Source organism: Symphalangus syndactylus, chromosome 5 (assembly GCF_028878055.3).
Source record: "Symphalangus syndactylus isolate Jambi chromosome 5, NHGRI_mSymSyn1-v2.1_pri, whole genome shotgun sequence".
In the NCBI taxonomy this organism is placed as follows: domain Eukaryota; kingdom Metazoa; phylum Chordata; class Mammalia; order Primates; family Hylobatidae; genus Symphalangus; species Symphalangus syndactylus.
The window spans coordinates 36,044,335-36,116,423 of record NC_072427.2 but is presented as its reverse complement, the minus strand read 5'-3'; positions in this window follow the sequence as shown (position 1 = coordinate 36,116,423).

The following is a 72,089-nucleotide window of genomic DNA, read 5'->3' as shown; positions in this document are numbered from 1 at the left end:
TCCCTGGCTTAGCTCCCCGTTCGAGGCACCCCATCCTCACTGGTTGTCTTCCCCTGAGCACCCGCATCGTCCCATCCCACGTCTTGGTTCCCTAGTGGGGTGGTCATCCCCCACGTAGGAGGGGGTCTTCTCATAAGAGTTTTGGGACAGGGCCCAGCTAATCCTCTTCTTGGGTGGAATCAGAGGATTTGAGTCTTTGATGCAATTCTTTCTGGGAGGAGGAAGGGAGGGGAAGCTGTGCTGCTGAATGGGACAGAAAATGGCCCAAGCAGGCCCAGTACAGACCCCAGAGGGGAGCACGGATGGATGACCCGGCCACAGCAGGGGAGGGGATGCCTGCTTCTGGGGTTTTTTTCAGTGTTAGACTCAGTAGTTTTCAAAAGATAGAAACTGGAAGAGTCGTTGAGGTGTGATTAAGACAGACCTGGATTCACTTCCTGCTTATGAGTTGTAAGACTTTGGGGTCTGTGATTTACCAGCACTAAGCCTCAGTTTTCTCATCTGTGAAGTGGGGATAAGAAGCATACCCACCTTGCAGGGCTGCTGTGAGGGTTAGAATGAGAAAGCGCCACACAGGCTTTGTGTAACATTATCATCACATGTGAAATTTGGTTTCTCTTGACTTGTGTTTCCAACCTTACAGTAGGTGCTCTGGGTGCCCTGCAAGGAACAATGAGAAGGGCATGCTTTTGAGATCCTCAAGAGGAGAAAGAGTGGAGTTGGCCCATGCAGGGATGGGATTTCAGTGGGTGGGTCCCCAGGCAGTGAGTGTTCTCACCCAGCTCCACCATGGCACGACTCCAGAAGGTATGGCCCTGGGAAGACTCAAGGAGGCTGGCGCTTGCTTGGCAGCTGCCTGCCTAGCGAAGACCCCATGCCCTTCATGTAGCCTAGAGGTGGGGAATGGCTGGGAGCCCGGGGATCTTAGGAGCTCACCCAGAACAGTCCCTGATGGCCTGGCCTCCGAGGCCCCTCCTTCAGTTCTGGACACACATGAGCTGCAGGAACTTCAAGTTCCCTAGTGGGGTGGAGATAAGGGATGGGATAGCAAGAATAACTGATAAAACTCCTCACCACTCTGGAACGATGAACCACAGACTCAGATTTAAGATGATGGGAATAAAGAAGTGTGTTTCTCATACATCTGCACTTAGGGACTCAGATTCCTGTTAGCCCAGGTGGAAAGTATTTATTAGCAAGCCCAGAACAAAGTAAATTTTCAGCACATGAGAGCGATTCTTAGGGTTCCTCTCAGAATGGGACATCACAGGGTTGATGTGAGGGGGAAGGAAGCTGTTTATTTATTTTTGGTGCTTGGAATAGCCTGGCATATAAATAGCACCATGGAAGTATTTGCTATCAATCTTTAATTGTTTAATTTCAGTTCACTTTGTCCTTGTACAGGAAGGGTCCAAGGACTGGAGGGCTTGTTTTGCTGAGGTTGAACAAGGGCATGTGCTGAAGGACCTGTGGTGTCCCCACCACCACATTAGCAATGCCACTGTTCCAGATTAATCTACTGCATGGCACTGGTGGAGGGTCAGCAAGCATCTTTGGGCAGCTGCCCACATACCTGGGGGGCAGAAAGCATTCAGTGGAACTGGGGATGATTTTAAATAGGATGAATTTGTCCTCCAAGATGGTTGTGGTTTGACCTCACGTTGGCTGAGGAGAGGGGGCAGAGAGTTTTGTATGCCTTTGCCATGTGCTGTCATCTGTCAGTGCTCAGAGGGGGCAAGTGACCTGGGCCAGGTGGTGCCCTGAATCAGCACCAGCCAGGGTGAGGCTTAGGATGATAAAGAGCACTGGAGGCGAGCGAGGGACCACCTTGCCTGTCTGCAAAGATGCCGAGAAGTCCAGAGAGACGGCATTCAGGCAAAATGGAGACACAATCTGAGAATTAAAACCTTTAGAATGAACCACAACCAGTTTGGAGCCTGGAGGGGAGCAGGTGTGGCAGGGGGACTAAGGTGTGAGCAGGTAGCGTCTACATGTGAGTCAGGCTGCTAGGACAAAGCCAGGCTGGCGATTGTAAAAGAGGAGACCAGACGCAGGCAGGGCCAGCCCTTGGGAAACAGTCCTTACTCTCTCCTAGCTCTGCGCCCTGGGCCCTTCCAAGGCTCAGCTGACTCAGCCAAGTCTGTGTCCCTTCTGAGAGCCTAACTCTGTTCCCCAGCCCTCCCGCCCAGCGATACTTCCTAGTGTCATCGCCCAGGAATCCTGCTCAGTCATTGCATTGCCCAGCTCTGACCTGGGACTTCACAGATCAGTGATATTCAAAATGCAATATAATGGGACACCAGCGTAAGAGGCCAACTGCTTCCTTTGCCAAGTAAGGTCATTTTCAAAACCTCATTATTCCCCTTGTTTTATAAATAAGGGAATTCTTTTTTGCTATCTGGATATTGGAAAGACATAACCTTGGAGTTGTCCTTGACGACCCTTCTCTCCCACCCACATCCAGGCTCTCAGCAGGCCCCAGCTGCTCTGCCCAGACTGCATCCAGGTTTGGTTGGGATGCTCTTTAGGAAAAAGAATGTCAAATGCCAGAGAGGAAATTAGATATGAGACTGAGTATTAGAGGAAGAAATCACAACACATCACAAATCACATTTTAAAAAGCTGGCGAAAACACAAACATGACAAAATCCAGGAAAAAAAAAACCTTACAATATTTCATTGTGTTCACTGATATGCTTTTAAGACACTTTTTTCTTGTATTTTTGACTACATAGTATTTGATTCTTCTCTTCTCATGTCAATAATTTTGTGTTTCTTTAAATAGAGAGAATAGAAGGCCAGTTCTGTGTTCCTTTTGGTATTGGCCATGGCATTTTGTTTTATATTATTGATCATTTGGAGAACTTTTCTGCCAGCTTCATAACTCATTGCTCTTAGGTAATGTAAATTTTAAGACTGATGCCAAATTTGGGAAACCGTCTATTAAATTCTCTTCCTATATGAGCTGTCAATGTATCGCGTGTTCATAATTGTATGCAAAGGATTATGGAGTGTATTCCAGATAGGAAACAACTTTTTTTTTGGCCAGACAGCGATAAGAACCAGATCCCCCACTTAGAAGCATACACAGCTGATGACAGGAAGAATTTTCCTTAGACAAGCTTCCTGCTCACTACATTCAAACCTTGTTTCTCCGCTACCAGGTTTGAATGTAATGAGCAGGAAGCCCATCTAAGGAAAATTCTTCCTCATCTTTCTGATCCACAAACACAATTTGGTTTTATCAAAAACTTCCTGCATTCGCTTCTCTCACTCGGTTGCAGGCTGCAGTGAAAACAGACTTCCTTGATGAGTCGGGGAAGTGGATGACATCCCCGAGACCCTGGTGGCTAACCGTGGCATACTGTAGTATCTTTTCAAGATGATTGCCTCCAACCAGGGAGAAAAAAATTCTTCCCTGTGGAATTCTGAGCACAAGGAAGACTGGCTGGGGGGAGGGGCCTTGCAGGGCATGCCCACTGGCTTCCTGGCCTGCCTACCCCCACTGGCTCTGCCCTGGGCAGCTCTGCCTGCTCCAGCCCTGCAACCCAATGGGTCACAGGGATTCTCCCAAGAACTTGCCCCATGCCTGGATGAGAAGGCTCAGTGATCCCCGATGATGTGGCCACGAGTCCAGGTATAGTCTCTCTCTACCTCCACCCCCAAATTTTGGAGAGTGATTTCCAGGTCTCTAAAAAGTAATAATAAGGCATTCTCGCTTGGGGAAAAAATGATTAAATTTCAAATTACTCTGCTTGCCAGATAAGATTGAAATCTCTGGATCCCAGCAGGCCGGAGACCTGTTTTGCACACAGGAAGCTCCAACAGCAACTTATTTGCCACGTAGCGGATTGACTGAAATGGAGCAGCGTGTTTAAAACTGCATTAAGGGCGGCAAACACGATAATGAGGGCATTTGTTATACTGTAAGGAGGTTTCCAGAACATGGAAATTACCAACATGGCGATTATGATTGTGAACTCGGTGAGGGAAATCAAATCCATCCACCACCCCTCTTCTCCTCCCATTAAAAGGCAGAGAGTGAATAGGAACAAGAGGCCTTTCAGGGTCTTTGGGAGGGAGGAGTCCTGGAAAGTTATTAAACACTTTAATAATGCGGGGAGTTGTGGCTTCAGCTTAGGTTTGTGGGGGCTTTGATCAAATCCAGCCTCGCAGCAGGGCCTGGTTCCCCGGGGAGAAAAACCACAAGGCAGGAAAAGGCTGGCTGAGACCAGCCTCAGATTTCAAAGCTCCATGCAGACGACGCATTGTAACTGGCTAGTGGTTCCAGTTTTCTTCCAAATGGCTTGAGGGCAGGGCCCAGTGTCTCTTTGCCATTCAGACTTGTCACCAAACTCAGACTGGAAGCAAGTGTGTGTTTGTGTGTGGGTGTGTGTGTGCGTATGTGCAGAGGATATGGCAAAATCTAATGATGGGTATACATTGTTGACAGTTATGTACAGACAGGCCTGTGTGTGGTGTTCCCACTCATACTTGAAAAGGCATCATTCCCAGAGTTGGTAAGATTGACATCTAATAACCACAGCCACTCAGCTTAATGTACTTAGCACCTTTGAGCCTCAGTTTCCCCATCTGTAACCTTACATCCCTTCCTCAGGAAAGCTTCCCTGATCACCCACACTAGTTGAGGTCCCCTGATAAGAATCCTGCACCTCCCTTTAAATGGCATTTCTCACTCACACCCATCTTTCCTGAGCAGCAGCAAGCTCTGTGAGGCCAGCGCCCGCACGGGACCAGCCCTCAGTACATATTTGAGTAAGTCCTCCATCTTAAAAAGCGACTCTTATTCAAAGAATTTAATTTTAGTCTGGAGAGAGTCTGTTTTAGTGAATTGATAACCACAGTAAGCACTGATGACAGCGCAGACACGATGGCACTTTTCGTTATGCCCCTGTACTTTGCATCAGGACTGGAGCACTCTAACATTTACAGGGCCAGGAGCAAGAAGGTAAGTGGACATCCCAGCCCATGCTGGCTCCACTCCACTTTCATGCCTGTGGATATTCCCATGTATAGTCCACCTCCCCTAACAAACAACCACCCCTCAAGCCACCCCTTGGGCCCAGGGCCTGCAGTCGTTGGTGATATGGTCAGACCTCAGGGAGACAGATATAGAAGAAGACTCACTCAGGCCCAGGAAGCATGAATTGGGGGTCCTGGACTCCAGCTTGTGATCTAGAAGGAAAAGCCATCAGCTTGGAGTGGGCAGGGCCCCTTTACACATGGATTCATGGTCCCCTTCCCTAGTGCACTTCTATTCAGTGCAGTGATGATCTTGGCTTCCCCTTTATCTGTATATCCTGTGGATTCCTTCCCCGCAGGGTGCAGAGTGGCCAGAGGTGGCCCTGGCTCCCGCTTTACCCATGGATCCTGTGGACCCATTACCACCAAGGTGCGGTGTGGCCAGAGGTGGCCCTGGCTCTTGTTGCCCAGGTCTCAGGTGGTGCAGACTTGAGCACAGGGAAGGACACCACTCCTTCCACATCATTCAATCTGAAAATGGACTGTGGAGCCCAGCAGCTTCATATCGGCTGGTCATCTCTTTGGATTGAGCATTGGCCCTACAAAACTTCTCTTTTCAAATGCAACTCTCTCCTGCTGTCCTCCTCATCCTTCTTCCCCCATGCAGGGAGTGGGACAATATACCAGGCCCATTTCTGGCATTGAGGATGGAACTGGGGCAGATGGGAGGTAAGGATAAAGGAGAAAACATGGTTTATTTTGCTTAGGATTCACCCTAACTCTGAGTTGAGCATTTCAGGAGTGGCTTGGGTGGCCAGTATTGGGGAATGTGACGGAGCCAATGGGCCACGGAGTTTTAGAGCATCTTGTAGTGGAAGCAGAGTGGCACACCAGGCAGGGGCAGCCACTCTGCAATTTCACTCAGATCCTGGCTGAGACCCCAGCCCTCACCTCCCGGAGCCTGCAGTTGTGAAGATACGTTCTTTCTAAATGTGTCTCTATATCTAGGCACATCTAAATATGCTTAGCATTTGACCTGTACATAAGGGGAGCTCAAAAAATGCCTACTAAATAGAGAAATAAACAAATGCAAGCATCAGGGGGAAGCCGGCTCCCAGCATTGCTGATCCTCAGCCCACCATGTGTCTCATCTTCTAGGCAGGGCTTACGTTCCAAACCAGCCTGGCATCCTCACATGTGGGACCCTCGGCCACAACCCAGCTTCCTGTTGTAAAGATAAAAGGCTATTTAACATTTCCGGTAAATTGCACTTAGGCTCCGGATCAAAGGGTCCCGCTGGGGCTGCTATTTCAAACCTCAGTTCTCTTAGTGAGGAGCTCCCCGAGCCAGGGTGGTCGATACTGACAGAGGGAAGCCTCTGCTGCCTGTAGGGATGCTCAGGCAGACATACTAGGCCCTTGCCCCCCAGGGGCTTATCCCAAGGGGTTGCTCACCCCACGTCCATTAGAAGTGCAGATCAGAAGAGGAGGGTCTGTGAAGGCCATCATGCAGGTGTCAGGGAACGAAGGCAGCCAGAGCAGCAAGGAAGGACACACAGCGTGCTGCCCAGGAGCAGTCCTTGAGTTGCAAACCACAGAACAGCTTTGGACTGGATGAGGCAGGGTCCTTGCTGGAGAGATGGCAGGAAACTCACAGGAGGGCCCGTGGCTGCGGAACCAGTCTGAGAAACAGAATGAGAGCCAAGCCAGGCTGGTCCTGGAACTCCAGGCCAGGGAATCTGTGGAGAGGGGTGTTCTTGGACTTGCCCCTACACTCCTACTTCTCACTGGGCTCCAGTGGCAAAGCCCTGAGAGGGGTGGGAGCTGGGCTCAGCTTGGGGCCTGGGCCTGCCCCTAGCTGGGGTTAGCAGCCCCTCCCTAGAGAGCCCCTCTGAGCCTGCACCAGAAGGAGAGCCTGGGGGCATCGGGCAAGGAGGGTGTTCTCTGGGCAGCGAGGAGATCAGCATGGGCGGGACTCAGGCAGAGCCTCTAGCTGGGGGCTTGGCCTCTTGCTGGGCACTTGGTGTCTTGAGATGGGCTCCAAATGGAAAAAAAGCATAAGCACCTCCTCCTTTATGGTTTTATGAGCAAATGTGTGATTTCCCCCACTGTTGTTTTGGGGACTGTTGAAAGCCTGCTTCCACGTCACCCAACACACCTAGCTTTTCACTACTTTATCCCTCTCCAAGTCTTTTTTCACTTTCTCGTTCCCCTGGAAAAGTGAAACAAATCAGGCAGGTGGGTGATGGGATTTTATGCACCCAAGTAGGTCAAAATAGAAAAACTATAAAGGCCAAGCAGTCTTCAACTCTAGGTAACCAGAGGATTCCTTTACTATAGAACAGCACCCAGTTAGCTGGTGTGTAGGTGCTCACACCTGTGGTTCAGCACTCAGAGGCTCAGGGAAGGGGGTCGCTTGAGCCCTGGAGTTTGAGGCTGCAGTGAGCCGTGATTGCACCACTGCACTCAAGCCTGGGTGACAGAGTGAGACTTCATTTCTGTTTTTTAAAAAAATAATTTAAAGAAAAAATAAATAGCACCCACTCAAGCCTGGGTGACAGAGTGAGACCTCATTTCTGTTTTTTAAAAAAATATTTTAAAGAAAAAATAAATAGCACCCAGGACTCCCTAATTGCCGCTTGTTAGAACAGGAAAGCTTGACGTTTTAGAATGATTTTCATATGAAATGGTTAATACTTTTAACAATATATAGTCCTTAAACTGAGAACTTTAAATTAGCTGGAAATAAACTTTTTGGAGCCTCTCTTGGATCTCCAGGCCAGCAGGCATTCACTTTTTTTTTTCTTTTTTTTTGAGATTGAGTTTCACTCTTCTTGCCCAGGCTGGAGTGCAGTGGCATGATCTGGGCTCACTGCAACCTCTACCTCCCGGATTCAAGTGATTCTGCTGCCTCAGCCTCCCAAATAGCTGGGATTATAGGCACGTGTGACCATGCCTGGCTAATTTTTGTATTTTTAGTAAAGACAGGGTTTCACCATGTTGGCCAGGCTGGTCTTGAACTCCAGACCTCAAGTGATCTGCCCACCTCCGCCTCCCAAAATGCTGGGATTACAAGCTTGAGCCACCACATCCGGCCTCACATTTACTCTTACCAACAGAGACACACAACTGGGGTCTGGGGAGCGGAGATAGAATCCCCCTTTGTTCTTTCCATCAGGCCAAGAGTTGTCATCGGAAGAGCACCAGACAGGGAGTTGAGTGGGTCTGAAGACTAATGTCAGCCCTGTCAGTAAGAGCTGTGGGACACTGGGCAAGTTACTTCAACAAACCCTGGCCAGCCTGAGAGGAGAAGGGGGTAGAAAACACTTGGAGTGAGTTCTGAGAATTAAACGAGATCCTATAGGTAAAGCCCCTACCACAAGGCCTGGTGTAGAGAAGGTACCCAGTGAGGTTAACTGAGTGGAAAAGTGGGGGAGATGGAAAAGGGTGGGCTGGCGGATCCCTGCGTGGTGTAATAGCGTCCCAGATCCTACCGGACCTGCCAGCTGCTGCCTGAAATTCTACCATTAAAGCATCTTCCCTTTACCCTGAAGCACTGATCCCAATTAAAATGCTAATTATCTCCAAGGGTTCTACTTTTTAATTTTTTTTTTTTTTTTTTTTTTTTTTTTTTTTTTTTTTTTTTTTTTTTTGCCAGTTTTTATCATTGACCCAGAGTGTGAATGAGGGATCTGAGAGCTGTATTTCACGGACAGAGGATGGAGAGCACAGCCTATTCCTCCAACAAGCCCATTTCTGCAGCCCCATGGTCATCATTTCCCATTTGGTCCCTACCTTGCTTGGGGTGCCCTTCTCACGAGCACCTGCATCCTCCACACCCACTCCAGCTGCTGTGCCTTTGGGCTTGTCCTTCCACCGGCCTGGAACGCCCTCCTTGCTCCTCTCCGGCCCACCCTCCAAGGCCCAGCTCAAATCCCACCTCCAGCTCACAGCTCTTTCACTTTCCTCTCCTCCAGGGTATCCTCACCCCCATCTGCTTTAGCCATTAATGAAGGATGACAGTGTGCAGTGCGATGGTGATTCTGAGAAAGGCTTGTGTGTGGATTGCAGCTCCAGTTCCCAGAGGTCTTCCACAGACAGTATAGATCACGAGGACAGTGTCATGGGAGAGAGCATGGTTCTTGGAGCTGGGCAAACTGCTCACATCCCAGTTCCACCACCATAGGACCACATGCATTCATCAACACCTCCAAGTCCCAGTCTCCTCCTCTATAGGATGGAGAATCAGCATGAGGAACAATGTGAGAATGTAGATAAAAGGCTTGATATTTAATAGAGTCCCAGAAATATCAGCTGCATCTTCTTTCTCATGATAGATGATAACACTCAGCCTGAGCATTACTATCCCCATTGGACAGATAGATAAACTGAGGCCCATGAAGGTAAAGAGACTTGTCCAAGGTCACATGGCAGCCTGGTGCCCCAGCCAGCCCTTCTCTGGCTCCTGCTGTCTGAAGTGGAGCTGTCTGGGTCGATTCGGCCAGCTGCGGGGTGCAGGAGGATGTGGGGTGACCAGAAATAAGAGGCAGCTGGAGGGTACAAATCAGCAGCCCGGAGAAGCTTCTGCTCTGGGGATTAATTAAACAGAGGCTTTCACGTCATCTCTCTAACAAGGTTCTCCGTCTCCCACGGTTTTGCTGGAGTGGAGTTAATCTCGGTTTCTCTCTGCACTTCAGCTGTTGATGCTGAGGCGATTATGAAGTGAGCAGCTGTTACCTCGGAGGGGAGGGAGCATGGGGCAGAATCAGGTCAGCATTGTAAGGGTCTGTGCTCCTTTTTTACAGGTGGGGAAACTGAGGCTGGAAGGGACTGGCCAGAGGCTTCCTTGCAAAGAGCTCCACATGCCCACTAGCCAGGAACTGACTTGGGCAGATGAAAGAAAGTCCAGGAGAGAAAGTCAAGACGGCATGGAAGCCTGTGTTCATTCCTATGGCCATTCTCAAACATTTACCCTGGGGCCCAACTCCCTACTAGGCCTGGGAGCCCAGGGGGAATGCGGCAAGACTTTCTTGCGCAAGTGTTGCTTCTTGCTGAGTCTTAAAGGACAAGTAGCATGTTAGCTAGAGATTTTCATCCTGGGCACTAGAGACATTTGGGGCTGAATAATCCTTTGCCGTGAGAGCTGCCCTGCACATTGTAGGATGTTTAGCAGCATCCCTGGCCTCTGCCCTCTGGACGCCAGCAGCACCACCATCCTTCCGCCCCCCACCAGTCGTGAGAACCATAAACATCTCCAGACATTACCAAATGTCCCTTGGAGAACACAGTCACCTCTCATTGAGAACCCTTAGATAAATTAAGGAGGGGCATTCCAGATAGGGGAAATCCCATAAGACACAGGAGAAGGTTTGACACTTCTGGGGAATCACAGGGTTTGTCCAATGCGAATGAGACACTCCTTCCAGGCTGTGGGGGTGGACAGAGAGGAGGTTGCAGACATCCTCAGGGACCTAATGAAAAGCACTGTGTGCTCAGCTCAGGCTCCTGTAAACTGTTCTGGAAGTTACTGTTCTCTTAATCTGACCTCTTCAGCTGACAGCAGGTTTCTTATCTTATCCACCTGTGTGTTGAAGCCTCAGCAAATACCCTGGGGGTTGAGCTTTTGTGGGAACTCTGAGGCCGGCCGTATTGTCTCTGTGGGGGCTGCACATACAGCTGGCAGTTGCGCCTTCACCTTTAGAATAATCATAGGCATCCAGATCACACCGTGTCCCTTTCCTGACTCAATTGACGTAAACTTAAAGTTGATTTGTTTAAGTGTGACGCAAGAGAGAATGTGGGCTAGAAGAGGGGAAGGGTGCAAAGGCATTTTACGACCATCCAGGCATGAGGAAGCTGATTAATTCCCACTTAATGAGTACATTAGATTCCCTCTTCAATCAAAACATCTATTAGAAAAGTCACCTATACCAGATGGATCAAGGAAACAGATGTTTTCAAACCTTGACCAAAGATTAGCCAATGGAGTCTTTTAATTGATGCCTGCCTAAGTACCTGTAAAATAATATTCACTTTAGGAGGGCCGGTTTGTCCACAATGTGTTCAGCCAAAGACATTGCATGAAGCAAGTCACCCCATGTTAGTCTGTACCTAATTCCCAACCCAAATGCACTTGACTATTTTGGTCTAGACCACACTTGATCATCACAAACAGCCACCAAATCCCTCTCCTCTCCTATTTACGGATGGAAACAGCTGCTGTATTTGCATGCCCTGCTCCTTAATATAAACACAACTCTGATTTCCTAACTTTCTTTGGGGAATTCCTCCTAGGCGTCCATGTTTATTTATGAAGCTGGTGTGGAAATATAGCAGGCACCATTGTACTTTCTGGGGGTTGAGTTGAGGTCAGCGGTGGAGTGCTAGCATTACCTGGATGAAGGAGTAGAGCAACCCAGTGCCAGTGGGCCACCCTCGTCTCCCAGGCATCAAGGCCCCACCCCCCAGGCCAGGATCAGATTTTCCTTGAAAAGGATCTTCGTGCCATGGATTATCTTATCTTTCGGTTGCTTCATTTTGCTTTGCCTGCCAGGCAGCTCAGAGGTTAATCAGATCTTATTCCCGGCTCCCAAAGAGTTCTTTCTCCCAGTTCGCTAAACGGCTTGGGAAACCTCTTTGGTTTATTTCTTTCTCTTTTTGGCTAATTTATATATGTATTACTATTGTAAACTCCCTTAAATACATTCAGGAAGTAGATGGGGTATAAGTCACAAACAAATAAACCTCAAATGCGCTAAAGATTTCCTCCCACCTCCATGAAAATGCAGCTATTTCTTGTCTTTTTTTGCTGGAGGATTCCCTCTGTATTAGAGAGCTGATAAAAATGGTGAGATGGAGTGTTAGCCCTGGAACGGACCATTTCTTCTAGGAAAAAGGAAGAAATTCACATTATGAACTGTCCAAAGTCATTTGCCTGTATTTTCAACACAGAGAGGAGAACACCAAGGTCCAGAAAAAAAGAGAAAGGTTTTTTTCTCAAGCCAAGACTAGAGCCCGCGTCTCCCAGCAGCTCCCAGCCTGGGGCTCCATGCATCACTGCCCTGCTATATCCATGGGGCTGATGAGGCACTGCCAGTCAGTGAGTTAACAGAGACCTACTCAAGCCAGTTTCTTGTTCCAACAGGGAAGTTCTACTGGTGGGAATGTCAAAGGGAAATCAGAAATTTTAGCAACCCAGTTCACTGTTTAGGTTCTGAGCACGTGGGAGGACCTCAGCTGTGGCATTCAGACAGCTTGTTGTCAGCCTGTGTTACAAAGACTTGTGTTGCAATGTGACAGAACAGGTTGGGAGAAAATAGGCCCATGCTTTTAACCCAGAAGGAGAGGGCAGCAGCTTCTAAAATTCAGGTAAGGTTAAGAGTCAACCACAGAAAGGACAATCCTAGCTTCTCAGATTGGGACATCTGGGCCTACCTTCTGTATGATGCTTGGATTTCCTATAGTAATTTGGCCATGTGTTTGCCCAGCCTCACCTTGACCATCTCCAGGGACAGAGAATTCATTACCTACACAGGGTTTGAGCCAGCTGAAACAGAGAAGAACAGGCAGGTGGTGGATGTCCTGACTCCCAGGGTCCTGGGTCCCCCAGGTCAAAGAGATGTAGTGAGAGAGCATTTGGGTGGTATATACTTCTAGAACAAAGGGAGCTCCCCAGCTGTCTTCTGGGACCCTGCATATCCCAGGGGTACTGGCCTGAGCTGGTCCCCCTGATTAAGGCAGCCATGGGTACTTGGATCACCTCCCTCAGGAGTCCACTGTGCAGTGCCTGGCCTGCCTTAAGATATGAGAGTGGGATGCTGAGGGCTGTAGCCAGGAAGAGCCAACATAAAGGCTGGAAAATAAAGCTGCTTTTTATCCCAGACATCTTCTCTGTGAGAGGGAGATCCGGAATTAGGTTTGGGAGGGGTGAGGTACAGGGTTCTGATTTGTAGTTTTGATGATTCCCATGGTATATCTCCCATGCTGCTGAGAGACATACCCAAGACTGGGAAATTTACAAAAGAAATAAGTTTAATTGGACTCATAGTTCCACATGGCTAGGGAGGCCTCACAATCATGGCAGAAGGCAAGGAGGAGCAAGTCACGTCTTACATTGATGTCAGCAGGCAAAAAGACAGAGCTTGTGCAGGGAAACTCCCGTTTTTAAAACCATCAGATCTCGTGAGACTCATTCTCTATGATGAGAACAATGCAGAAAAGACCTGCCCCCATAATTCAATCACCTCCCACCAGGTTCCTCCCACAACATGTGAGATTTGGGTGGGGACACAGTCAAACCATATCACATGATGTAAATAATCCCACCAGGGTCAATTTCCAGCTGCCCATGTGAGGCCGCTGATGCAGAACTGGAGAGACTAACAATCATCTTGCTAACAGGTCCCAGCTGGCCCCAGCACATCACTGGGTGAATCCACGGCCTGGTCTTAGTCACTGCTCTGATTCTAACCTGCCCTATACATTCTAGCTTGGTTTCCACATCTACACAACAGAAGTAAGAACAGCTGTCTTCACATACCCCACAGAGGTCATCAGGTAGTTTTTGGAGAACTCTTAGAAAATAATAACAGAGTTTTACATTATCACCAAGTTTGATCTTCTGAGGCAAAATAAAGAAAATGCACAAGAGTACAGCTATCAAGATGGAACAAAGAGGGAGGCCTGAGTTTTGAATCTGAACCCCAGCCTTGAGTCCAAGTGGTCACCTGTGAAACCTTGGGCTCTAGCCTCCCCACCTGTGAAATGTGTGTCCCACTTCACACCATGGCAACCTCCAGGGGTATCGTGAAACCCAGGGGGATTAAAGAAAAAATATTCATTTTCAAGAGCCCATGTATGGGAGAAGGAGATGATTGTATCATTAAGACAGCTGTAACAAAAAAGAGGGCCACCCCAATCATCAAAGGGACAATTTATGCTCCAGAAAATGAATCCCTAATTATTCCTTTCAGTTCTAAAGAGACAGGGGCCCAGAAGAGAAGCCGGCAGCTCATCCTTCACGTGACTGTTTAAGCCTGGACCAGGAAGAGGAACAACTGTACATACACGGGCAAGAGTTTGAATACCTAATTTGATGGGGCATATAAATTGGCAGTTAATTCAAATGAGAACATTTGCATATATAGGGTTTAAGGCTACATGATAATTCCTTAATATTTTTTTCCATGGTGAAGAGTAAGGACTTTAGATCTTTCTCCTTCTTTTCAAGGGTTTTAGGAAGGGACTGAAAAGGCAGCTAAATGGAGCCCAGGCTGCCCCTGGGTACACTAGGGTTTGGGTGTGGGGTTTGCACCCAAGAGATGCCCAGCAGCCCTTCTCTGGGGCAGAAGAGGTGGCATCACAACTGCTTTCCTATGCATCTGACCATGGCTTCCCAGCTTGCCAGTGCCCAGCTAGAGCACCTACCTTGTTTCTGAGGGTAGCAGAGGCTCTTGGGTGGCTCTTCTAGGTCCAAGTAGAGCAGGGACTCTCAAAGTGGGGCCCCCAACCAGCCGCATCAGCACTTCCTGGGAACTTGTTAGAAATGCAAATTCTTGGGCCCATTCAGATGCCCTGAATCAAAAACTGGGGGTGGGGCCCAACACCTGTGTTTTAACAAGTCCACCAGGTGATTTATTTATTTATTTGTTCATTCATTCATTCATTCATTCACTCATTCATTTAGAGACAGGGTCTCACTCTGGCTCCCAGGCCATAGTTTCATAGTGTAATCACAGCTCATTGCAGCCTCAACCTCCTGGGCTCAAGCAATCCTCACACCTCAGCCTCCCAAGTAGCTGGGACTACAGGTGTGCACCACTGTGCCCTGCTGATTTTTTTAAAAATATTTTTTGTAGAGATGAGATTTTGCCATTTTGCCGAGACTGGTCTTGAACTCCTGGGCTCGAGTGATCCTCCTGCCTCAGCCTCCTAAAGTTCTGGGATTCCAGGTGTAAGCCACTGCACCTGGCCCTCACCAGGTAATTCTGATGCGTGCTCAAGTTGGAGAACCGCTGTGCTAGAGCATCCCTGACATGGGAATCTGTTTTACATATATAGAGCTTAAGCTTACACAATCATTTGGGTTCATTTCCCAAGGCCAATTCCAAGTTCTCATCCAGTGCCTTTTAAGAATGGTTTTGACTTCTGGCAAAGGAGGAGGGAGAATCCTGGTTTTCTTTCAGGAGGGGAAAGGAGGAGGAAACCCCGTTCCTCTGATGTTTGGTGGCCTGGGTGTCAGCAGGCAGCAGGGGACCCTCCTGTCTGATCTCATGCTGCCCTTCCTCACAGGCCAGGTGGTGGAGCCCAGGAGGGCTCCTGTCTTGGATGGATGGAAGTAGCCCTAGGTCATGGCTGAAGAACCTTGAAGTTGAGGGAATTTTTCAGCCCTCTCTGTTGGGCCCAGGCCCTGAGAAAAGCCTCTACCCTCTATTACTCAACAGTTTCTAAGGCCCCTCCTGTGCCAGGTGCTCAACCGGATGGTGGGCCCAGAGCAAACCTGGGTGGGGTGGGCCCATCATTAAGGAATGTGCTGCCCCGCAGAGGAGGCCGTGACAATGAGTGACTTCAATCAAGAGCTGAGAGCTCTTGTAGGGGATGTGCAAGTGGTCTCCGGACCAAGCAGCAGGGAAATGCCACCTGGTCCAAAGGTCAGGGAATGCTTCCTAAGGATGATGGGAGGAAGACAAGTGGTCAGAGTGGCCAGAGCTTCATGTTTAAATAGAACACAGGGCCCAAGAAGCAAGTGAGATTCTAGAGGCCACAGGGAGTGTTTGAAATGTGCTAAACAGGGGAAGGAGATATCAGATTGATGTTCTGCAAAGGCCACACTGTCTACAGGGTGGAGCCTGGGTCAGAAACAAGGTTGAAGGAAGAGATCTCGGAGAGGGGCTGTTAGGACAATCCAGGAGAGACAGGATGGCAGACTGAACAGGAAGTGGCAGTGAGATAGAGAGAAATGATGCTCATTAGCAGCAGATGGAGTTGCCTGGAAAGGGAGGTCTTCTGAATGTTGTGGTGAGAGAGGGACTTTGATATGGTTTGACTGTGTCCCCACTCAAATCTCAAATTGTAGCTCCCATAATTCCCACATGTCATGGGAGGGTCTCAGTGGGAGGTAATTGAATCATGAGGGTGGGTCTTTCTCATGCTGTTCTTGTGATTGTGAGTAAGTCTCATGAGATCCGATGGTTTTATAAAGGGGAGTTCCCCTGCACATGCTCTCTCTCTTGCCTGCCACCACGTAAGATGTGAAGTTTCTCCTCCTTTATGCCTCCTTTGCCTTCTGCCATGAATGTATGGCCTCTGCAGCCACATGGAACTGTGAGTCCACTAAACTTCTTTTTCTTTATAAATTACCTAGTCTCAGGTATGTCTTTATTAGCAGCATGAGAACAGACTAATACAGGCTTTCTCCCAGGTATCTGGCTTGGGCATCTGGGAAGCTGCTCAGCACTTAGAGCTAAAAAGCCCTGGGTTAGAATCAGGTTTGAGTTGCCAGATTTGTCTCCTAGACAAATGGTCCTGCCTTAGCACTCTGAATAACTGGATTTGTAGTTGTGGTCTTGGCTCTCAGTGCAGGTAACTGGTTGGGGTCATCCCAGTCTGGGCTGAACATGCCCTGCAGCAGGAGTGGGCTACAGTAAAGACAAGGGATGGAGACTCAGGTCAACCCAGGGTGGAAGAGGCAGTCAGAAGAGCTGACTCAACAGGATAAAAAGGAAGACGTTAAGGTAATGTAAGTGAATCCCAGAGAGGAAATAAGGAGCCTGGATACAGATCAGGATAAAGGAGCTGGGATTGAGGTCCTCTGGGCTGGACCTAGGGTAGAGCTGGTAAGCCCAAGTAGGCCATAGATAACTATTTGCCAACTGCTTAGGGTGGTCCACGATTTCATCAAGTACCCAGGCTCCTTCCAGCTCTCTGCTCTGCCAGCCCCAAAGTGTGGCCCCATTCTCTTACTCACAAGATGGCTGCTGGAGCTCCAGCTATCATGTCCGTGTTCCAGACAGAAAGATTCTAAGAGGAAGGAAGGAAGAAAACTCACCTGACATCTGAATCAGCCCCTTTCAGGGGCTTTCCTGGGGACCCCCACCGGGTGACTTGGAGAGGTTGGAGCAGCAGCTTTTTAGTTAGGCACATGCTACCTCCAAAGTACAGGGAGAGTAGAATGGATATGAGGTAGGCAACTAAAATTCTCTGCTGCAGAAGGAATGAATAGGAGAAATTAGCATCTTTTCCTCATTAGATTTTACTTTTTAAAAATTAAAAAAATTACAAAGGTTAGTGAATGAGGTCAATGTATTAAGAAAACCAAGAGTGTTTTAAGCCGAAATCATTTAGTTGCGAGGAACAGAAAGCTACTTGGTTGCTTTAAGTAAAACAGAATTTATTGTAAGGATTCATGGGAATATCCCAGATACTGAGGACAGGAAGCTGGTGGGCCCATGAGGCCTTGGAGCCAGAAACAGGGAACCTGGCTCAAAGTTTTGATTTTTCTCTTCCCATCCCCTTCTTAGGTCTCAGTGGGATTCCATCTCCAATTCACCCCCGACCTTCTCATCTGCCTCAGATTCTTTCTGTACCGCTCCCCCTAACTTCATCCTTCCCCTCCCCACTTCTCTTTCTCTGCCTCTCTAGGTCTGTCACTGTCTCTCTCTCTCCTTCTTTGAATTTTGGATTTCTCTCCCTTGTGTATAGAGTGGAGAATGGTCACCTTGCTCTGCCAGTTCAAGTGCCAACAGGAAAAGTCTCCAGGACCCCGTTCCAAATTCCCTGGGTGTCTTAGTCCACTTGTGCTGCAATAACAAAATACCTGGTACTGAGCAATTTGTAAACAATAGAAACTTATTTCTCATAGTTCTGGGGGCTTCTTCTTCCTGGGTTGGTGTCTGATGAGGGTCTGGTCTGGTGCCCTGTTGCTGTGCCCTCCAGAGGAGATGAACACTGAACCCTCACGTGGCCGAAGGGTCAAAACGGCAGAAAAAGGTCTAGCTATTTCCCTACAGGCCTTTTATAAGGTGGCTAATCTCATCGAGGAAGGTGGAGTCTTGATGACTTAATTACTTCCTAAAAGCCTCATCTCAATACTATCACACTGGCCATTAAGTTTCAACATGCGAATTTTGGGGACACATTCAGACCACAGCACTGGGATAAAATGTAAGATAGCCCAAACCTGGGTCAGATGCCCACCCACCTGTTTCAGTAGGTGTGCTTCAGGTGGGGCCATCAGCAGAAACTGGGGGCAGATCATCTGGGGTGCTCAGGAGGGCAGGCAGGCACTTGGGCTGTACGTCCCCACAAATACCTGAAGACAGCATTGCTCTCTGCCTCATGCTTAATGAAACACTAGCTTTCCTTCCAGGTGTATGGAGAAAGCTTCTCCCTAATGAGATGTCCCTTCCCAGAAAGGCTCTAGGGTTCTAGGCCAAGTGACTTCCAAACTATTCTTGACATGTGTTCCTACATTTATTTCCCTCTTCCAAAAGCTGCAGTCAAAGCCAGGTAGAACTGTCCTTGTCCTTAGTGGCTCATAATGGGGGGAGGAAGGTAGACAGGTACACCCGTCGCTTTCAGTAAAATCCAACTGTGGTTTCACATGCTGCATTGTTTGCACAAATAGATTGAGAGTACAGTAAACCGCTGGGAAAGGCATTGTCAGCACAAGCAGAAGACAGAAGTCTCCTCAACAGATTCTCCATGCATTACATAGGAGCAGGAGCAAAAGTGAGAAATGCTAACTCTGGCCAGGGAGAACGAAACACAGCTGATAACATTAAACAAACTGGCTGAGACCTAGGGGATTCTAGCAAATGACATGGCAGAATTAATAAAATACAGCAGTTGGACTTGAATTTCCCAACAGCTGAGAGTCAACAAGTCTTGATAGCACCAGATACGGGAAGAAGCCTGAGGCCGCTATAGACAGCTGAACACGCCAAGCCAAGCTTAGAGAGTGAATTACATCTCATCGGAGTGACGCTATCTACTCTTTGCCCTTACAAAGACTTTTTTCAAGTTGAATTTGCAAAAAAAAAAATAAAAAAATAAATAAGTAACATATGCAAGTGTTTAAAAATTATTTTTAAATATAATTAATTTCTGGCTTATTTTCCCAAACAATCCAATTTCTTAAAATTTCCAAGGAGTATATGTATATCCCTGGTTATATATTTTTTATTTTTCTATATGGAAGAAAACTTAACTCCATGCATCTACCCATTTTACTGTGTTGAAGCACCACTAATAACCTCCTGACTGACAGCAGCAGGTACCAGGAGACAGAGTGAGAATTCCCAGCCTCTCAGCTACTAGACCAATGGTGCAAACCTCGCGAAAGAAATGGTGCTCCCTTCCACATTGGTTCCACAAACACACACACATATGCACATTAAAATGGTAATACATGGTTCTGATGAAGTCACGATAAAACACGTTTAGCCAATTGAGTACTCAGAGAGAAATTAACTATACATTCCAAGAACAGTAAGAATGTGTTTTCCCTTCAATCCTGATCATTTGTCCAAAGGGAATAATAATCCTACGACTACCAAAGAAAAAAGCTAGGCTGGGCACAGTGGCTCACACCTGTAATCTCAGCACTTTAGGAAGCTGAGGAGGGCAGATTTCTTGAGCCCCAGATTTCGAGACCAGCCTGGGCAAAAATGGGAGACGAAAAAACACAAAAATTAACCTGTGTAGTGGCACTCGACTGTAGTCCTAGCTACTCGGGAGGCTGAAGTGGGAAGATCGTTTGAGCCCAGGAGGTCGAGGCTGCAATGAGCTGTGATCGTGCCACTGCACTCCAGCCTGGGTGACAGAGCAAGACCCTATCTCAAAAGCAAAACAAAACAAAAAAGCAAAAACGTGTATATTATAAACGTTAATCAAAATGGAAAAGTGGAAGTGTGTATTCACTAACGTTTCAGTTTAGGCCAAGCAGGAGACATTATTTCTTTCACCAGGTATAGCAGTTGGGATCTGGAGTGTAGGTGGCCATGGACTGGTGGTGCCCCACCTATCTAAGCTCATAAGCCACCCCCCACCCAATGCAACATCATCCCTTGCAGACGAAGACTCACTTTCCAAGTTACTGGGAGTGGCAGGATTGATTTCCAGCCCAGTGTTTTCCAGAGAGCTGCAAGGCACTCCATTATTCCTGGAAACGCTGCCCTTGGCATTGAGACATGCCATCTGGGGCTCCTCTCAGTTTTGAAAGGAGAGAAGACAATTTCATTTGATACCTTATCAAAGTGTACTTTACAAAAAGAAAAAAATCCCAAGTTCAAACACGTTAGGTTTTTTCCCTTTCTTTTCCCCCTCCTTTTATTAAGCACTTTATATTCTCTAAGAAGTTGGGACTCATTAATTACAGTGGTGGTAATTATAACCCACTCGTATTTCTACAGAGCCCTTCTGAGGATCTGAGAGTCCTTTATAAATATGAGCTCATTAATCGTCCCAGCAGCCCTGCAGGTAGAAGACAGCTACTGTCCCTCAGACTCTGGGGCTCCAGGGCTGCCTGAGTAGGGGAGCCACAGGTGCTCCAGTTCTCCGGGGCTTGGGCTGCCTGAAGCCCTCTGCAGGAACAGCCACTTGCTTGAGGCACTGAAAGTTAAAGGCTGCTGGGTCACTGGCTTCAAGGGCTTCAAGCTGTCTCGAAGTTCCAAAATCAAAGCTGGCAGCCTAGCTCCCCTCCAAAGCACACCCACAGGACAGGGTCAAAGACAGGAGCCAGCAGCCCCATCCTGGCCCCCGCATGCCCTGGCGCTTCCCATCTCTGCACCTTTGCTTGGCTGTGCACCGTGTTTGTTATGCTCCCCCTCTGTTAAGTTAGCTTTACCCTTCAGCTGAAGTTCTGCTGGGTTCTGCAGTATCTTCTCCCACTGTCCTCCACCAGCATGGGTAGTCTGAAGTCCTCATTTTGCAGGTAACCCTAAGCAGCATGACCTCTTCAGCCTTCTGTCTTGGCTTGCTAGCGATTTTCTAAATCGTCATTTGGCATTCCTTCAAAGCATAGTTGAGCCCCTTGAGGGAGGGAAACATCTTTCCCATGCTTCTGGGAGCTCCAGGGACAAGTTCAGGTTCTGTATACTGTAGGGGGTCAAGAATTGTTGACTGATGGGCTAACAGGGCCTTGAGTGGCTGTTCCCTGGGAAGCACTGACAGAGGAGATGGACTGGGGGAATGCAGAAGCCCACTGCCCCCTCCCGTGCTGCCACCTCACCCAGCCTGCCATGAGCCTCCAAGCCAGAGGACGGCACCTGCTACCCTCCAAGGGCATGGTTTTCACATCTTCAGATCTTATGTGAGCAGTTCCTTACCTCTCCCACCAGGCTTGCCTGTAATATCAAACCATGCTCCTCCTTCAAGCTGACATGCAAATGCCATCTCTTCAGTGAAGTCTTCTTTCCTGAACTTGTTCTTCCTCCATGAAAAACCATTGCTTTACTCTGAGCCCTCACAATATATTACATAGGTAATCCTCCAGATTGTGGCTTTACCGTGTTCCAACTGCATGGACTTGGAAAGATCTCCACCTCCGCAGGCCTCTGTGTCCCCATCTTTTTGATGGTAATCACACGCCCACCATGAGTGTCATAAGAACCAAAAGGGAGAGCTAGGTGCCGGGTGCTTAGTATCCATCACTGTTTGTACTCTCTGCCACAAGAAGGGTAAGGATGGTGGCTAGATCATTGTTAGGGATGGGGTGACTCCCAAATCTCTTGGTTTTTAAAAGGTTATCAAGTGATTCTGATGTGCAGCTACATTTGGAGACCACAAGTCTAAACCAGACAGTGTAAGAGAGAAAACAGGTTCCAGAAAGTGGGGGTGGGGAAGAAAGATCAACATCACAAACAAGTGTTGTATCAAAGGTGAGACACATAGAGCCCAGGATTGGAATCTTCTATGTCACCCAACGAACAACATGTCTGATATTCACATCCCGTTAAGTCTTTGATGAGCCTGACTGCTCTTTTTATTTTTTAAATTTTATTCATATAATGTATGAATTATAAAATAATTACCACAGATAAATCAGAATTCCCCTTGACACTCATCCTTCACTCCCTCCCCACTGTTGTCAGGTTTTCTTTGTAGTATTTCAGGACCTTTTCTGTATATTCAATTATTTTTTTATTTTATTTTAAGGGTAAGTGAGGGTATATGGAGGACTTTAAAAAGATCGTGTTATACTTGTGGTATTAGTCTCAATTTAATATTAAACTTGACTTCCTGTCTATATCAGATAATGGGTAAAATTGTTAGCTGGGGCAGGGTCTTATTCAGTCACAGCCACAGCTACAGCCCAGTGGACACTCTATTTAGGAAATGTTGCTGAGCGTCTATGGAAATCCAGGCATTAGGCATTATTTATAGTCCCCTGAGTTATGCTAAACTCAGTTTCCTGGGTTCCTGCCCATATTTCTCCATCTGTATTTCTTCATCTCCATCAGGGTGTACTGAGAGTACATGCCAATTGCTTTAATGAAATTAGATCTCTTATATTTATTGTATTTCTCTACCAGTCTGGTAACCTTGTCACAGGGAGCTTATTTTTACATAGGCTTATTTTGATTCACCTACTCTTTGTAAAGCCATCTTGGCCCCTGATGATCACTATTTCATTTCCTAATTGCTGATAACTTGTGGCTTTAATGACTTATGCTACAATACTGCCCTAGATCAATATCAAATTCATAAGCACACCCTATTTCCACTGAAATTCAGCTTTTCTCCTCTCTTCAGTCCTTCCTATTTCTCCATCAGCTATGTGGTGGTCTTGCAAGCTCTCTCAGGATTCAGGAGCATAGTTCATTGGCCTCAGAAGACTGAACTGAGTTCAGGGCCATCTGGGCTCCCTGATCACCCCCTTCATCACAGCTGTCAGCTGTACCACCAGCTCCTCTCCTAGCCCTCTTCTCAGTCCAAAGCTCACTTTACTGGCCTGAAAGTAAACCAGCAGTGGAAAGCACGTTTCCTCTTTAGCCTCTGACATCAATGGGAGGCAGATTGAAAAGGTCAGGGGTCTCAGGAATCAGATAGGCACTTGTTCAAGGCCCAGCTCCACCAATGGCCAGCTCCCAGGGCTGGGCAAGTTGTTGAACCTTGGTCATCCTTGCTGTATTATTTCTGTAAAAGGCCGGAGTGCAGTGGCACCATCTCGACTCACTGCAACCTCTGCCTCTTGGGTTCAAGCAGTTCTCCTGCCTCAGCCTCCTGAGTAGCTGGGACTACAGGCACTCACCACCACGCCCAGCTAATTTTTGTATTTTTAGTAGAGACAGGGTTTCACCATTTGGCCAAGATGGTCTCGATCTCTTGACCTTGTGATCCACCCACCTCAGTCTCCCGAAGTGCTGGGATTACAGGCATGAGCCACCATGCCTGGCCAGGAAAACTTCTTTTCTAAGTTGAGTTATTCACCAAAGCAATCAGCCATTATCTCCTCAGTGCCTGCCCTATCTTGAATCTTCTGCTGAAGCTGATATGACTGATAGAGGGCAGAGATGGGGCTCTTCTAGCTTCTCTATTTAGCACCAAAGGGAGAATTAGGTAAGTCAGGGCACTTCAGAGCAAAGGGTGATTCTCCTCCCAAGTTCCTTTGTGGCAGATGCTCTCCTGGTCTCTGGATGGAGGATGCTATGACAGTCCTGTGTGCCTTGCTAAACCCGATCCTCTTTCTATCCTCCATAAAAAAGGTCCTGGCCACAGCTGACCCCAAATACTGCTCTCATTCATGGACTTGGTGAGATCTTTGCTCTCACTACTCAGTCAAACTCCTTTACAAATGAGGAAACCGAGGCTTAGAGAGGGGACATAATTTGATCAAGGTCCTCTGAAAATGTGGTTGTGGAACTGGAGCTAGGACACAGAAATTCTGGGGTATGATCTCTTCCTCTAGGCTCAAACCCTCTGACCCAGTCTTCTTGTAGTTGACAGGAAGCTTTCCTTAGGCCCAAATTTTCGGTGCAGAAGAATTTCCATCAGTTACCTCTGCTCCTCCTTCTTCATGCCCTAACAGTATACCAGGACCCTAACCTATATATGAAGAATCCTATCTCTGCTGTGTGACGTTGGGCAAGTCACCGCCCTTCCCTGGGCCTCTGCACAATGTGGAGGTTGCAATTCCTGTTCTCTAAATTCACTTTCCACTCTGATTGTCTCAGACTCAGCACCTGTAAAACCCACATCCACATCGTTCCACCTTTGGTGTTGGACAATCCCTGGGCTCACTCCAGCCTATAGTGACAGATGAGAGCTCCCTTCTGCTCATGCATCCAGGTTTCATGGCCCAGTCACTGAGCTTGAGGGATGCAGGGCAGACATGGGGCCCTTTAATGCAATAACGTGTATGCCATGAGCTTATATTGCAGTCGACCCACCACGCCCTCTCCAGGACAGTTTAGCTGGATAGACTACAATCTCCGTGGAGACCCCTGAATGCACAGCCCCTCCTGAATCACCCCCAAATCTACCAGGTCTCCTGTTGGGAACCCTGAAGAAGGCCACTCTAGAGCCAGGGCTCCCTTGGCATGGCTCGTATCGTGTCATTAGCTGTCAGGAGTAGACTCTAGAGGCCGCTCCAACCCCCGTGCACACACACACCGCCTTGGGCATCATCCACACACACCCACTCCCACCCCATTGGAATCAGTGTTTGGAAAAGAATGAACACAGCTCCTGCTTGGGCCCAAGTGACTCCCTGCCCATGCAGCCACATCCAGCCAGCACCTCCCACGCTCCCCTGGGGCCACGCCTGCAGAAGGATGATAAGGGAATCGGATTCTCCAGCGACACCAGAGGCACAGTCCAAAGATCCAGAATATTTAGCTGTGTTTACTCGCAATAATCAGCTTCTCAAAGACATGTCGCCGGGCAGCTCTTGCTACATTGATTATGCCGCCTCATATTTTTGGCCCCCAGGGGCAAACAGTTCTGATTAATATTTCACAACACCATTTTTTTTTTCCATATTCCTTTCTTCGCGTTGTTGCTTTTCTCTCTTTTTATTTTTTTCCTCCTCCTGAGCCCCTGAGAGCCTGGTAGAGAGACATGAAATATTTCACCGTCTCTTGTGTCTGCCTGCTCCAGTAATCAGCGGACTCAATCACGCTTGCAGTGTTTTTATGAATTAATAACAGGCACTTTGGAGGGCTAGCGGGGGAGGCAGGAAACGCAATCTATGGAAGCTTAATGAGCGCCGTGGGGAGCAGCTACCTCCGCCTCCAACCCTGACACGCTGTGCTCTAAATCATCCCTTCTGAGATCACCCACTTCCAGACCAGCCTGGACAGCTTGCGTGGGACTCCTCAGTGACCGTCTGTCGCTGCCAGGTCCTCCCGGGAAGTGGAATCTGGAAGAGGCAGCCTCAATGCTTCGCCATTTTAATTCGAAAAAGGAAAGGGAGACAGGGGCTCTGGTTTGTCCCTGTCACTGGGTGTGCTTTGCATCTGTTGCTTTTTGATATATTGGTTGAGGTGCAGGTAAGAGTAGGGCATAGGGATCCACGGGTGATCTAGGCAGGGCCGTGCATGGGGTCTTGCTGTTGTAGGTCTAGAAATGTGTTCTTTTTGGTACTCCATGGTGTCTGGATTCTAACAGACTCATTTATGCTAACTAAAACCCCAAGGATTTGAACTGTATGTTCTGAAATACCACTTAAGAAAAGAATTTTCTGGTCTGTCATGGTCTGACATACAGCCCCACTGTGTGTGTGACCAACACTCAGTTCATATTACGTGAAACTCACCAGTTGAATCTTATTTGATGAGACAAGACCAGTCCACTGACCGTGTGCATAGATGTTAGGGCAATGCCAAGTGACCACATGAGTCTCTAAGGGTTTTCTCTCAATGTCCTTGTATTCTGGTAACAAACAAGTCACAGGCCCCTGTCCACATACCACACTTTGAGCACTACTGGTCTAAACCTGAATGTCACATTCATAATTTGCAAAGGGAAATATAGCCACCAAATAAACCAGGACCTCGTGGCTGGGGTTGGAGCAGTCTTTACCAACAGGATGGGGAGTAGTCAGATTCTAATCAGAAAGTTATATTGGAAGCAAGGCATGTGTTGCTTCTTCTTTTATTTCTTTCTATTTTGATAAATGTCATATCTCCACAAAAATAGAGAGAATTATATAATAAACTTCATGTGTCCATCACTGAGCTTTGGTCATTAAGTTGCATATTTATGACAACCCTGTCCTTGAGCTCAGATGACCACATTTTCCTTGAAAGGCAGGCTCCACCCACCAAATGCCATGTGTCCGAAATTCAGTGAGATCAGTGAGTTGGTCTGGCTTCCCTCTTTAGAGATGCCGTGCAGCTCACTCCTCCCAGGAATTACCCCCTCCCCAGTCCTTCTCCCCGAGGGAAGACCCAAGAGTCCATGTGGGAGAGGCTCTTCAGTCACACATTCACAGATAATCACTTGGATTCTTGTGCTCTGTGACTGGTCTTACTCATCACATTCTGATTCTTCCTAATTTCACACTCATGCTAACCTGAAGGAACTGAGAAAGCCAGAAAGCAAGAGCTTGGGAAGCACTGTGTATTTTGACTTGGGTTTTGAAGGCGCCCTGCCATGAGGCCCTCCAAATGCAAGTATGTATTACAAGCAGTGGGAAAATGTCCAATCTCTTCCTCCACTCCCTATACTGGGCGCTATGCCATCAGTGGAGCCCCAAGCAGAAGAAAGCAGTGTCTGCCCTCAGGGGGCTTCTGGTCCAGTGTGTAAATGCTGGTGATTTCTGAGAGTGAGCTCTGATCACTTGGTGAGGTTGTGAGTCACCTATCCTCTGCGAACCAGCTACTGGAGAGACAGCATGGGGAGGAGGTTGATAAGGATGATGATGATGGAGGGGGCAGGGGGGAAAGTGGGGGAGAAGGAGAGGGACAAATAGAAAGAAAAAGAGAGAGAGAGAGAGAAACAGCATGCCCACACATCATTCAGACATATAAAGGCAGGGGGGAGAGCTAGGGCCTCTGAGAAAACCTGAGCTGAAGTAGAACACAAGGTGAGGGGAGGGGGAACCTGGGGCTCCAGGTGTGAGCCAGAGGGGAGGGGGGGATTTAGGCCCTCTCGGGCCCTGCAGGCATGGGCCCCAGCAAGGTCTCAAGGCCCCATCTTGTGTGTGCATGTTACAGTTCTTCAGAGCACTAACCAAGATCCCACAAAAATACAGATCCAAATTTAAAAACAGCAGCCCTGTGTATTAGTCATTCTCTCATGAGGGAGAGTTGCTTTTTGCCAGAATTCCTCCCAAACCATCACACGCCGCAGGGCTTAGGCCTTCTACCAAAGCCTGGTTTTCTGGGGACATTTGGGCTTGCTGTTATGTATCACTGCTCTTCCAAATGTGGTCCTCGTAGTGTTGGCATCACTTGGGATCTCCCTAGAAATGAGGATTCTCAGGCCCCGCTCAGACCCCCTGAATGGGATTCTGCATTTTAACTCCCTCCCCTTGTCATTCGTGGGCACACACAGGGGTGAGAAGCGTTGGTCTATCTCACACTTGGGGAGCACTTGCCTGGGACGCTGGCTTCTCTTTATCACACCCCTCCTTCCTCAGCCCCATCCCCACTGGTTTGCTGGTTTGCTGCCAGCCAGGAAAAGTCCATGTCTCAGGCCAGACTCTCAGAGGCCCAGAGATAATGGCTGAATATTGATGCCTCCCAAATGCATTTTAGCGAAAATGTCTTAAACATCTAAAAGCCTTTAACATCCCAGGGAATAAATTTCTAATAATGACATTTCAGGCCCTTTGACATGCCTTGGCAAAACACTATTTCTAGATAGGAGAGGATGCCTTCCTAACATCGCTTACATTCTGTCATGTAGTAATAACTGGAATTTGTATAGCATCTTCCTTTTATAACATGCGTTTATTCCTTCTCATTTAATCCACCTGTCACCTGGGAGGTAAGCCAGGCAGCTTTCAGGATCCCTATTTTACAGGGAGGAAACTGGAGCTCAGAAAGGTTAAGGGACCTGCTGGTGGCCACCTAACTGAAGAGAAGCAGAGGCAGGTATGGACCCCCAAATCACCTGCCCCCAATCCCTGTGCTTCTTCTGGGCAGACTCACAACTTCCAGGACAATCCTGCCGGAAGGTACTGTGTACTAAGGGAGGTCTTGTTGTGTTTGCAGTAGAATCCCATCTTAAAAACACCAGGGCCAGGTGTCCAGTTTAGCCCAGCAAACATTGTCCTCCCTTGCTGGGCCCTAAACTGGGTGAATGAGAACCAGGCCCTGCCTTTGGGAGCTTGAATATTAGAGCTTCATTTTTTTTTATTATACCTTAAGCTCTGGGGTACGTGTGCAGAATGTGCAGGTTTGTTACATAGGTCTACATGTGTCATGGTAGTTTGCTGCACCTATCAGCCCATCATCTACATTAGGTATTTCTCTTAATGCTATCCCTCCCCTATCCCCTCACTCGCTGGTAGGCCCTGGTGTGTGATATTCCCTTCCCTGTGTCCATGTGTTCTCATTGTTCAACTCCTGCTTATGAGTGAGAACATAAGGTTTTGGTTTTCTGTTTTTGTGTTAGTTTGCTGAGAATGATGTTTTCCAGCTTCATCTATGTCTCTGCAAAGGACATGAACTCATCCTTTTTTATGGCTACATAGTATTCCGTGGTGTGTATGTGCCATATTTTCTTTATCCAGTCTATCATTGATGGGCATTTGGGTTGGTTCCAAGTCTTTGCTATTGTGAACAGTGCCACAATAAACGTACATGTGCATGTATTTTTATAGTAGAATGCTTTATAATCCTTTGGGTATACACCCAGTAATGGGATTGCTGGGTCTAATGGTATTTCTAGTTCTAGATCCTTGAGGAATCATCACACTGTCTTCCACAGTGGTCGAACTAATTTACACTCCCACCAACAGTTGATGGAGCAGAGATGTGTTCTTACATCACAGCCTCCCCAAATAATATACGAATGCTTTTTTCCTCTAAGAAAGCAGCTATTTCTCTCCTTTTCAAGATGAAGTAAAAATAGCTTAGCTCCCAGATCCCACCCCTACACCCCCAGCCAACAGCTGTCCCCCAAGATGCCTCTGGCTGGGCTTTGCTTGAATCTGACATAGGCCCCTTGGGCAACGCGTTAGCACCTTTTACGTCTCACCTTGGCCTAAGAGTTCTTGGTACAAAGCCAAACTTCAACAAAACTCAAAACCCTTTCTTTCTTTCTTTCTTTCTTTCTTTCTTTCTTTCTTTCTTTCTTTCTTTCTTTTTCTTTCTTCTTTCTTCTTTCTTTCTTTTTCTTTCTTTCTTTCTTCTTTCTTTCTTTCTTCTTTCTTTCTTTCTTTCTTTCTTTCTTCTTTCTTTCTTTCTTTCTTTCTTCTTCTTTCCTTTCTTTCTTTCTTTCTTCTTCTTTCCTTTCTTTCTTTCTTCTTTCCTTTCTTTCTTTCTTTCCTTTTTTTTTTCCAGCAACACATTTAAATAAGCTTTTCTCAAATTGGATTTAAGGCAGTTTCACTTCCCTCTGCTCTTCTTCAAATCAAAACTTACCTTTCCTGTGTCCCATTTCTTCAGAGTCTTTCAGATGATTTAAAGCTAATCTGTTAAACCACTTTGCATTTAGAAGGATTTAACTAATATTAGAAAAATATTTTTCTCCTCCCTGAGAAAAATATGCCTTTCTAAACTCATCACTGCCTTAATCCAGCGTTCCACAAAGTGTGGGTCTGCAAAGCACTAGGTCTGAAAAGGGCTTTGTGAAAGTACTTTTCCGGTCAATGTGGTTGGAAGATCCTGCATACTAAGTCCCCACCTTGGGTCATTAGCATAGTAAGGGCTCTGAGAAGTCTTGCAGGGTATAAAATGCTTTACGTTTGTTTAAATCAGCATTGCCCAAACTTTTTGGGCACAGAGCCTCTTAACGCTTTTGCACATCTTGAATCCAGGTGCCACTTAAAACACCTTTGGGAAATTTTGTCAACATCCAATGGCTGACTCCCTTTGAGGATTTCAGGTCTGCAAATGGGTGAGGCAGGACTTCCTCTGTCCCTCCAGTCAAATCACCCTGCACCCTGCATGCTATTCCCCTGGGCCTCTCCTCATAGTCTGTTGCAAAAGCAGCAGAAGATGTCCAGGCTCTTTTCTGCCTTTGCCTGGCTGTATGACCATACTGCAATCACTCAGCCTCTCACAGACCCACCTGTGAAGTGGGAGGGTCCTGCTTCTTCTATCTCACAGGGCAGCAGGGAGGCTCCAGAAACAGACTATGTTTCTAGAGCACCTCAGTATTCATCATCCTGGACTCTGCAGGGACCTAAGACCATTGGTTTCTAAAGCAGTGGACAGTAGGGAACAAGTCCAGCCTTGCTTCAGAGTGGCTACTCCAGCTCCCCAAACTCAGGATCACATTTATGTCCTCTCACATTCCTACCAGAGGCCAATCTTGGAGCTATAGCACTGCTCGGAATCCCAGATTTTGGCAATGATGCCCAAGATCGTGCCTGGTACTTACTGTGGAAGGGGGATGGGGCCAGGTCGTGGGAGAGGGAGGTGGTGCACCCCTCTCTGCCATCACTTCACCAACGTGCAGTCATCACAGCCTGTCCTTGGCTTCATCCTTCCCCCGAGCCACACCTGTTAGCAATCTGCACTGGCGTGTGCAGTGCCTGTGCATGACAGCCTGGCTGTAGAAATCCCGGGGGAGTTATTTTTGTCGCATACATACATACCTTGTGTGCAGTCAGACGGGGGTGGTGTTTATGTCTCAGTTCTCTTTTGCAAAAAGAAAAAAAATTACAGTGGAGCTAGAAATGTGTACATTTTGAACAGCCGCCCTCATGCACTGTGTATATAACTCTGCTGCATGAAATTTAAACATAAACTCGAGTTTTCTGAGATTGGATGGAGGAAAATTTGGCCATTGGCATCACGATTATTTTTCTGCACCAACTGCCAAAATCAGGCATTAAAATACAACACTTCCACCCCCAGAAAAAAAAAAAAAGAAAAAGAAACCACATTCACATCTATACAACCTAATTTTCTCTGGGGACAAGGTAGCTGTTGTTGATATGACATGTTTTTGTAGCACAAATGTTGGCTCTTCAGCCCATTTTGCTCTTTTATATACACTCAAATGTGAAACATCTGAAAGAACACACACCATCAGTTCACAGCATTCTCCCCTAGCCTTGCTGTGAGCTGAGAATCTGTACCAGACTCCAAGACAAATTCTCCAGGAGCTGAGACTGTAAGGTTTGATTAACTGGCACAGAGGGAAAAGGGTGTCCGGGGGCTTTCAGGGTCTAAGGGCGGATGATCTTGGCATTATTGTAGAAGATGGTGGTACAAGGGGGGTGGAGAAAGGGGAGGTAAAGGGGATGTGTCCATACTATGGCCACTGGAGAAATAAACAAAGCTAAGGCAAAGTCCATTGGGATTCAGAATGATCTTGTGTGTGCTAGAAAGGGGGATGATGATGGAGACACATGCAGGCTTTGGACACAGATAGACCCGAGTTTGAATTCTGACCTAGGAAAGCTTCTTCCTGAAGAGTCTGCCCACTCCCTGAGCAGTGCAGGCTACTTCCTCCCGGGGGCCTGTTGGAGGTGCTGCACCAGCAGCCCAGACTTGAGTGTGAGTGGTCCCCTGTGGTGGTCTTCATGGTTTGTTCCTTGTATGGTCAGCAGCCATTTTGGATTCTTCCTGCCTTCCTAAAAGGCAGCAAAGGCCCTTCCCTCACCAGCAGCCCCAATTTCCACCTCTGATACTCACATCACATTTAGGTCTTCAATGGGAGGGTAAAAAAGTTGAAGACTGTGATTCTCTTAGCTCATCAACTTTTATAATACATATTTCTAAAGTTTGGAAACTCTCTTAATTCTTTATTTTTTTACTGCTATAACAAAATATCTGAGACTGGGTAATGTATAAGAAATAGAAATTTATTTTCTTACAGTTCCAAAGGCTGAAAGTCCAGGATCAAGCCCTGGCATGTTCAGTTGTCTGATGAGGGCTGCTCTCTGCTTCCAAGATGATGCCTTGTTGCTGTGTCCTCCAAAGGGGACAAATGCTGTGTCCTCACCTGTTCTTGTATGACAGAAGGGAAGAACTCCCTCAGTCAAACCCTTCTATAAGGGCACTAATCCTATTCACAATGGCCCCACCCTCATGACTTATTCACCTCCATGACCAGTGTTTTTGTGTATTTCCTTTGAGGACTTGGAGAATTTTTTGTTTGTTTGTTTGTTTTTTGTTTTTTTGTTTTTTTTCCAGAAATATCCTTCTGCAAGGGTAGCAGGGGCTACGCTAGGAGTGATGCAAATGCACCAAAGGGAGAAGCAGAGGAAAAGCCTGGACAAGGATCCAACAGACTTGGAACAGAGAGGACGGGAGAGCTGAGTCCAGGCTGCCTCCTTCCAGTCATCCAATTGCTAGAGGAAGAGAGGTCAAGAGGGAAAGACAGAGAGCTTCTTAGAGTGTCAAAGCAAGAGTCAAGGTTGCAGATTGTGGAAAAAAACGGGTTGGTGGGGTCTTGGGTGGGATTGGGAGGGTGGGGGAGGTAGATGTGAAACAGGACTCTCAGGAGGTGATGCTCCCTGCCCTGGGTAGGCCTGAACCAGGCAGATGGCTTAGAGTGCAGGACCCTGCTAACCAACAGTCTGAAAACAAATGGCACAGGAAGCCCACTGCCGGTGAGCCCAGTACCTACTCACCCTGTCGTCTCTCATCTCATCACATGGCACCTCCCTCTCTATCTGCAGCTCATTCTCACTGAGCAACCTAGTCACCCAGGCAGGCCACCTGATGTTTTCCATGCTACCTCTGTGATTGTCCAGAGTGGCATTAACCCACTGAGGAATCTGTCAGGCCTTCAGCACAAGGTTCTTGACTATTGTGTGACCCTGGAAAGAAGACTCACCAAGGCTTGGCAAGGTTTGGTTTGAGGAATATCAAGGATTCCTTCCTGCCAAAGGCCATCATGCCTGTACTGCCACCATTCAAGCACTTTAAGAGGCAGTGTGATTCTCTGAGCACTGGGAGGGGAGTCAGGACCCCTGGGTCCTGGTCCAGGATCTCGTCTTCTGAATTAGGACTTGGAGAAGTCATTTCACATTCTGAGTTCACGTTTTTCATTTGGTTAATTTAAAAAAAAAAAAAAGATTAGTTTGAGGCAAAACAGACAAAGCAAAGACTTGCTCCAGGAGTGAAAGGCCTAGAGTCAGTTGTACACACTACGAATGGGCCAAGTCCCTTAGAGTAAGCACTGCTCATGCTCCCTCCTCTTAGGATTTTTTGAGCCATTGGAAGTTGCCATTCTAAGACCTGAGTGTGGATGAGTGTATTAGACCCTACCTAGGGAGCCAAAGAGCCTAGGGATGGGAGACGGATGCTCAGAACCAGGCTGAACTCAAGATCCAAAAAAGGAGATGGGGAAAATAGGAGTGGGGGTGCCTCAGCCTCATTGGAGGAGCTGACCCAGCCCCGGGGATTTGCATTGGACAGAGTTTGCTTCAATGTCCCATTTGACCCTAACAACAATCCTGTAAGTTATTGTTATTGTTATCCCCATTTTATCCATGAAGCCCTTCCAAGGCTCAGAGAGGTAAAGTGGCTTACCCAAGTCCACACAGCTGAAGGAGCCAAGTCTCAAAGCCAGTTACACTTGACTCCAAAGTCCAGGCTCCTTCCAGATCTCTGCACTGCGCAAGCCCAGGGGTGAAATGGGGCTCTTGGGGTGGGCACAGGCCCCCAGTCTCCCCATCCTCTCTTGTGTCAGCAGCATGGTGAGCCCAGCACTCTCACTGAGAGACAAAATTCATCTGAACTTGCCTTCCACGGAAGGGCTTTGTGGAAATCTCTGGATAGAGGAGACATTTTCCCTTAGTGGGGACAAGAGAGGGAACTGGTGACTGCTTTCAGAGGGCTGAGAAGGCCACACGTGGGCTGATGAGAGGCAGTTCTGGTGGCCCTAGGAGATGGCAAGGCAGGTCCAGAGGGAAAGGCTGAAGTTCGGTATTGGAATGCCAGTGCCTGCCTCTTACCACCCAACCCTTCTCACCTCCTCCACCCAGGCCCCCTCCTCCACTGGCTCCCACACATTCTTCAACACCTCTTTAAAAATTAAGGGTGCAGTTAGGGTGGGGGCAGCTTCTGAAACAGATAAGAGGTAATTGCCTGCCTTTGACTCTTCTTGATGTGAAAATGGGATTGGAATGACTCACTCTGGTTGAAAGGTTAGTTGAAGGTTATTACAGGAAAATTGTTATTCATACATTTTTTGTGTGCGGCCGGATAGCCTAAAAGATTAAATTCACAGAGTGCATAATGACCCATCAGGGCGGACAATGGTAGGGGCGTCCCCGGGGAGGGGAGATAACGGAACAGAGACTTCTCTGAATAATTCATGCTCCAGTGCAGTGGCACTAACAGATTACATGAGGGTTTTCATTAGAAAGGAGAGTAGAGAAAGGCGCTTTGAAAACAGCCGGTGTGTTTCTCAGCATCGCAGGCAGCTCTGGCCCACTTCGCTGTGGCTTCAATTAATGCCTGTCCCTACATTTTGGCGGCCCTGGGAGGGGGAACAAGAGGGATAAGAGAGCTTCGTTGTTCATCCCACAAGACGGGCGGGTGACAGACGTCCCACTCCTAAGTGAGTCTGGGCTACCCCGGCCTCATTCTAAGCCTTGAAGCTCTCAAAGGGTGGGCAGGCCTGGAGAAGAAGCTGAGCAGCCTGTGGGGCTCTGGATTTACTTAAAAAATAAAGACGTGGTTATGGAAAATTTGGGTTTATTGAGAGTGTGTGAGGGGCGTCTTCTTCCTGTCCCATTGATCACATCCCAATTGGTGCCTTTTCTGATCTTCTCTGAGGATGCAATGGTCGCCCACCCACCAATCATTTGTGATCAACACTTGTCAGCGGGGGAAGGGTCTCTCGGTTGCAGATGGGCAGAAAGGGAGCTGTGGATGCAAACAGGGCTCAGAAGGTTCAAGACACCAGCTTGGGCCTCTAGAGGATTAGGATTTAAACCTCAGTCCTGTGAGCTTGGGCAGCTGGTGTCTCTGTTCCCCCATCTGTGAAATGGGATGAAATAACTGCGTTTACTTCAAAGAGCTGTTGAGAGATTACAGTGCTTGGAAAAGGCTAAGTGCAGTGCCTGGCACCTGGCAAATAGGAACTCAGTGCATGTGGAGCACTTCTTCTGGGCAGATCTTCTGGATTGACTGGTTACCTTGGTCTCTTTGCCTGAATATGACAATCACATATTTGTTCCTTCACTCACTCATCCATCCATCCACTCAGTCACCCCTCCTTTCCTGAGAGGCACACTCTATGCCTACCCTCAGGTGGGCACTGGTTCCAGAGAACTCACTCTCATGTGGACCCATCCTCCCAGAGCCCCCAGCATGAGGGAGATACAGACATGTGTGCCAGCTTCAGGGTCTCCCTCCTTGACCTAGAAAATCCAGCACGGCAGCTGAGAGACCGTAAAAGGTAAAGAGCATCCTGCAAAGATTGCCTTGGGAACTCATGTGGCTTGAAACAAAATGAGATCTAGAATCTTGGGCAAAACATTGAGAGCTCAGTGCGAGCATGAGTTGGCACAATATTCCAGCGGGCAGTGATCCAGGTCATCTTTTCTCAGATAAGGTCATGGAAACCCATGGAACAAGGGGGACTTGCTCAAGGTCCCACAATTAATAAACCACCAAGACTCAATCCCAGGTCTCCTGCCACCTCCCCACCTTCAAGTTTTTCCCTTCTGCTATATTCTCCAACTCCAACTTTGTCTAAAGGTGCTACATTTTGGTAATGTTTTACTTAAGACTTTGAATAGATTGTTCTTTCCATTTAAATAGTAGTTCATCGCTCACTTTCAGTTTATTGAAGCTTATCTTAAGTGGGCACAGTGTCTCAGTTCCTAGCTGTGGATCGTGTGTCATCACACCCAGTTTGTACTCAAGATAAACAGCTGTTGTTTTCTTAAGCCCTAATTAAATCCTAAATCAAGCAACTAATTTATCCCCTACTGCTTATGATTTGAGTATATGGATTCAGATCATCCTTTTCTTCTCCTTCCCTCCCTTCCTTCCACATCTATGTAGTGAGCAGCTACCTTGTGCTGGCCACTGTGCTGCCACATTTAGGGACCCAGGAATGACCACAGTTCTCACCTGGAACAGCCGTATTCACTGGGTAGACAAGAAGGTCAGGTGAGGAGCATTTCCCCTTTACAATGAGTGCAGATGTTGGGAATGCACAGACCTGCGCAAAATCCCACCACTCCCCTTGCCAGCCAAGTGTCCTCAGCCACGCTGCAGCTTCTCTGAGCCTTGGCCCCCTTTCCTTCAGGGAGTGGACTATGCTATCTCCCTCTCAAGGCTGTCATGGGGCATGAAGTGGGAAAACATCTAAAGGCTCTCAGCTTTCTAAGAGACTGGTAGTGATGTCATCTGCTGTGATGTTTCAAGGGGTCAGTGTGGGAGAAGCCATTCTGCATTGGAGAAGCTGCAAGGGTTTCATGAGGACTGGGTGTTGAAGCTGTATCTAGAACTACAGTGGGATCCAGATAATGTGGGGCTCAAGGTGGGAGGGTACTCCAGGCAGAGGGACCAGCAGGAGAAAAGGAAGGAAGGAAGATGGGTGCAGAGCATGTGAGAGAACAGTAGGGTGTCAATTTTACAGGAGCGTGGGATTCTGGAGAGTGAAGGCTGCAAAGAGGCTGGGTCCTAGAGCAGGTCGCCAATTTTGAGTCAGAACAACCACAGTCAAATAATTAGCTGAATTGGTTGGTTTTCTCTCCTCAAAAGCTCAGCTCAGTGCCTCATATGTAAATTGGAGTGAGGAGGAACTGCAAGCCCTGCTCTCTCCACATAGATCCTTGTTTTTAAAAATACATATTAAGGAATTGTGATGATTTGAATGTCCCTTCCAAAACACATGTTGAAATTTAATTGTGATAGAGACAATTAAGAGGTATTAAGAGGTGATTAGGCCATGAGGGCTCTGCCTCCTGAATGGATGAATGTTTTTATTGTGGGAGTAGGCTCATTATTGTGAGAGTGGGCTGTTATAAAAGCAAATTCAGCCCTCTCTGTCTCTTGTTCTCACCTTCACCATGGATGAAGCAGCCTAAAGGCCCTCACCAGATGCTAGTGTCATGTCAGACTCCCCAGCCTCCAGAACCATGAGTCAAATGTATTTATTTTCTTTATAAATTGTCCAGTCTATGGTGTTTTGTTATAGCAACCCAAAATGGACCAATATAGAAAAATGATACTGTGAAGTGGGGCTGTTGCTATAACAAAAAAAAATGTGGAAGTGGCTTTGGAACTGAGTAATGGGTAAAGGCTGGAAGGACTTGGATGAGCAGGCTAGAAAAAGCCTGGATTGCCATGAATGGAATGTTAAGGGCAATTCTGATGAGGGCTCAGAAGAAAACACCAGAACTAGTAAGACCCTAAATCTTCTTAGGGATTACTTAAGTGGGCATGATCAGAATGTTGGTAGAGACCCGGTGCAGTGGCTCCTGGCTGTAATCCCAGCACTTTGGGAGGCTGAGGTGGGAGGATTGAGTGAGTTCAGGAGTTCTAGATCAGCCTGGGAAACATGGTGAAATCGTGTCTCCACCCAAAATAGATACAAAAATTAGCTGGGTGTGGTGGCATGAGCCTGTGGTCCCAGCTACTTAGAGGGTTGAGATCAGAGTATTGCTTGAGTCTGGAGGGTCAAGGCTGCAGTGAGCTGTGATTGCACACCTGAGCAACAGAGTGAGACCCTATTTCCAAACAAACAAACGAACAAACCAAAAAGAATGTTGGATATGTATGGTAAAACCCATTCTGATGAGGTGTCAGGTGGAACTGAGGAACAAGATATTAGAAACTAAAGACCATTCTTGTTACACACTTGCCAAGAACTTGGCTGAATTGTGTCCATGCCCAAGGGCTTTATAGAAGGTAATATTTAAGAGTGATGAGCTAGGATATCTGGTGAAAGAAATTTCTAAGAAAAATATTGAAGAAGCTATGTGCCTACTTTCACCTGCATATAGTAAGACACAAGAAGAAATAAATAGCAAGATGATGTTTGTAATTTAAAAGAAGTGGAATGGAAATAGTTTGAAATTTTTAGCCTGACCATGTAAAAAATAAAAAAGCATTTTAGAGAGAGCAAATCAAGGGTATGGCCAAGTGACCTTTGCTAAGGAGATTAATATGAATAGAAGGGATCCTCAAGACAATGGGAGAATGACCCCCAAAGCATTTCAGAGATCTTCAAGGCTGGCCTTCTCATCACAGGCCCAGAGCTCTAGGAGGGTAGAATAGTTTCAGGGAACTGCCCAGGGCACCCTCCAAGAGTTTGCTGCCACCTCAGGACTCTGACATTCTGGTGCAGCACCCCTTCAGCTACCCCAGTCACAGATTAAGTGAACCCAGATGTGGCCCGACTCACTCCTCTGCAAGGTACAAGCCATAAACCTTTGTGGCATCCACACGGTGCTGACTCTGCAGGCTTGCATAATGCAAAAGCTGTGGGGGCATGGCTACCTCCACCTAGATTTCAAAGGATATCTCAGACAGCCTGGGGGTCCGTGCAGAGACATGTCACAGGGGTAACAGCACAAAGGAGATTCTTTCACCACAGAGAGTCCCCTACTAGGGCAATACCTACTATAGCTGGGGGAGTGGAGCTACTCCTGAGACCTCAGAACTGGAAAGCTACCAGTGTGCAAAGTCAGCCTGGGAAAGCTGCAGGCACAAAACGCTAACCTGAGAGCTGAAGCATGGGCTAAGCCTAGTAAAGCCACGAGAGCAAGGCTACCTCAAAAAACCTTGGGGCCCCAACCCCCTGTCAGTGTGCCCAGGATCCAGGACATGAAATAAAAGATTATTCTCTAGCTTTAAGACTTACTGTTTTTCCTGTTGGGTTTTGGACGTAGTGGGGACTAGCTACCCCTTTCTTCTGGACTACTTATCCTTTTTGAAATGGGAATGTCTATCCTATCCCTGTCTCACCATTGTATTTTGGAAGCACATAACTTGTTCATTTCACAGGTTCACAGCTGAAGAGAAATTTGCTTCAGGGTGAATTGTGTCTCAAGCCTCACCTCCCTCTGATTCAGATGAGACTGTCTCTAGATTTTGGACTTTTGAGTTGGTACTGGAACAAGTTAAGACACTAGGAGCTATTGGGATTTAATGAATAGATGTAATTTGTATGTGAGTGAGTTTCGGGAAGCCAGGAGTGGAATGCTAAGGTTTGAGTGTCCCATCCAAAACTCATGCTGAAATTTAACTGCCACTGTGACAGTATTAATGGGGGAGACTCTTAAGAGGCAATTATGCTAGAAAGTCTCTGCCCTTGGGAATGTATTAATGTCATTATATCAGGAGTAGGTTAACTATCATGAAAGTAGAATGTTAGAAATGTGAGTTCAACCCTCTCTGTTTCTCACTCTTGGCCTTGCTTCCTCTTCCTCTGTTTACCATGGAATAACACAGCATGAAGGTCCTCACCAGATGCTGGAGCCTTGCTCTTAGACTTCCCAGCCTCCAGAATTATGAGCCAAATAAATTTCTTTTCTGTATAATTTACTCAGTGGCATTCTGTTACAGCAACACAAAATGAACTAAGACAAACATTGGGATCAACGTGATGAGTTTGATGTAGCCCATTTTGGCAAGGATCTATGTTGCAGACTGGCACGCACACTGTCACAACTTTGACTGAGGAGAGGCAGAAGGTCAAGAGAGTCTAAAAGTAAGGTGCATTCTCCTGTGGAACTCCTAATGGTAGGGCAAGGATTCCCAGAACCCACTGAGCAATATGAGTATCTAGAAAAGGAAGAAAATATCTGTGGTTTCTGTCTGCCCAGCATCTCCTGCCTCTCCTTCTGGCAGTAGCACCCCACTTCCTTTGGGAAAACAGCTCCTCCCCTAGTTGATGTGTTCCTGGGGTAGCCATAAGTGTGCCAGCCTAAACACATCAAACTCTGACTCCTGCAGTTAAGCTTTCCCTAGATAACACACCACAATTAGGACTACATCTTCCTGTTGTTAAATCTCCTCTAATATTTTCTTTGGTGAAAAAAAAAGTGATTCTCTTTGTATTGTGACTAAAAAAAAAATCTTTCTGTACACATTGAACCTCTAACTGCCTCAACACATACACAAACATTTTGTTCAAAGTGACTTACCCTCTAGAGTAAAACACACGGCAAATTAGGGGGTGTCATATAATCTGATCCTTGAATCACCCAGCCCTCTAGCTTCTGTCATTACTTTTTGTGTTGAGGTGGTTGGACAAGGCATGGGTACCTGGTTTAAGCCAGACCAGTCAAAACCCTTGTTCAGAATTTGGGAATTTTATCCATGAGACAGCATGAGTCAGGAACCCTTCATGTGGTTGTACCTTCAACATGTGGCCTTGGTTGCTGGGGCTTGGAATTGTCCATAGCCATGTCAACTAGAGAGGCAGAGGGTCCAATTTGAGCAGCAAGGGGAAAACGAAGATTTTACCAGGGATGAGAGATGAAGGGAGAGACCAAATGGCTTCCTGTTCTGATCTGTTCTTGAAATCAGGAAGCTTGAGTTCCTTTAGATTCTGTTAGACATCCCTATGTCCTAAAAATAAATCTCCTCTTTCTCCATTTAAGCTAAATCCAGTTAGTTTCTGCCTCTTCAAAATGAAGACTTCTCTATAAAACATTCAGGTTTTTGCTAAACTGTAAAATGCTTCCTCCATCCTTCTCTTCCTTGTCCTCCTTTCCCCATTTCAATCAAATGTGTGATCTCTGACACATGTATATTACGCAGAATATCAAATATAGGTCAATGGATGTCACCATGGTAAAACAAGCAAAAGAAAAGCTCACACTTCTCAATGCTTGTTAGTAAAAGGATACAACAATGCATTCATCCCCCCTGCTGGTGGGGGGGTCATGAAGGTCAGCCCATGCTTTGGCGTGTGAACTTCTTGTTCCCACCAAATCAGTCAGCTGAAGTGGGAATGTTTTATTTAAGCAGACATGTGTCAGCCTCAGTTTGAAACAAAGACATTCTGCCAGCATCTACCGTCACAAAAGCAGGCTGTGTGAGACATCTTTGCTAAGGCAATGATTTTTCTCTATTGCCAGGCACCATTTTGGAAAGTTGCTATGGGAGGTTGGCCCGCACTTTAATGACGTCTGAGACACATTGAAGGCTAATGTTTTTGAAAAACAAAGCACTGGGAAGGTTTCAGTTGGGGCGGGGAGGTGGTGAAAATCAAATGACCCATTGAAGCTGAATTACCAGCCTCACAGAGCTTTTAGAAACACCATTCTGCCTCGGCCTGGGGCCACCACTCTCTCTCTTGCTCTTCCAATTAATTGTTGTGTTTTAACACTATCTCCGAAGATAATTGCCTGTCAGTGTATCAGTATGTAACACCTCGGGGTGAACAATGTTCTTGCACTCGTCTGTCAGCCCTAATAAACACAGGGCAGGGAGAACCCACCTGCTTTCGTGTGATCACCCAGAATCCAGATTCTCCTCAGCAAAGATGCTGCCTCCCTCCTCACCCACCCCTGGTTCTCACAGTGTGTGCGGTACAGGGTGGGCTGGGAGCCAAACACATATGCTCCATGGTAGGAGAGTTGCCTTATCACCACCCCGAGTCTAAGGACGACTTCTTTTCCATAGAACTGTGTCTGTTAATTTATTGTTGAAGACGGCAGAATAGATATCAAAGAAGGGATTTCTTTTTTTTGCCAACCTGTCCCATCGCCTACTAAAAGAAAAGATATAGACCATTAGCTTTTGTAATTACAGAGGTGGTAAAAGTCAAATATTTTCCAAATAAATCACGGTTGGAGGGGTTCTTTTGTATTTTTAAAGCAAAATGGAAGAGTAAGGGAATGCGAGGATTGAAGCTATTTAGTTAAAGCCTGCTGCATTAAATATTTCAATAGGGGAAAGAAAAAAAAATTCCCCATTTCAAATTAAATTGAACCCATTCGGTGAAAGTATGAGCATCATATGGAGTAAGTGTCAATTAAAGTGATAAGTAGTGGGTCTGGCACCGAGTTCTGGATTGTTCTGATGTCTGCTTCCCCGGTGCGGCCATTCGGTGCTTTGGGGGAAATTGAAACTGATCCGCCATGTGCGACCTGGGATTCTTCTGAGAAACGGATTCTAGTTCAATACCTCTGAGTTAATTGGCATTTTATTCTCATTTAAATCTCTGTCACAACCTTTTATTTTATTTTATTTTTGTATTTCAGAAGAAACTACAATTCCAATATCTTCCCTGCAGCTTTCAGGAAGCTCAGAACAAATTAGATGGTGTCATATAATCTCACCCATGGATCTTGCAGCCCTCTGGCTTCTGTCAGGATTTGGGGGGATGAGGTTGCTTGCCAATTGCTTGCTCTCTCAGTAGCAGAATGGAGAGGAAGTGAAATCATTAATGGCTTTGGACACTTTCTGCAAATCCCAGTTTGCTTCTTGTCTTCTGCGTAAGTGTTTATCACAGAAAGGGGGACCTCTCTGTAAGGAAAGGAAGGGAATCACCTGAGATGGGAGATGCAGAGTATGGAATAGATTATTATAAGGTTACACATAATTATAAATTATGAAAGTGACTACAAATCTGTAGCCTGGGAAATAGGAATGTTCCTAGGGTATGTCCCATACTCATCCCAAAATGACACTTGGAATGCCCATTAGCAACACCCCAGTGTTGGGAGGGAAGGCCAGTGAGGTGTGGGTTTCATCTTCTCAGGGACCCCATATTGGGGAAATCTCTGGGTTCTTGGCCTTGATTTCCTTGGTTTCATCTCCAGACAATGTGAGTTTGTGGTCACTTTCCCAGGAAGGTCCAGTTTTGCCAGATGCCTTCAATGAGGATACAGTTAGGGCCTTGTGCACCCTGCCCACTCCAGTCCTCACCAAGGACTGCCTACATCACATGGGCTTTCAGACCCTCCAACAACCAAAGAATGTTTCCCTGGGAGCCACTGAGTTAAGACTGCTATCTCTGTCATCCTTGGCAACTCACATTTTCCCAAACACAAATACAAGCCCACACAGTCATTTACCCACTCTTAGCTCCACCTCTCATCCCCCACAATGTCTGGTCCTTTTGAGGCACACTGAATTTTCCCAGGATTCCTCAGTTTGTTAGTACACAAAATGTCTTAGCACTTAACAGTATTAAGCAGATTGTTCTGGCTCTCTCCATTCACCTGCTAATGTGGGACTCCCTGCACAGGTGTCTGCTCTCAGTGAGTATATTTCTAGGAACCCACAGGAAGGTCTCATATGAATCCCAGAGAAGTCTGTCTTGTTACCACTTAAGGTAATTGGCCATGGTCACCAGGCATTGGCTGTCTCCCACCAGGCATTGTATCCACAGCCTGGCATCAGAGTCTCCCCTTCTCTCACCCACTGTTTCACAGGAAACCACAATGATGCCCAGAGTCCCCATGGAACCCAAGCAGGGGAGAAATACATGCTTCCTCCCCTCTGTAGAACATTTGTCGTCTGGGCTCCCAAACAGGACTGCTTGAGCCCCTGTCAGAACAGCTGCATCAGCTCCCTCTGGCAGCCTCCACTTCACAGCTTTCAGACATGGTCCAGGGGCTGGGCCAGGGAGAAGGCTCCTGCTCTCTCCCTCCATGTCTCGTCATATCTGCTCCAGACATCTATGTACAGACCTCCTCTCCCATGCAGCAAGTTCTCCCTGGACGTGTTGTCAGCACACAAGCTCTGCAGACACAGTGAGACACTGTTTTCCCTTTAGAGCCAGCTGGAATCCTGGCTCCAAATCCGTGCCACATTTTGCAATTTTCTTGGCCAGTGGATGACAGAGACTGGCAGAAGCCCTCCTATGATCTCATAGCCCTTCCAGGGTGTCCATCCACTGAGTTCTCACAGCATTGCCTGGAGAGAGCCATAATTTTATTGCCTGGAATTGACTCCTGAAGTCACCTTTTTCTTGTCATGTCTTTGAGCTATTTGAAGGCAGAAGCCAGGGCTCAAATAGTTCTGTACTCTCCGCAGGATATGGCCCACTCCCTGGCACAGAGGGGATACTCAGCAATGATCAAGGACTGAACCAAGCTCAATATGAGACACTTAGAGTCAGAATGAACTTAACTGGAAGCCCCAAGAGGCCCCTACAAAATCATATTTTTTTTATTTTGATTCAGAGGTCTGGAAGAAGTGCCCAGAGATGAGTATATTTAATAAGCTCCAAGGTTCTGATAAACACATCATTTGGAACCTCTGGCCTAGAACTCAGCACTGCTTATAGCTCATGGGGTTGTTCACTGGGTGTGGGACATGGGTTTGGAGTTGGGTGTGCATGGACTCTCTTCCTGGCTGTGCCCCTGGAAATCCCTGGACGTCTCCTCCTCCATGGTTGCTGTTTCAACATCTCATGCATAGTACACACCAAGCACCATATCCCATGTGTGGCTCTCTAGCTTCCTTGAATTCCAGTGTGAAGTCTTCTTGGTTAGGGCAGTGCGTCTCCTTCCTTCCTGGCCTTGAGAGATGACAACTTTGCCTTCTCAGGGACTATCATCCTGGAATCTCAAGCTCGTGGTTGAGCATGGCTTTTGTGTCAGGTCTGTGCTGTGTGACTGGAAACTCAGATACAGAGACTGAGAGAAAGAGGGACTACTACCCTACCACACTGAATTACGGCTTTTCCCCCAAAAATATAATTCACCACCCCACTTTGCCATCTTGCCTATGTTACTCTGGGCACTGGTACATGCCTTCAGTCCAACTAAGAGACTTAAAAGTTAACAAATTGCTCTGAGCTTCTATCTCCTACTCCACCTTCCAACCACTGACAGTCTTAGGCTTTTCAAATTTTATAATTAACCATCCACTGATAGATGATGGGAGGTCCTTGGGAAATCTGTGACACAGTCACAAATGAAAATTATTATGGGTATATATTGGGCTTTTGGGAAGAAAGCCTCATGGCAATCTAGTCTCATGGCTTTAAATACCAACTTGATGCTGCTGACTCCCACGTTTATATTTCCAGCTCAGACCTCTTTCCTGGACTTCAGTCTTATATATCCAAACGCCCACTCAACATCTTAACTTAGATGTCTAACAGGCATCTAAAGCTCAACATATCCAAAATTCCTAATCTCCTCCTACCCAAAACTGTCTCCACCCACAGCTTTCCTCAGCTGAGCTGATAGCACATCCATCCTTCCTCTTGCTCAGCCAAAAACCTTGGAGATGCCCTTGATTCCTCCCTTTCTCTCACACCCTACATCTAATAGATCAGCAAACCTGGTGCTTCCACCTTCAAATAGATCCAGACTGTGATCATTCTCCCCACTTCCCCTGATACCACCTTGGTGTAAGCCACCATCATTTATCCTGTACCTTATAGCAAAGATTCCCAAATGGGTCTCCCTATTTCCACTCTTACCTCCTACCATCTACCCTTAACATAGAGCCAGAAGACCCTTTTAAAACACAAGTGTAATCAATCAGGTTTCTCCTCTGCTCAAAGTCCTACAGTGGACTTCTACTCCATGCAGAGTCAAACCAAAAATCCTTGTGATGGCCAACAAGGCCCTGTGTGACCTGCACTTTCCATCAACTCCATCTGCATGCCCTTTTCTAAAACCCTGACTCTAGGTCCTTCCTGCCCTTGAACATTCCTGCACACCTTCACATCTCTGCTCAACTGTTGCCTCTGCCTAGAAATTTCCTCTGCCAACTTCTTCTTCTTGGCCAACTTCCTCATCTCCATCACGTCTTTGTTAACATTTTGCTTTGTCCATGAGGCCACCCTGAGCACCCTATTAACCACTGCAGCCCACACCTTGGACCACTCCATTCTCAGCCCACTTTTCATTTTCTCATAGCACTTACCGCTTCTTAATAGATTGTATAAGTTACTTATGTATTACAGTTAGTTTCTCTCTCCCCTTCCTAGAATGTACACCTAAATCTTTATTTTGTTCAATGATGGTCTGGCATACAGAGAATGTGTGAGTAGGCACTCAGTGAATGTTTGTTAAATGTTGAATGGAGGTTTGTGAGCATGTGTTGGTTGGCAAAGGAAGGTATGTTGCCAAAGATGGTGGAAATAATGCCATGAAACCAGGAAATCTTGGAGTAAAATGCACCAGTTGTTTGAAGGTAAAAACAGGGTTCTTTGAGAAAACCAAGATGAGTGAGATCCACTAGAGAGAGCCCAACAGCTTAATGCTAAATAAAGACATTATATATCATAATAACAAAAACTCCTCTCGACGTGTAACTTCTTTCACATACAGTTATTTCACTCTCCAATGATTCTACAACATAGGTTTAATATTCCCATTTCACAGTTAAGGAATCAGAGGCCTAGAGAGATGAACATACTTGCCCAATGCTATGTAACTAGGAAATTACTGGGTTGGCCAGGTTTGGCCAACTCCAAGTACTGAGCTCCCTCCCCTCCCCTCTCATTACTATGCAATCCAGAGGAGGAGAGAGAGAATGAAGAACAGTGGTTGGGCAGGCAGATCTGGGGTTATCACTTTTCAGAAATATCCAGTCTGGAAGGATTCCCTCAGGACTGAAGTCATCTCAAGAGATGCCAACTCGCATTCCTCTTTGCAGCCTGGTTCCCTACTCAAGCATGAAGACCTCATTCCTGAGACCCATGCAGGACAGAGTCTTCTAGCAATCTTACCATGGACCAGCCTCCTCCTTCTCCACTCCCCACCCTAAAACATGTCCATTCCTCACACATTGAACTGCCCTGATCAATTTTCCTTTTTCTTTTTCTTCTAAGAGGATATAAAATCAAGAGCTATCTGGAGAGCAATGCTGGCATTTTAATCAGGACAATAGGATTGGAGGCCAAAGGGTTCTGTGTTGACAAGATAAAGACAACATGGAGGGCTGAAGGCAGCCAGCAGAAAGGAGTTATGACTGTCCAGCTTAATGACAGCCAGACACGAAAGGGATTATTCACCCCAAGTTTTAAAAATTCTATAGTGTGCAATTGGGACCTTGCTGGAGTTGTTTTGTCTATTTCTGTGGATGCTGGCGCATCCCCTTCCTTGGCAGGGCTGAGAGCGCCTCCATAACTCACTTGCAAATGTCTACAGTGCCGTCCCACTTCTGGAGTTGATGTTCATTAGAAGACACAACTGGAAATTCTTAAGCTGTTGCAAAATGGGTTATTTGGAACTGAATTCTGGTCTCTATGTTCACATAGTGGATTGTTGTAGCTCTCTTGGCTGGAGTAGATGCAGATGTTGTCATTGTGCCTGACATGCTGAAAAGACCCAGCTAGAGATGTGTGACACGTTCTTAGATCAGGACAGCTGAAGCAGGTCTTAAGCAATGTCTACTCCATTTCCACTTGAGAAGCCAAGGCCCTCAGTTGGGAGTCATTGTGCTGTGATGGCAAACCCTCATGAACACGTTCACAAAGCAGAGACTCATCACCTTGGCCATAGTACTGGCCTGTTTTGTAATTGGCAAAGGCCATTGCAGACACTGACATTCAGCTTTGATTCTGCTTGATGCTTTTTAATTTTGTGCACTAAGCAATTTCAGTCATTCGTTCAACAAATGTATTGAGCACCTACCACTTCTACATTTGCCGGGCACTTTCTCAACAATAATAATAACTGACACAGAGCACTCATGGTGCAACAGGCACTGCTGTAAGAGCTCACCCATAAAAAGCTAATTAACCCTCACCACAACCCCAGGAGTAGATGAGCTACTGATAACATGGAAGAAAAGAAGCCTCAAAATCAATAAATGCCAGATGCTAAGTAAGTCCCCTTGTTTCCCAAAGGTTGCCTCACCGACATCCATAAAACATTAACTGTGAGATTCCCATTTATAAATGGAACCTGATCCTCCAGGAGATATCCCCAGCCTCTTCCACTTTGCAAGCTACTCCATCCGCTCCCTCCCCATCTGTGGGGGTCAAACGTTCTTCCAAGGGGAAGAAACATTCTCTTGCTTGAGATTGTCAAATGTAATAAGGATTTGACAAGTAGGGCAATCCATTTTTTTAAAATTTGCTTTTTTAAATACAAAGGCATCCCCAAAGGGACCTGTCTGGGCAGACACTCTGGTCCCAGTAAATTGTAAAAACCTCTCCTAGTCACCTTTTGTTCTCTCAGTATCACAAGCCTGATGGCTGCTCAGCAGATGTCAGTGCTGATTCATGTATGTGCATGCCTGAATGAATGAATGAGTAAATGAACGAATGAATTTTTAAATTTTAGATAAATTTAAATTTTAGATAAATTTTGAGAAATTCTTGTTCATAAGAATCCCCTTGTATACTCTAAAATGCCATCTCTTCAACATATCTAAAATTCTACTATCAAATCGTTATCATCTCAGGGTACACAGCCTAATATGGTAGCCACCAGCCACCAGCCATGCTAAGCTATTTATGTTTAAATCTAAATTAACTCGTATAGATTTTAAAATTCAGTTCCTCACTTGCCCTGGTTACAATTCCGGTGCTCAATAGCCACGAGAGGTTAGTGATTATCATATTGGACAGCACAGATATAGAACACTTCCTTCACCACAGAAAGTTCTACTGGACAGCCCCGCTCTAGGGAACCATTTCTTTCTTTTTTTTTTTTTTTTTTTTTTGAGATGGAATCTTGCTCTGTCACCAGGCTGGAGGGCAGTGGCACAATCTCGGCTCACTGCGATCTCTGCCTCCCTGGTTCAAGCGATCCCCCTGCCTCAGTCTCCCTAGTAGCTGGGACTACAAGTGCATGCCACCACACCCTGCTAATTTTTTGTAATTTAGTAGAGATGGAGGGGAACCATTTCTTAATCTTTTTTGGTTCACAGACCAATGGTGAATCTGATAAAAGATATGGACTATCTCCCAAGGGAAAAAAGTTTGAGCACATTTACTGTACCCACACTCAGACCTTCCATGGACCTGGATTAAGAACATCTGCTTTAGGTTTAGATCTTTCTTGGAATTAAAATAATCCCTTGGAGAAACAACACATCACACATCAAGTGGTTATCAGTTATCTATACCTGAGTGTGTGTGAATTTATTAAATGCTCTTTGGAGCTCTATCCATCTGGTTTGGAACAAAAGGAAGAGGTGAGGACCTTGGTAGCTGCAGGAAGAGTCTGGGGCACAGACAAGACATGTTAGCACGAAAGATGCCCATGTACTGTGCAAGGATTCAGGGGACCAATTTTTTCTGCACCTCACAGGTCATCACAGGCAAGATCCTGATGGCGGTCTAGCATGATGCACTCACACAGTAGGTGCTTAATGCATAAAATTGTTTAATTTATTTTCTTTTTTCTTTTTTCTTTTTTTTTTTTTTTTTGAGACAGGGTCTCACTCTGTTGCCCAGGCTGGAGTGCAGTGGCGCGATCTCAGCTCACTGCAACTTCATCTCCCCAGTTCAAACAATTCTGCCTCATCCTCCCAAGTAGCTGGGATTACAGGCATGTGCCACCACACACAGCTAATTTTTGTATTTTTAGTAGATGGGGTTTTGCCATGTTGGCCAGGGTTATCTCGAACTCCTCACCTCAAGTGATCCACCTGCCTCGGCCTCTCAAAGTGCTGGGATTACAGGCGTGCTCCACCGCACCCAGCCCAAAACTGCTGAATTTCTATGACAGGTATTGTGCTTGGCATCCTGGGGTTACAAAGATGAATTACACATAGTTTCTGCCCTTGCAGAACTTAGAATCTCCCCTGGGAGAGACAATGATACAAACAAAAACAGCAGCAAAGAATGATGGCTAATATTTCCTGAGCATATGTTCTATATTTTTATTGCTTATGCATTTTTTCATATTTATCATTCCAACAGCCCTATGGGTAGGCACTATTCTTACTCCCATTTTACAGATGACAACTGAAACTTCAAGAGGGGAGGAGCTTCTTCAGTGATGGAACTGAGCTTGGGTCAGGTCGCCTTGATGCCAAGGTCAGTGTTTGTTTCATGGAGTCAGGTCTTGGTAGGTATGTGAGAGGAACACAGGTCAGGACACACATGGCCCAGGCCAAGCAGCCCATATCCCTGGACAACTGGGCAGCTCTTGGTGATCTGGTGAGTGGGCAGGAATGAGCACTCAGAAGCTGTCCAGTGGGCCTCCCCGAATGCCGATTGACAGTGTGCATGTGCCCTCTGCCCAGGGAGAAAGGCCTTGCTCAGGAGGCGGCCAGGTGACTGTGCACTGGCAGCCCACCTGGGACACCCAGCATGGCCCACACTGCTGTGGCTGCCAGCTGCATTAGGGAGACTGCGGGCCAGGCCTTCCCCAGAGGGATGTGCCTCTGGGTCCATACATCCCTCTAGGTCCATACAAAATGGGCTCTGAGGAGACCATGCAATGGGAAGCTTCTCTTTTCCTCCGTGGTCCCATCTACACATAGACCTCTGCACACACTGGCTCACCCCTGCTTAGAGTCAGGATGGAAAGAATGATCAATTTAAGGGCAGAGGCCTTGTCTTCCTATAATTCTCCAAATTCAAGGTCCTCTTGTTAGGGATAAGCGTCACAAGCACTATCTCTGTGAAGCTGCACAGCCTTGTGCAGTGTGGGACTTACGCTCCACGTCCAGAAGAGGACAGCCAGGCCCAGAGGCTTCATTGACCTGCCTGTGATCAGAAAGGGGCTTGGGACCAAAACATCCACCAGGCTGCCCTGTGCCCTGAGGCTTCCATGGCCAGGGAGTCCACCTGGTGTTTTCTAGGACACCCGGGGAGTCTTAAAGGCCAAGAGGCCCAGACACAGAGGGGAGCAGCACCCAAGGTAGGCATCCTGGAGAGGTGCCTCTGCAGCTTCTCCCTGTGGCTCCTCAACTCCTGCACTCTCTGTTTTCCTCTCTCTCTGTCTTATGCACACATAGATATACACACTACCACCACCTCTGACTACCGTGTCACTCCAGGGCTTCCTGCCCCTTTCCTAGGGCTGCTGTGGAGCAGAGGAGGACCCTGAGTCGTGGCCCTGGGCAGTGTGCACCCCCATACCTACTCTCCATCTTTCCTAGCTTTGAGGTCACCCATCCTTACACACACTGGGTGGGGCCTCCTCCCTTTCTATCCAGAGCCTCATCTGTGCCCTGGTCCTCCCCATGTGGGGAAGACAAACCAATCAGGAGGAAATTTATCTCACAGGGGTGATAAGAACTGATGAGAGGGCACGAAAGAGGAGGGGGAGGCTGCCTGGCCAGAGGGGCCAACGTGCCCGCCTACCACTTCCCCTCAGGCAGCCCCTCAGGCTTCAGCCAGCAGGGGTGAGGAAGTGGGGCTCCCTCCCACAATGCCCACCTTCCACCAGGAAAGGAGGCCTTGGCATCGCGCAGCCATGCCTGTTTTCTGGTGGGGGGTAGCTGGCCTGGAATAAGTCTGTGACTTCCAGCAAGCCACATGAACTCTCTGAGCCCATTTCTCACCTGGTAGGGGAGGCATGCCGGTTAAAGGAGGCACTCCATTAGAAGGTCCTTCTGAAATCATGCTGTAAATAGAAAGTGCATTCTTTCTCAAAGAAGAATATCAAAATGTACCCACACCGTTATACACGCACAGACACATACACACACACACACACACAATTTTTCTGTAAGATCTAGTAGGAATTCTTTAAATATCAGTTATGTTCCTAGGATAGTGCTGAGGATACAGAGAAATCTCAGCCATAGCTTCCCCTCCTTGGAAGAATCTGATGCTGTTGGAAGAGCAGAAGAGCATCCCCACAGAGTGGGAGCTCCATTCCAGAGCCAGCTGCCACCCAGGCTGGAAGGAGATGGGCTCGAAGCCTCAGAGTGATTGAGAGTGAGGAGAGCCTGTTCCTTCTGCCTTCCTGCCAAGGATGATGCAGGGAGAACTCTGCATTTCAAAGTCGGGAAAAGGCAAGCCCAGGAGAATGCAGTGGTTTGCCTGAAGTTCCACAGAGTTAGTGGCAAGATCTGTGGAAACAGCCTATGTGCTAGTTACTTAAAAACCTTCCCAGCACCTCCTCCCTTACTCTTGTCATGAAAGATAAACACACACACACATGCACACACACATGCACACACCCGCACATCCCTCTGGGTCCATACAAAATGGACTCTAAAGAGACAATGCAAACAATTAAACACAGGGCCAGTCTCCATGACGTCTACTGGAATAGGAAGCACTATGATATCAGGAAAGCTGCTCTGGAGTCAGAGGCACTGGAGGTGGAATCCCTACTGTCATATACTAGCTGTGTGACCTTGAGCAAGTTACCAGTCTAAGCTCCTGAGCTGTAAAGCGAGCCTAATAATACCATTTGCTTGTTGTGGAAACTAAATGAGATAATACTGCACAAGAGCTCAGCCCTACCTGGCTTGTAGCTCAGACTGTTGTTATCACTTTCCTAGAAGCAAGAGAACAGAGAACCTACAGTACGGTCCCCTATGCCTGATGCAAGGATAAAGCAGGACACTGGCCTCAACGAGAGCACTAGGCTAAGTGCTTTAAGTAACTATCCCATTTCATTTACTAATAATCCTATTAGATTGTTCTACTTATCCTTATGCTAGAGGGAAATGGAAGCTCAGAGAGGTTAAGTATCTTGCCCAAGGTCACACAGCCAGGAAGTAGCAGCGCAGAGATTTGATTCCAGGTCCGTCTGATCTCTAAAGCATAAAGATTTCCTTCTAGTCCACATTGCATTGTCAAGAAGTGTCATCTTGTCTCCTGGCAGGGAGATGGCCTGAAGAATAAGCCCTGGGGTCATAGGCCTGTCCTGACTGACCAGGGTTCTGGGCTGAGTATCTTCACCCACCTCATGGTGCAGGGGCCTGGCATGATGTCCACCTCCGTGTAGCTGGGAGGGGTGGTGGCCATGATCTGACATGGGCTGGTGCCATTGTAAACTGGGCCAGGCCCACTTGAGGGTGGCCTGAGCCTGAGATTGTGTGGACAGTGAGGAGGCTGCCTGCCTGGGTCTCTGCTGACTGTCTTGGCATTGCCCTGTGGTCCGGATTTGAGGAGCCCAGTCACAGCCCCTCAACCAGTTCCAGACTGAGTTGATTCTGCTACTCACAGCAAGGGCTGTCTTGGTGATGGGGCCTGTCAGGGATCTTTGATTATTTTTTAGGGTCTACCTGGACTCAGGCTTCCTCTTAATCCAGAAAAACGGGTTTGTGACATGGTTGGGGGATATTCCCATTATCCACTTCCATGAAGCTGGAGGCCAGCCTCCCCTAGCAGCAGTAGCAGGGCCAGGAAGGAGCAAGGACTTCGGCATAGGACAGGCTGAGCTTGAATCCTGGCTTTGCTGCTTCCAGCTGAGGGACTTGGGCAAGTCAGGGTGTGCCCTGGGCTTACCACTTGTGAAATGGGAATGATAGGACCTGCCTCACAGCTCCTGCCGAGAACTACTGATAATGCACAGGAAGGTGCCCAGCGCTGGCCTGGCCACGTGGTGAGTGCACAAACACTGGGAGATCCAGCCTTGACTGCCAGGCCTTTTCTCAAGGACACTGAGGCAGCCCCATCACCACAGCTCCCTCCCCAACCCTTCATCTTGCTCTTTGCCCTGAAATGCACCCCACCCCCCACACATACACAAACCCACGAGAATCATTCCACCGAGATTCACAACTGAAGAATGTTTGCGTAATCTCAGCCAATGATCTAAGCCTCAATATATTTTTCCTTTCTTTTTATTTTTTTAATTTAAATTTTATTTAGCCTGGCTTCTATACTAAAAATACCAACCTCTGAGATAAAAGCATGTGCATTATGATTTTGCCTCATTCAATCTTCCACAATACAGTGAGTGCTTGAGTAATGGAAAGGGGAAATCCAGATACTCTGTGCAATGCTCCGAGCCTGTGAAGCTCTGTCTGCCGCAGGAAAGGGTTTTTGTGAGGAAATTGATCATTTTCTTCCAGAGCCATTGTGTCAGAATTAGGGAAGGGCTGCAGGAAGGCACGGGTCAGTAACTTTTCCTCCTCTGAATACAAGTAAACGTTATTCCAGATGAAATCTTGCTGTGGTCCCATAAATCATGACCCCTGATATACTTCATGCATCTGTAACAGGAAGAACCAACACTCTCGGCCACCCTGGGGGTGTTACAATGTGCAGAGAGGCCATAAATCCTCATCATGCCTCCCTTCTGCTTTCAGAGGTTAGGGTGGGGGCACCTGGCCAGGGAAAAGCAGGGGTTTCAAAGCTTCTGCTGCCTTCTGTGAAACCAAAGGGCCTGCCAGGGATAGTGTCTCTGTTGTTCGAAGCTGCAAAGGTAATGGGTCTATTTCTTCTGCTGTGGCGTCCTCTGAGGATGCTTCGAAGGATAAGGATGAATAAAAGGGAAATGGATGTCACTCTGCCTCCTCCCCAGATGGCAGGTAACATATTTACGGAAAAGCTTTCCTACCTTTGCATGGAGCTGTACTCTAATGTTTCTGGGGATTACTGTTGCTCCTTGGGGTGTGTGTTGGCAGAAGGTGGATAGGGGTGGGTGCTGGGTGTTTGGAAAAATGGGGAGGTGGAAAGGCCTAGAGCAGAACTTGCTTTGGATCCCCAAGGGCTCCTTCGATTACACTACTGTCCCCAGCCTTTCTGCCCAAACTTAATTCAGTGTTATTTCAAAGTGGATCCCTTGGGCTTCAGGAAAGGTGCCGGTGGGGAATTATTATGTCCCTCTAATTGTCTGGTGCGGAAGCAAGTCCAGCTCCTGTGGGTAAGAGACAGGGTTCTAAAAAGTGCTGGAGAGTCACCCTGTAGAGATTTATGATGATGATGATGATGATTAGTATTTTGAGACAGAGTTTCACTCTTGTCACCCAGGCTGGAGTGCAATGGCGAGATCTTCCCTCTGCTCACTGCAACCTCCGCTTCCCAGGTTCAAGCGATTCTCCTGCCTCAGCCTCCCAAGTAGCTGGGATTACAGGCACCCACCAAGTTACTTCTTTATGCCTTAAAGCCCTTAAGAATTGTGAAGGAGAGCCGGGCACGGTGACTCATGCCTGTAATCCCAGCGCTTTAGGAGGCCGAGGCAGGTGGATCACTTGAGGTCAGGAGTTCAAGACCAGCCTGGCCAACATGGTGAAACCCTGTCTCTACTAAAAATACAAAAATTAGCCAGGCTTGGTGATGGGCACCTGTAATCCCAGCTATTTGGGAGGCTGAGGCAGGAGAATGGTTTGAACCTGGGAGGCTGAGATTGCAGTGAGCCAAGATGGTGCTGTTGCACTTCAGCCTGGTGACAAGAGCGAGACTTTGTCTCAAAAAAAAAAGAATTGTGAAGGAAGGGCTCTGGGTTGCTGGAGGAGTTGGAAAGAACTATGAGAACAGCACCTTGGGAGGAAGGATTCAGATGGATGGACTGGACAAGGGAGGAAAAGATGGAAAGGGACCATGGCATAACAAGGGGCAGAGCAGACTCCAAGACCAGCCATGCCACTCATCACATGGGACACAGAGGAGCTGTGCTGGGGACAGCCCAAGTGGAACGGAACACTCATCTCTTCATGGGGATGGCATATAATCAGAGTCATTCAAAAACACATTTGACGTCTCTATGACCGGAAGAGTACACATGACTGGCCAATCATTCACACGCTACTCTACGTGATGATGGAGCAGTAGCTCCTCTGCATGCCCACAGCAACCCGAACAAATGTGCGCTGAGCACCCATCACATTGTTTTAAGTTTAACTTTATGTCTGTGTTGCTTTAAAGAAATCTAATTATCTGAGGGCAGGGGTGTGCCTCCATAATGTCACTTATAATAGTTCTATAGCAGCCTCCTACAGAGCACGTATTAAGTGCCAGGCACTGTTCTAAGTATTTGGCAGGCATTATTTCTTTATAGAAGTTCTATGGGGCAGGCACTATTATTATTCCCATTTTACAGATGAGGAAACCAAGGCCCAGAGAAGTTACATAATAATTTGCCTAAGGTGATAACCTCAAAGTAGGCAGAGATTTTTCATCAGATTTTGTTCATCTCTATGTCCCCAAGGCCTAGTACACTACCTGGGACCCAGTGGATTGCCAATGTGTATTGATTGAAAAGGTCCGTGGATGGACGCAGCCTGACCCTCCCAGGCAATTGTATCCGGTTGGCCTGTAAGTCACTGTAAAATGTTTGTATCTTGGCTCACCCTTTGCTTGAAAATGGCCTCTCCTAGGCATGTCCCCAGGCAAAATGCTGCAGTGCAACAAATAAACTAACAAAATACTCCGTGGCTGCTGGAACAAGCCATAGCCAATGTGTTGAAGGCAGGACAGCGGATGTCTTTAGAGGCAAAGTGATGGACAAACCATTTTGAAAGGAAAAGTAAGTGGAAGTGACCAGTCAACTGGCCCAGGAAGACTCAGCCAGCCAACCAACAAATCAACCAGGCGTGTGCTATATATAAGAATCCAGACTTTTCCGAGATTTACACTGAAAATGCAAGCTTTGAAAGTTGGAACAAACCTCACTCAAATCCATTGTGTCTAAAACAAATGTTGGAATTTGTTAGGAGATTATTTAGAAAAGTAAGATTAAGTCCTTGTTTAAAAACTTATAATTACTTCCATTGTTTAAAAAAATACCACAACATGGATGAACCTCAGAAACATTATGCAAAGTAGAAGTCAGACACAAAAGACCACATGTTGTATGATTCTATTTATATGAAACGTCCAGAAAAGGCAAATCTATAGAGACAGAAAGCAGATTAATGGTTGCCTGAGGCTGGGGGTGGGAATTGCGATTGACTGCAAACAGACACAAGGATCTTTGTGGGGTGATGAGAATGTTCTAAAACCGGATTCTGATGATGACTGCACAATTCTGTAAATTTACTGAAAATCACTGAATTATACACTGAAAATGAATGAATGTTATGATATGTAAGCGATACTTCAATAAAGCTGCTTTTTTCTCTTTCTTTCTTTCTTTCTTTTTTTTTTTTTGAGACAGTTTCACTCTTGTTACCCAGGCTGCAGTGCAATGGCACGATCTTGGCTCACTGCAACCTCCGCCTCCCGGGTTCAAGTGATTCTCTTGTCTCAGCCTCCCAAGTAGCTGGGATTACAGGTGCCAGCCACCATGCCCAGCTAATTTTTGTATTTTTAGTAGAGACGGGGTTTCACCATGTTGGCCAGGCTGGTCTCGAACTCATGACCTCAGGTGATCCACCTGCCTCAGCCTCCCACAGTGCTGGGATTACAGGCATGAGCCACCACACCCAGCCCTAAAGGTGCTTAAAAAAAAAAAAAAAAAAAAAAAAAAAAAACAACTTTTGAAAACAACAAAGAAATTGATAGTTTATAAAACCTCTATGCAAAAGATCATAGAAATAATTGAAATCATTGAATCCAGTTTTATAGAAGGCAGGGAAATGCTGAGAGAAGCTAATAGGAGAGAGGAGTTGCATGAAGCTTGAATCCAGGCCCCTTGGCTCCCAGGTAGACCTATCCTCTTCCTCGCAGAGCTTGTTTAAGGTATCTAATTGAAGGGGAGATTTCCCTTCGCATGTCCACACTCTCTATGTGGATGTTGGCCGCTGATGCTAGCTGCTATCTCCCTAGGTCTGTGAGAGGATCCCTGGGAGGGATCCTAGGTCTGTGAGAGGATTCCTGGGTAAGTTCCTGTAATGGGCCAAGTGGAGAAAGAAGCTAGGCTGGTGAGATCCTGCCCATCCCTCTGGACCCCAAGGGTGACAGGCGCCGGGTCAGAAGTTGCTCTCCAGGTTTCAGGGCTCACAGACACATAGTGTCCCTTTCTAGGCCAAGGCTGCCCAAATCTAGCTGCCTTTTAAGTCAATCCCCACTGGGCCTCCTAGGGAGGCTTAAGACAGCCTGCTAGCCCACGTGGGAGGAGGTGAGGTCACTCCCTTCCTCCAATGGAAGATTCTGATATGGCCTTGACATCCAAGGTGGATGTAGCTTATCATCCACTCATCTACCCATTCAACACTCACCACTCATCCCCACCCATCTATCTATCCCTGCATCCATTCATCCAAAGATACACCCACCCACCCCCCACTCACTCGTCCATCCTTGTACTCATTCATTCCCAAATTCACCCACCCATCCACTTCTCCACCCACCCACACACTCAGCCATCCAGCTCACTCTGAGCCAGTCTGCTGGCTGAACCCAGCCCTTGCCCTCCAGGAGCCAAGAGCACATGTGCTTGACACACCTTTCCAAAGCATATTTTCATTGGTGGTTCGCATAGATGCACCAAACTTATTACTCACCCAGTCCTCATCTTTTCAGGAAATATCTGATTTCTCATTTCTTCACTTCTCACATGTACTATACTAATAACTCACGTAGGCTCTCCCTTCAAGGTACATGCAGAATCCATCCTAATCTCTCTGTCTCCTCCACCCACCAAGATCCAAGCCACCATTTACTGCTCACCTGGACTATTATTACATCAGCCTCCTCACTGACCTTTCTGCTTCCATCGCTGTTCCTCTAGGGGCCCTCCTCCTCACAGTTGCCACAGCCAATCAGATTCCTTCACTCTCCAGTGATTTTTCTATCCTGGAATAAATCTGAACTCCCCGTCTTCAACTTCAAGGCCCTTCAGGCTCTGCACCTGCCTGCTTCTCTGTCATGTTCTATCAGCCTCCTCCTGCTCACTCAGCTAGAGCCATGATAGCATTCTCTCTGTGCCTGACTTGCTTACCTCCTTCCCACCTAGTGTTACTGGTTGAGGGTAGTTGTCCAGGTTCTTGGCATTTTGAGCAAAGAACTGGACAAAACGCACAAACAAAGCAAAACAGAAAAAGCAGAGATTTATTGTAAAAGAAAGTACACTCCACAAGGTGGGAGTGGGCTCGAGCAAGCAGCTCAAGAATGTCGGTTACAGAATTTTGTGGGGCTTAAATACCCACTAGAAGTTTCCCATTGGTTCACTCAGTGCAAATGAAGTAGTGGCCCATGGCCAGTCTGATTGGTTGTGGGAGGGGACCAATCAGAGGTACTTTCATTTTCCAGCTGCCACACAGCAACTGCCACACAGAAAAAGGAGGGGTTGAAAAGGGAGTTGGCGCTGGCGCTGACGTCTAGTCAGCATGAATTGGCCTTAGGTTCCCTGCCTCCAGACCCTATTCTCCTGCCTCACTAGAAGCCTTGCTGGTGCCTTGGTCTGCAATGCCATCCCTAAGATCTTCTCATGGCTGGCTCTTTCCTGCCACTGGGAAAGGCCTCTGCTTGCAGTCTAAGAAGCCTCATCCATTTCATTTTCCTCATAGCACTTACGGCTACTTTTTGAAACCAGGGTCTGCGTAAACCACACTGACTATCCACTTGTTACATTAGTCAGGACTCTCTTCTTTACAAATAAAAGTGGGGAGGGGGTTATTGGCTCATAAAACTGAGAGGTTCAGAAGCAAGCTGGTTCACCCCCCTTGAACATGGGTTCCTGCAAGAAAGACACCAGGAAGTGGCCTCCTTTCCTTCATCTCCTGCTTCTCAGTGCTAACTTTGTTCTTAGTCCGGCACTGTACATACTTATTGGCCATGCCAGCCTCTGATCATACAGAAGGCGTGACTGTCTCCAGAATCCCAGCAGGACCCTGAGAGGACTCTGATTGGCCCAGTTGCCCGGCTCTGAACCAATCAGAGCTCATATTGACTGAACTCCAGTGGGGTAGAGAATTCTGATTGGCTAAGCTCAGTCACATGACTGCTCAAAAGCCTCATGTGCCCATCAAACCACGGACACTTCTCTTTGGTTTCCGACAGATAAAAACGCATCCCTCCAAACTCCTAGTAATCCTCCTGCTCCCATCCAAACACACTCCTCTAAACTTCTGGAAGGAGCGAAACATGGGTTATCTCATCGTACCTTTCCCTTCAAAGGAAAAAGGTTGGCCTTCTAAGCCGAGTCATTCCTAACAACTGGCTCTTAGTTTTTCCTTTTAATCAGTCTGTACTGAGCAACTTAGAGACACCAGCCCCTTTGCAAAGAACGGCAGGAGATGCCTCAACAGTTAGATTTTGCCCCTAGGTCAGGAAGCTAGCCAGGAAGATAAGGTAAACCCACAACAATTTACTATGGAAATAATTAATCCCTTGGTTGTGTCGTCAGATAAAGGGAAACCAAAGAATCTCAGAGGACTTGGCAGTTGGGCAAATTTGAAGGAACAGAGAGATCTGTTCCCTGCCAGCAAGCCTTTCTTCTGCCAGTTGAGGGTGTGTGTGTTGGGGAGTCAAAATTGTGTACACACATGTGCAAGTATCCTTCCTCCATGGCTACACTCAAAGATGTCTGAGGCCAGAACTGTGTTTTCTCCTTCCTGGGCATCCAATAAAACCTCCTGAGGTCACGTAGATCTTCTTGATCATTTGGGGCCAACCTCACTTTTTGTGGGTCTTTCCATGACTTGTTATCTTTGTCTCAACTCCTTCATTTATCTTGCAGTCTCTGCCTATTTCTCCCCAACTCGGTGTGGGTTTGAGTCTGTTAAACTCTGCATATCTTTGTCTCTTTTAAGAACATCCCACCCCCTGGTGTGGGGTCACACTGAGGACACATAATAGCCCCTAAGAAGTACAGTCAACTCCACATCTTCAGAACTAGCACTGTTCTCTGTTTCCACTACCAGTCATGGATAGATCTGTTAGGACTTCAAGGCCAAGTATAATTCTATGGCCACAGTACACTGTCATTCAAACACTTAGTCTTTCATTCATTCAACAAAAGGAAAAGGTAAACAGGACTGCAAAGGGCATATATAGCCAGTTTAAACTATTCTTAAGCATTTGATGCCATGCAAATGCACAAAACTGGTGTGCTTGACATAGCTCATTGTTTCCTATTGGCTGAGCTGGTCATCCATTCTGTTTAAGCTGGTTCATAGACACTGAGTTGGTTTTTCTCTCCCTGTGTAGAATCGAGGCCATTCATTACTTCCCTAGCAGACCTCTGCTGAGTGCCAGACCCTGGTTTAGCAGGGAATGAGTGGGAGAGCTGGGTGAGTGGAAATAAGGGAACAAATCCTTCTGAAACAATGAGATCTGCTCCAAGGCAAAAATGGACTTTTGGGAAGGTTTCTGAAGGCATAGGGTGTGAGCTAGCCTTTGCAGACTAGTAGGCTGAATTGGTGGCTGTCAAGATATAATACTAAAAGGTCACTGACAGGGATCCTTGCATAGAAATAGAGTCCCTCTCCTGGGGCCTAGACAGGGCCCAAGTCCAGTCCATCAATCAGCCAATGGTTAACATGGCTTACTTTGCAGAAAGCCTGGGGAAAATAAAAAATATCTACAATTTATTTTCCGGTATTTAGTGGGTGTCATCTTCCTGCCCAGGAGAAGCTGACATTCCAGGGAGACTGGTAGTAAATATTTCCAGAGTGCAGGGCAGGAGACAGCTCTCAATTCTGGGGCAGGAAAAGAATATTTCAGGAGAAAGGGAAAGTTTGAAGGACGGGAAACCCCACTGTTCGTCAGCCTTTTCCACAAGGGCCTTGAAGGAGCAGAGAAAGGTGATCTTTTCTTTTTAACAATCATATAGTAATTCCCCCCTCCTGCCCTTTTTTGCAGAGGAGAAAGTTGCAGAGAGCTTAAGCAACTTGCCTAAGATCACACAGCTAGTAAATGATGAAATAGGACTCAATCCAAGTCTTTCTGGATTTCATTATTTCATGAGGATTTTACTTCTTTTCTAAAAGATGCAACATGTATATTAATTATCAGCCATTTACTAACGGCTCAGTTTCAATTCTTTACCAGATTTTCTGGTACGGGACTGTGTATCAAAGACATGAGACACATAAAGAATAAGCTTTGGAGAGATTCAGAGATCAGGAAAAGTCCAGAACATGGGCACTCTCCAGAAGGGGTATTTTAATAGGGGAACTGAGCAACGAGAGGTACCTGAGTGTGTAGGAGCTCAACATATGTTAACTTGACCAACAAACTCTTACAAAGACAAACAGGAGACATGAAGCCAAAATGCTCATCTCCTCCGGGTTAGTTGTACCTGTCTTGTCCTGGAGGGTGAGTGAGGTGCAGGGCCCCCTCATTCTCACCGCTACTGCATCCAGTGGGTCCACCTCAGACAAAGCCACCTGCTGGGTCATGTCTCTTGAAACACATGCCAGGGTCTAGGGAAAGCTCTCCCCTCAAACAACATGAGGGAGCCCCTTAACCATGCCTTCCCCTTGCATTTGGGTAAAAGGATCATTGTGGCATTTATTTGTCCTCTAGTCTGGTGTGTTCCTGAGCACCTGGTAAGTGACAAATCACCCTAATGCTCAGTGCTGGGAGTCTGGCATTTCCAGAGCTCCATCCTGGCCTCCATCCATGCTCCTTCATTTTCAGTCAAGTGAACTTCAACCTTTGACGTTTTGGAAGTCACTGCAGTCTCCTTGGGTTTCAACTTTGTTTTCTGTATCCTGAAAATAGCAACCCCTCACAGGCTGGAGAGAATCAAATAGAACATGTGAAGCCCCTAGCTGGGATGTGCACAAAGCTGGCCTTGTTCAACACAGCTTACCTGGAGTAAAAGCATTTGTTATGGTTCCAACAGTGTGTATGAAACTTGTCCTTATTGGATCTTTGCTTCCTCTTCTGTAAAGTGGGAATTCCTTCTCGACCTACTTTGCAGAGGTGCTGTCAGGATCAATAAGGTGAGCCATGTTAAACCAACCTTTGAGAAACATCACCCAATATCCAAATGCAAGGTGCTATTATGTTTCGTGTCAATGGAAACATCTAGAAATTGCATTTTCCAATTCATTAGCAACAAGCCATTTGTTCATAGACCTCTACTCCCAGTTCACATTAGGGAACATTCACAACTCCAGGAATATTTACACTATCACCTGACAGATATAATAAAACTAGGGGGGGTGATAAAATTTAAATCCACGTTGGTTTATGAAACACTGTGGCTCTAAGTAAACCACTGTGGAGAGTCGCATGGTTAAAACAAGACAAGGAGAAAATAAAGCCTCCCCTCTTCAACATTTAGAATCAATAAATATGTTCTGGAAATAACACATTAGCCATGCAAGGGCTGCTTATCTGCCAGGAGAAGACTCTTGATAGCTGGAGAACACAGTGGGAAATAGGAAAGTCCTTAAGCCTTGTGTTTGCTTGGATGTCATCTCCGTGTGAATAGCAAACCCTCTTGCCCTTGGCTCCCACCAGCTCCCAGTAACTGCATATTCTCATTACATAAATGGAAGAAAAACAACTTGAGGGAACAGCCCCCTTACAGTGGGGCATGCATCTTGCCCTTGTCACCAGCAAGCTAAGGGGCCCCTTGGGGCCTCAGCTTCTCTGGGCCTCTTCCCCACACCCAGCACAGCACCTCCCAGAACCCCAGCACTCCAAGCAACGCAGTTTTAAAACTACTCCTCACGTGTTCTTTGGAGACCCTTGAAAAGGTGACTTTCTGTGATTTTATGACAACTTTTGACATTCTTTGATCCTTCTAGCCTTCTCTGGGCCTCTGTGATAGGCGGTCTTATTTCTTAAGGCTGCATTTGCCAGACAAGCCATGTGAGGCTGGAGAGCACCTCATAAGACCTAGGATCACACATGTGGATGTGCCTGGCACAGGGCCTGGAAGTACCCCCTCTTTTCCTGGTCCCCAGCCTTGCCGGGGGTGCCGACCTCCACCCCAGTGGAGTGGGCTCCCACAGTACCCTAGCTCTTTTCCATGGAGACCTTAATAGCTGTGTACTTGGCCTATGTCCTGTGTGTGTGTGCACGTGTGTGTGTGTGGGTGTGTGTGTGTTGGAGGGTCTGTCCCCATCATACTTTGCTGGGGCTGTACCCGAGTCCCTGAGGGGCTATCTGTCCACCCTGGCCTCTCCCACCAGGGCCTGAGGGAGCGTGTGTACTGTGTTTTCAAATAAGCTGGATGATTTTTTTTTAATAAAACTGGTTTTTTATTGCTGTTCCCAACCCACCTAGCACCAGCTGTGATGAGAATCACTTGTATGGTAAAGTGCTATTGATAAAATTGCTCCCACCGGAACTTAGCTATGCACTCACGCGGCGCGATTGGCTCCTTCACCGCTGGCTCCTGCGGCCTGCTCAGCCCCCTCCCTGCTCCTTCCCTGCAGCCCTCCTCTTACCTCCTGGCCTTTTGCCTCTTCCCTCTTCTCCTCTTTCCCCTGCTCCTTCTTGCTCATTGTCTCTCCCCCTGCTCCCTTTTCTTTCTACCTGCTCTGGTTTTCTCTACCTTTCTGTCTAATGTTGGCTGATGTCCTTCCTTTCTTCTCTTTCTCTTTCTCCATCCTGGGCTTGTCCGCCCCTCTCCCATTTCTCTCCCTCCTCCTTCTGTCTCTCTCTGCTTCCTGTGTCTCCCAACCATCTGCACGTTTCAGGCCAGGCCAGCTTAGTGAGGCCCACTGGGAGGTCCCAGCTCTCTCTTTAGAGACGGGCAAACCCAGCTGAGTTCTAACATGCAGTTCCTTTGAGGACCCCAGCATCCCCAGGTTTACTCCTCCTTCATCTGTGTCTGGTTCCCCTCTCCTGCCAGAGGTGCTCTGGGACAGAAGGGGCGAGCAATGCAAAGCAGATAGGGAAAAGGATAATGGTACAGGGAAGAGTGTGTAATCTAAAGGAACAGCATGACATGGAGATGACAAACGAGGTTTAAACTCACCTAAGTATTGAGGAAGTAGGTAAGGACCCGGTTGTGGATTATGGAAGGCTTAAAAACCTGGCTAAGAAGTTTCACTTTGACCTCTAGTCCTTTCCAATCATTAGAGTATTCATAGCTGTGGCAACATAAACTGGACTTGCTGAAAAGACCTAAACCATGCATTGACACACACAAACTGTGTGAGCTTCAGAACCAGGTCTGCTGGGGCTCCAGCCGGCTCAATTATTTCTGCTGATTTTCTCAGCGCCACTTTCCTATCTGCATGTCTGCTTGGTTCTCATGGACACAAGAGGTCTACAAACAGCAGTCAGGGCCGAGGGCTTCCTTGTTCATTTATAGCAGGAGACAGGAGAAGAGCGCAGCTTCCTGTAGCTCACTCTTGCAAAACCTCCTGCCTCATGTCCTCTTAGCCAGAATTGGGCCACATGTGTCTTCCTGAACCAACGATTGGTAACAAGGATGAAATGATTACCCCTATACCAATCAAGCATTCCCTCCCAGCTGAGGATAAGCCCCCAGATCCAGGCTGCTCCCCAAGGAGGGTGGAGTAGATACAGTGTTGGAGGGTTCATCTCAATACCCTCTACAGCTAAAGATTCCCCAGAGGAACAGGGTGATTGGAGGGAAGGTATATGAAGCCCAGGGCCAGCAAGAAGTATCTTCCTAGAACAACACTATTAGCTGAGGAGTTTTGGAAAAATATACTGTATTTAAATGATCACCTAAGGTCAGGAGTTCGAGACCAGCCTGGCCAACACGGTAAAACTCCATCTCTACTAAAAATAAAAAAATTAGCCAGGTGTGGTGGCAAGTGCCTGTAATCCCAGCTACTTGGGAGGCTGAGACAGGAGAATTGCATGAACCCGGGAGGCAGAGGTTGCAGTGAGCCAAGATCACGCCACTGCACTCCAACCCGGGCGATAGAGCGAGACTCCATCTCAAAAACATATATAAAAATAAATAAATGATCACAGATATATTATTGACTATAATGTAAAATGCACATGCTGTTTTAAATTAAAACATGAGACTTCAAAGAAATTTTCTGCTTAACTAAGCTATATAAGGGTTGGCTTACGCCTATTTTGATTATTATTGCATTTCTAACATAAAAAATGCACAATAAATACTTGTAGAATGAATGAATGAACAAATGATTGAGACAGATAATTTTAGACTACTTCCAGACCCAAGGGTTCCATCATCTCTCCTCTATTAGAGGTGCCTTGGTGGAAAAGTTTGAGAAACACTGCAAAAAACAAGGGAATGTGTCCGGGAAGTTATTTTTCTTTTCTTTTTAAGTAACGGCCTAATGAGACATAATTTATAACCATAGAATTCACACTTTTAAGTGTACAATTCAGTGGTTCTTAGTATATTCGCGGTTGTGCAACCATTGCCATTACCAGGGAGTTTTAGCACCATGTGTGGGAGAGTTACACCCATAAACAGTGAGGGGGCTCAGGGCTCTGAGTGGCTGGGGGCAGAAGGGGATCTAGTTGGAGGAAAGTATCTGGTGGAGGCAGGGGGAGCCACTCAAAAGCTACTGCAATACTAAAGGGAGGGTGAGGGAGGCCTCGGCCTCAGGGTGTTAACAAGCCTGGAAAGCAAGGTTCATGTAAGAGAGGTTGCAAAGTTTGCAAATTCGGGTTTGGAGACTGCCTGCAGTGGGCAGAGAGCCTGCAGGGCAGAAGTGCCTTCTCCCATGCTTTCAAGCCATCAGATTTGATGTTTCATATCCACACTACACAGCTGAGCCAGGATGCAGCTGAGCACAGTTGTGGATGTCCATCTCTCCTGCCTGGAGCAAAGACGTTGGGAACATGAGTCCCCGGGCGCAGGCCATGTGGAGATGCAGAGCAGGCATGACCTGCCCAAATTGCTCTGAGAATAGCACCACAGGCACCATCCTCCTTGCCACAGGCACCTGAGCTCAGCTACTCTTAAGCAGCATTTCAAGGATGGAGCTGATCCAGTCAGGAGGAAGCAAAAATGAATTCATGTTCCACTTGGACAGTCCCCCTTGGGAGCTCTGGAACTTCCAGCTCTGTGGAGCAAGGGGGAGCCTGGAGATGCTGAGTCCAGAACTGTGGCTTTCTGGAAGCCCTCCTCAGAGGGAGCCTTGGCAAGACCAGACTCAATAATGTCTTTAGCACCAAGTGGAAGGAGGTGGGGAAACCTGGGCCCAAGAGCAAAGACCCAAACCGCAGACACCTCCCAGCTTCTTGTGAGCTTCCTGGCAGTGACACAATCTGCCTGCTGACTACAGAACCTTCAGCACTAAAATGAGGGTGAAGCCAGCTCAGGCTGAACACCAGGCTCTCTGAGTGTTCCATGGAATAATGTTTGGGACATGCTGAATACTGTCTTACCCTTCTGGAGAGATAAGGGGTGCAAGGCTGGCAGTAAAGGACATGGTCAACGTTTTCTCACTTTGGAGTTTCCCCGGTATTTGATGGATTGGGTTGGAGTGGGAACTCAGAGCATCAGTTCCCAACACCATCTAAAAAAAACTTCCCGCTTCCAGGTGCCATGGTATCTGAAAGCCTATCTTCACAGGTTAATAATGTGTTTGGGTCTCCCAGTCTCCCAGTTAAAACATAAATACTTCAGACAGAGGACCACTGAGCCATCTTAGTGGACATTTTCATCAGGACTTCTCCAACAGTTGTCTGGGCACAAGCTAAGTCCGGGGTGAAGGGTAAGACAGGATGCCGGGAGAAGGAAAATGGGTTGAGAAAGGGAAGGAGACCATAAATGCCTAAATTTGTTCTTTTATAACTCAGAGTGGTTTTTAAGGAGGCAGATTTCCCATAAAATCATTTGCAGCCACAGCTAAGCAAGAAGACCACAAGGAGAGAGTTTTAGACTCAGGGTGGGATTTTTCAGATGAGGAAAAATCCCAGCCAAACTCGGAGAATGGGGTGACCTGCCCCAGATCCCACAGAGAGTAAGTAGCATGACAGAGCGGGACCCCAGTCTCCCAGACCAGGGCCCTCTCAGCAAGGCCAAGCTAATTGGCATCTCAGGCTGCCCTCCCTGCAAGCACAGTGCATGGCTCCCCAGCCCCAATGTCGGCTCTGTACCCAAGAATGATTTCTCCTGACAGAAAATAGAGGTAAAAGGGCAAGGGAATATTTCCAAATGGTTGATCTGACAGCTGCAAATTTCATTTTGTGTTGCGTATTGACCTCTAATTGTTTCCCAAGTAGCCTGGGACTGAGAGATCAATAAATCCCACAGATACTTAATATCCCCTCTGGCATCTTCGGCTTTAGTTAGAAAATAGTCAAATTCCTGGCTGTCTGCAAATATTAGCAGGTTTTTCATTTTCTGCAAAGCCTGATGAACTATAATTCAACCAAGGGCCTGGTAGGAGCCTGAGAAATTCCTGGCACGCTGGAGGGCCGGAGCTGGGAAGGAATTCACAACATTGCTGGCCCAACCGCTTCTTGTCCCAGAGAGATGAGATGACATCTTCCAGGCCTACAGTGGCCACTAAGGGAGTGGAAGCTCCAACCTCATCTTCCTGGTGATCTTTCTGCTCCATCAAGTGGCTTCCATTAGGTTATTAATATAAAAAGGGAGTTGTGGTCATTGGCTAACCTTTCCCCAGAGATCTTTTTAAAGGAAGGCTTGGATATAGTTGAGAAAACCATGGGTTTGTCATTATAAAAGCAATCCCCCTTATTCTCCTTCCTTTGTTCCCTATTAGCTGCTTGGTCTCGATCGTGGCACTTTCTCTTCTTGGTAAGCCTCAGTTTTCTCAGATACATAATGGGAATAATTATTATCCCTGTCTAAAAGCATTGTCGTGAGGATTAAATGAGTTGGTGAGTGACAATCCTCACCCAGAGCCTCGCAAAATTAGTGGGAACCTCCATGAACCTGAATGACGCACAGGAGTATTCAACTGAGACCACTCTGCCCAGATTTTATACACCTCACTCAGATCTGAGGAAGGAATAGGCTGCCCTGTGGGGCAGGGGGAGTGGTGGGGGTCGGGGGGAGTGGTGGTGGGCGGTGAGTGGTGGGGGAATAAACTTGAATTGACAGCCAAGGCCCAAAAGGACCGCCCTGCTCAGAGACGTCAGATGTGTGCAGATGCCCCCACTGGATTGCAGGTGGCCCGGTGGCAAGGACAGAGTCCTCTTCACCATGCCAAGCTCCAGGCAGGTGCTCAGTAAACACTTGCTGAATGCACACAAGACTGTGTCAGGTGGCATGGCAAGGATGGCATTTGGTCCACAGGATGCTGTTAAGAAGGACATTGTGTAGGCAATCATCCTGTCACACACACACACACGGCTATACATGCACTCACAATTGGCCAAGAAACCAACATCAGCATTGGCTTCATGGTCTTCGTCCACCAAATCTGAGGAGTAAATTTCCAGACATGCTTATAGCCCTATAATGCCAGGGCTGAAACCCACCAAGGGCCCTTTCTTTCTCTGATCCTACCTTGCATCTTATGCAATGAGTTTCAGCAGAGAGAACTTCTATCTGGGATCTGTAGAATACAGTTTGGTCTCTGCATGACAAAAACTGGCTGTGTGATTCAGAGAAACTCACTCCGCCTCTCCGGGCTTCAGTTTTGCCATCTGTGAAATGGAGAGATGGAGCTACCTGGGCTTGCCTGTCTCGCAAGGTCTCTGTGAGGCAAGCAGCAGCTCCAGCCTGCTAGAGATGGAAAGGGCACGGCAGATCACTGAATCTAATGGCTTTCAAGCATTTATTTTAGCAGATGAATCTTTAATTTTTTTTTTGCTTAGAACCCCAACTTATAAGACAGAAAGAACTGAGCTGTTCAGGCTGGGGTGGAGATGGGGGTCATCAATAACAGCTGCCTCATTTTAAAAGCAAGGGAACCGAGGCTCAGAGAGGGCCCCTGCTGAAGTTCACATGCTCCCCTTAGAATCACAAATCTTTGGGAGGCTCGAGGACCCCAGGATGTGAACACAGAGGCCAAGGAACCCCTACTTTCATGGTAGGGGCTCTGAGGGCCCATCCGCCACCTGAGGCCCCCAGTGCTGCCTGTGGCTACCAGGCAACCAGCTCTGCATGGCCCAGCCTCCCCCTCAGCACCTCGCAGCTGTCCTCCCAGCCAAAACTGATTTAGAAAAGGCTGCCCAGCTGGCAGGTAGGAACAAAGGGATTAGGCCCCGTTTGACAGACTGTGTCCCTGCCATTTGCATGTCATTAAGCTGCAGGCCAGTTAGCAGAGAGGGTCACATAGCTTCAGAGTCCCTGCCAAGCTAGGGCACGGAGGCACTGAGGCTTCATTTGCATTTTGGACACCTGCCCTGAACTACAGGAGCCAATTTGAAGAAGAGGGATTTCTTGAGGAGATGACTGGGGTGCTAGAGTGGACTGGGGAGGTGTCCTCATCTCAGTGGTGACCCCAGTTTTTTTCTGTCTCCCCTCAAAACTGACACAAACTGAAGCAGGCTTGTTTTGAGGGACAGAAAGGGCTTCATTGCTCTGAGAGTTAAAGCAGGCACTATGCAACAACTTGGGAGAGGACAAGTGAATTCTGAGAACCGGGGCTTCTCTCCCCAAGGCAGCATCCCCACACCACACACACACACACGCACCAGCCTAGCCAAAAGGAAAAAAAGGAAGAAAGGAACACAGGCCACATTTTCTCTGCACTCCCCTTCTAAGGCCTCCTGGGGTGCCCCGATTGACAGAACACTAAATGCAAGAGGTTTCCTGTGATAGAGAAAGAGATTTTCTTGAAGCATTCAACTCCTGACCTTTAAGAGCTCAGGGAGCAAAATGATTTTCAGTCACTTGGGCCTGAGTGAAAGGTATGTGAATTGATCGACTGCAGGGCTCAGGCCTCCCGAGGTCTTGATGTTATGTCATTAAAATCTTACAATCGAGTTATCCTAATGTATCCCAGCAGCCCCCTTCTCAGAGGTGATTAGTAAATAGACTCAAAGTTACATGGTCTAAAATGCCTTCTCCAAGGGCCTGGAAGACCAGTAATGTGGATGGGGCCTGGGGCCAAATCTGGCCTCTGCTATTTGAGGTTTTCTTTTTTGACATTAGACTATGGTAACTACTGCTATTGCTGCCTCTCACATTTCTTCCTCTAGCTCTTTTAATCTTGTGAAGGTGCCTACCCCTCTCGCCATAGGTGTCTAGATAGGTTGGGCTGGCTAATTTCCTCTGGCAACAGTGATTGGTCTAGGGATGCAACTGACCCATGCCCAGCCAATCAGAATCTTCCCTAGGATTATTCTCTTTACTGGGGATCCTGAGCTGGGAGATTGTGAGCAGGGGTTGATGGTGAATATTTTCCCTGCCATGTGTGGTCTTGTCTGCAGAAGGTAGGTAAGCCCAGCAGGCAAAAGTGAGAAAGGTGTGGAGTGAGAGAGGCCTGATTCATGAAACCCCATCAATGCTATTGAGATACCTTCATATCTTTCCTAGTTCCGAGAGACTTAAAACTCCTCTTTTGCTTAGGCTAGCCAAAGTTCATTTCTGTTGCCTGCAACCAAATCTTGCCACGTGGATAGGAGCTGATATTCCCAAGGTTCAATCCTTTGGGGCTTGAGGAAAATGAAATGGACAGGGAATGATACAAAATGTGGTCATACAGGTCAAAGGTGTAGCCCACAGCAGCCCCTCAGGGACAGCCCACTAAAACATCAGCTCCGTGAAAAGAGAGACTTTTGTCTCTTTCCCACTTTCTAAAGCAATGCCCGGCACATACCTCCTCCCACCACCTCCCTCCTGGGCCGCGCTGTCTTGCCTGCCACATGAGATCTCTGCTTGTCCCCGAGCCTCTGCTCAGAGCCTCCTCTGTCTCCTAACTTGCATCCTCTGCCTTTTCCACTTTCTGCTCCCTCTTACTTTCAACTTGTCCGTGGTCACCATGACCTGCTCTCCTTCATAGCTCCCACTGTTGACTGCTTTGTTCTGTTCATGTTTCTTGATGTCAGGTTCAAGTGAAGTGCCAGAAGTCAGAGAGAGACAAAATCCGATTGGCCTGGCTTGTCGTCCCTGTGTCAGGCCACCTCCCAGGTCAGGCTGGTGTCTTTGAGTCAAGTACCAGTGCCTGAGTTGATCAGCTGAGGTTGTGGGGCAGGGATTCAAATGGTGCAAACCATGGCCACTTAGGCTGTAGAGGTCACAAGCCAGCCAGTTCTCACTATTAGGGGCCACAGTATCTCCAGCATAGAATCCATTGCTTAGACTAGCTTGGGGGAACCCAGGAACTATCTACACTCCCCTCTTCCATATTCCAGAAACTTCATCTGAGGCATAAGGTTTTTATTTGTCAGTGGGAACCCCTCCCCCTATTCCAGGGAGCTTCCTCACAGGTGCCTCTCTGGTGTGTTTCCTGCTTGAATTGCAAATTGAATGCTGCATAAACCCTACATAACTCAGTGCCCCATGTTGGCAGTATCTTATTTTTCAATTTCTTTTTTTTTAATTGAATGAACATATTTTATGCAAGCCGTTCTACCTTGGTGAAGGCTGTTCCCCTGTGATTCATCAGAGTA